This window comes from Mesoplodon densirostris, chromosome 16, assembly GCF_025265405.1.
Source record: "Mesoplodon densirostris isolate mMesDen1 chromosome 16, mMesDen1 primary haplotype, whole genome shotgun sequence".
Taxonomy (NCBI): domain Eukaryota; kingdom Metazoa; phylum Chordata; class Mammalia; order Artiodactyla; family Ziphiidae; genus Mesoplodon; species Mesoplodon densirostris.
The window spans coordinates 21,386,112-21,457,237 of NC_082676.1; the positions used below are offsets into that span (position 1 = coordinate 21,386,112).

The 71,126-nt window shown below is 49.3% G+C and overlaps 2 protein-coding genes across 4 annotated transcripts; both read right to left on the minus strand.

Moving 5' to 3' along the window:
* Positions 1–7,844: 7,844 nt before the first annotated feature.
* Positions 7,845–34,096, minus strand: ACTR5 (actin related protein 5). 3 transcript variants are annotated; one of them, XR_009530123.1, is made up of 10 exons: positions 33,698–34,096; positions 32,272–32,501; positions 30,190–30,359; positions 26,303–26,520; positions 25,461–25,643; positions 19,374–19,490; positions 18,512–18,651; positions 17,284–17,416; positions 12,939–14,646; positions 7,845–8,969 (listed from the first exon to the last, which is right to left on the minus strand). XR_009530123.1 is itself a non-coding variant. In XM_060078102.1 (9 exons), exons 1-9 carry the CDS (start codon positions 34,094–34,096, stop codon positions 14,389–14,391), a joined length of 1,848 nt encoding a protein of 615 aa, XP_059934085.1. In that variant the 3' UTR covers positions 10,989–14,388. The 3 variants fall into 3 exon arrangements, 1 of the variants encoding a protein (XP_059934085.1); XR_009530124.1 differs by lacking the exon at positions 7,845–8,969 and adding an exon at positions 11,009–11,082; XM_060078102.1 differs by lacking the exon at positions 7,845–8,969 and having other exon boundaries at positions 10,989–14,646.
* A 7,478-nt stretch (positions 34,097–41,574) lies between these two features.
* On the minus strand, positions 41,575–45,433 carry SLC32A1 (solute carrier family 32 member 1). The gene is made up of 2 exons (XM_060079060.1): positions 45,041–45,433; positions 41,575–42,762 (listed from the first exon to the last, which is right to left on the minus strand). The coding sequence occupies exons 1-2, from the start codon at positions 45,431–45,433 to the stop codon at positions 41,575–41,577; spliced, it is 1,581 nt and encodes a 526-aa protein (XP_059935043.1).
* Between the last annotated feature and the right edge of the window lie 25,693 nt (positions 45,434–71,126).

Here is a 71,126-nt window from a genome sequence, read left to right on the forward strand (position 1 = left end):
TTTTCACATGTTGCTGCCTTGGACAAGAGAGGAAAGGTCTTTCGGAATTCTCGAAATCTAGGCTTGGAAGATAAAGACGTAAAACCTGAGGAAGAAGGCAAGATGTCTATCCCCAAATGACAGATTGGTTGAAGAGATGCTCAACTTCAGAATGATTAGGGAAATGCAAAGAAAACATCCAGGAGAGAAAAGCTGACAGCTGTCAGAAATGGCCACAAAAAAGATCTTTCCATACTGGGACAGGCTAGGACTATGAAACAGGAACCTCTGGGCTTCCCTGGTGGCGCAGTGGTTGAGAGTCCGCCTGCCGATGCAGGGGACACGGGTTCGTGCCCCGGTCCGGGAGGATCCCACGTGCCGCGGAGCGACTGGGCCCGTGAGCCATGGCCGCTGAGCCTGCGCGTCCGGAGCCTGTGCTCCGCAACAGGAGAGGCCACAACAGTGAGAGGCCCGCGTACCGCAAAAAAGAAAAAAAAAAAAAAAAGGAACCTCTGGGGTTAGGAGACCAAAACACTGGTACCACCGCCTTGGAGAGGAATTTAGCATTATTTAGGAAGGGTGGCCCAGCAACTCCACTTTTAGGGTACTTGGCCTGGAGAAAGCCTCCCACCTGTGTAGGAACAGGTATTTCTTGGCGGCTTTGTCTGAAATCGCAAATGATTGGCAACGTTCTAAATGCCTGCCGATAAGGAAGTGGACACCAGTGAATTAAGGGGTATTTTAATATGATGGAATTCTACACAACAGAGAAAATGAACTGAAATAAAGCTACCTGTATCAATATAGATAAATCTGGAAAACAAAATGTGAGTGGGAAAAAAAAGGCAAGTTGCAAATGGATACTTTCAGTGTGATACTTTTATATTTTCAGAACAAAATAGCATCCAATTATGAAATTACACAGGCGGTAGAATGGCCGCTGCAGATCCATTCTCCATCCTTCACTCCGCTCTGCATCACTGGGGGTTAAGCTGTAGGGATTCCCTTGTATTCTGGCTTCTTTTAGGGTTTGGCCAAAGGGAGGCACCAGCAGCAGATCAGTGGGCAGAAGAAACAAGACCATCTGAGTTGGCTGTTTCCTTCTACTGAAGACCATGGCTCCTGGTGGTGGCCCCCTCCAAGCTTTGGTAATTGCTCACTCCCCTTGCCTCCGCTTTTGCATTCATAAAATGGGCATGACAAAAAAAATACCTACTCCTAAGGTCATTGTGTGGAGCTGGTGAGGGTAGGCTCCTGGCACAGTGCCTGGTACGTTATAAACACTCAGCAAAAGTTAGCTTGGATTATTATTAATCACACCCCTTGTCCATTCCTTCAAAGAACATCTTCCCTCTTTCTTTTTTTTTCCCCCTCTTTTTTAAACATAAAATTCTCATGGCTCCCTTTAATATGACTTGAAATTTCAAAATACAGGTCCACAAGAAATCTCTCATCTGAAACCAAGGGAGCCAAATGTGCTTTGGAATTGGGGTTTTATAAATGTAATGTGTTGCATGTACTTTATATCAATGATTCACATACTTGAACACTAATCAGAATCACCAGGAGGGCTCGGTGAAGCACAGAAGTCCGAGGCCCATCCCAGAAGTTTTGATTCCATAGGTCCAGGGTGGAGCCTGAGAATTCCTATGTTTTTCAAGTTCCCAGGTGATGCTGCTGCTGGCCTGGGGACTACACTTTGAGAACTAATGCGATCTACTATATAACATCCCTAGGTCAGCACCCCATAACCAAACATTAATATTTCTGCTGTGAAATGTTAATGAAAGAATATAAATAGCCTTATGTCAGTTCAGATTAGGTTTAGCTACTCAGTGAGCTTTTGTAAACCGATGAAAAACCTTTCAGTTTTCAGAGAATTTTGGATTTTGGAAGAGAATGTAAGGAATTGTGGAGTTATAAATGAAATCTCATGACCAAAGATGAAAGCATAAAAAAAAACACTAACGTTAGATTACACTACACTTGACCCACCACCAGCAGGAATTGTGAAATGTTTGTAGAATGAATGAAAATGTTTCTCTTTAGAGAAAACAGTGCATGTTTTCTATTGGCCACCAGGGGGCAGCAATAGCTCTCAAGCAAAGTTGGTGGAGGGGCTGGGCGGTGGGTTGGGTTGTACTGGATGGAGAATGGTGCTCTTTGCTTTTATATGAGAAAGCCGGGCTCGTGGTAGCTGCTCTGGAAGAGTGTTTGGGAATTGCTGTTGCTGTGTTACACACTATCCCAAAATTTAGGGGGGTAAACAACCGTTTTCTCATACCCATGAATTCTGTGCCAAATTCCAAATTTGGAAAGGGCATGGCAGGGACAGCCTGTCTCTGTTCCACGTGTCTGGGGCATCAGCTGGAAGGACTCAACAGTTGGGAGCTGGAATCATCTGGAGGCATCTTCACTCACATGTCTCACGATTGGTGCTGGCTGTGAGCTAGGACCTCAGCTAGCTGGTCAGCAGGAGCCCCTACATAGGCTCTCTCGATGCGGTCCCTCTGTGTGGGTTAGCTTGGGCTTCCTCACAGCATGACAGCTGGGTTCAAGCATGCATGTCTCCACCCAGCTTCAAGGGGAGAGGACATAGACCTCCACTGGATGGGAGGAATGTCAAGGTCACTGTATTAGTTTGCTAAGGCTGCCATAACAAAATACCGCTTAAACAATAGAAATTTATTTCTCACAGTTCTGGAGGCTAAAAGTCCAAGAAAAGTTGCCGGCAGGTTTGTTTTCTCCTGAGACCTCTCTCCTTGGCTTGCAGACGACTGCCCTCTTGCTGTGTCCTCACGTAGTCTTTCCCATGTGCTCACACACCCTGTGTCTCTGTCTGTCCAAATTTCCTCCTCTTATAAGCACAACAGTCAGATGGGTTTAGAGCTCTAATCCCTAACGGCCTCATTTTAACTTAGTCACCTCTTTAATTAATTCTTTTTTTTGTTTTGTTTTTAATAAATTTATTTATTTAATTTTTTAGTTTATTTTTGTCTGCGTTGGGTCTTCGTTGCTGCACGCAGGCTTTCTCTAGTTGCTTGGAGCGGGGGCCACTCTTTGTTGCGGTGCGTGGGCTTCTTTTTTTTTTTTTTTTTTTTTTGCGGCACGCAGGCCCCTCACCGCTGCGGCCTCTCCCGCTGCGGAGCACAGGCTCGGGACACGCAGGTTCAGCGGCCGTGGCTCACGGGCCCAGCCGCTCCACGGCATGTGGGATCCTCCCGGACCGGGGCAGGAACCCGTGTCCCCTGCATCGGCAGGCGGACTCCCAACCACTGCGCCACCAGGGAAGCCCAGTCACCTCTTTAAAACCCTATCTTCATTGCAGTCACTGAGGTACTGGGGTTAGGACTTCAACATATGAATTTGGGGAACACAGTTCAGCCCATAACAGTCACACTGTCAGAAGATTATGTGGGGTCGGAGATGTTACTACAGGTATCTTGGGGAAACACAGTGTGCCCTGGCACCCCTTCTTCAGTTGCCCCATGCACTCCAATGGCATCAGAGTTTGTACTCATCCTACCCCTATGCCTTTGAACATGCTGTGTTCTCTGCCTGGGACACCCTCACCTGCCATTCTCTAATGCACACTCTTATCCACCCACCCAGAGCATCCCTGACCCTGTCCCCAGTCGACCACCATTATCTTCACCACCAGCCTTGTCCCACTTGTCACAACCACTGACATTTATGGACTGCTTCTTTGTGCCAGGCTAAGTTCTACTGATCTTATTTAATTCTTAACAACCATCTGTGAGGTTGGTTTTACAGATGAAGAAACCAATGGCTGGAGTGAGGAAGTTATTAGCCCAGTGCCACAGAACTCGTAAGTGGCACAGTCAAGACTCAAACCCAGTTCTGCCTGCTCCAGAGCCTGTGTTTGTCACCTCTTTCCTTATTGGACCTTTGATTACCTCCTCTGTGCCGCTCCCACCCCTGGTTCAACCCTCTCATCAAAGCATCAGTCCCCTGCAATAATTCACATCGCACCAGCTCTGGTCCCATCTGCTGGTCTCACCTGCTGATGCCTGGGCTGCTCCAGGGAAGGTCTGACCTGAGCTTATGAACAGGCTGAGGGCCAAGCATGCCTTGCACGTTTCAGTGTATTTACATTACATGGTTACGCTAATGGTTCCCAAGGAACCACACCTCCCGATATCCACACCTTTGTGTAGCTCCCTCCCACATTGACTTGGGGTTTGTCTGTGTGACTCGCTGTGGTCAGTGGGACATCAGCAAATGTGATGAAAGCAAGAGCCTGAAAAGTGCTCGTGTACTGAGCCTGGCTCTCTTGGAACACTACCACCTTGTGGACAAAACTGGGGTAGATTGAGGATGAGAGACCAAGCCCACCGTGGCCACGCCTCCTGGTCCAGGAATCCCAGCTGAGGCCTAGATGTCCCATGGTCTTAAGCCAGTGTGCATGTTTTGTCTTGTTTTTACAAGCCTGTGTTTTTATCACAGATTTGCCTTCTTCACTGGCCTCGCAATCTCACGGATTGCCTTCCTTTGCCCAAATTCATACAGCTTGTGAGTGGAGGATCCAGAATTTCAATCCAGATCTGTCTAGAAAGCTATAATAATAACAACTACAACAACAATAATATTGTCATTATTAAATAATGTTATTTATTAATTATTATAAAATAACAATAATTTTTATTTCACATTCTTGCTCTAATCCTGTACTGTATATCAAGGACTTTATAGATTTTAACTTTATTTTAATGTATTTTATAATTTTATCACCAAATTCTTTTCTATGTTTTTCATGATCGTAAACTATTCTTTAATTTCCTGGTTTTTCTCTTTAGGTTGGAACGGCCATGATGTTGCCTCTCTGCAGTCCAGTTCTCTGTTCTATTACATCAATACAGTATTTTGCATGTTTTCTTTTTTCTCTTGTTCTTTTGCTCTAGAGCCAGTCTTATGGTTGGTCTGTGCATGTTTGTAGCAGGTATAATCCAGATCCATGAGGTCCAGCCTCAAAACACTGCTGTCATCATGCAAGCACAGTCCAGCCCGCTCCACCCCCAAATGTTACAACTTGACTTTTTTTTCAAACACCATGAAGGGAAATACAAAATTCCCAGAAACTTACTTGAACCCTCTTTTCTGCCCTGTCCACTTACTTCACATGCCCAAAGTCCTTGCCCTCTGCCCACCTCCTGCCTCTCTCTCCTCTGACTCTCTCTCTCTCTCTTTTCCTTCCAACTTCTTCCACTTTCTTCCAGTGTCTGCACTTCTGTCTCCCTCTCCCCATTTCCTGCGTCACAAGACTTGCTTAATTACTTGTTGACCACATGACATTACACATGTCTGTGATTTTACACATGAAAAAATCCAGGGCTTCCCTGGTGGCGCAGTGGTTGGGAATCCTCCTGCCAATGCAGAGGACATGGGTTCGAACCCTGGTCCGGGAAGATCCCACATGCCGCGGAGCAGCTAAGCCCGTGCGCCACAACTACTGAGCCTGTGCTCTAGAGCCAGTGAGCACAACTACTGAGCCCGTGCGCCACAACTACTGAAGCCCGCATGCCTAGAGCCTGTGCTCTGAAACAAGAGAAGCCACTGCAATGAGAAGCCCGCACACAGCAACAAAGACCCAACACAGCCAAAAACAATAAGTAAATTAAAAAAAAAATCCAGTAGTGGGGCTTCTCTGGTGGTCCAGTGTGTAAGACTCTGTGCTCCCAATTCAGGGGGCCTGGGTTCAATCCCTGGTTGGGGAACTAGATCCCACATGCATGTCACAACTAAGAGTCTGCGTGCCGCAACTAAGAAGTCCACATGCTGCAACTGAATCCACATGCCACAACTAAGAAGTCCACATACCACAACTAAAAAGATCCCACAAGCTGCAACTTAACATGCCACAGTGAAGATCCCATGTGCTGCAACTAAGACCTGGCACAGCCAAAATAAATTTGAAAAAAATATTTTAAAAAAATCCAATAGATTCTCCATTCAGGTCATTAGAACTAATAAGAGTTCTTCAAGGTTGTTAGATAAAACATCAATAAACAAACACCAATGATAAAAATCAATTATGTTCTTACATACCAGTAACAAACAATTAGAAAATGTCCTTTTACAAAAGATGCCATTTACAATAACAATAAAAGCTTACAAGGTGTCTAGGAATAAACCTGCATGATATCTTTATGGGGAAAATTAGAAAACTGTAATGTGAGACATTAAAAGAAACTTAAATGTTTCATAATTTAATAAAAGGAAAGTACACAAAATAAAAAACATATACAAAATCCATGTGAAGATGTATATCCCATTATCAAACCAGGCAAAGGATGTGAATGGGGAATGTTCAAAAGAAATATAAATGACCAGAAATCAAAGAAGTATTCACTAAAGCCACAGTGTGATATAATTTACTGATTATTAGAAAGAGCACTTAAAATTGTAAATATGTAGGATTGGTCAAAGTGTGAAAAAATGGGTGGATACCTTTAGGGAGAGTGTAAATTGATATTGTTTTTGTACAGTGATTTGGCAATATTTGTCAACATTCAAAATCTCCTTTGGTCTGGGAGTTTCACTTGTGGTAGTGTATCCTTCCTGAATATGTGTGTATGCAGGGATGTTTGCTGCAGCACTATTTGTAAGAGAATAATCTTGGAAACATTTATTAATAGGCCATTCAAAAGTGGAATCATTAAATAAATTATGGCATGAAACATAATGGAATACCATTCAAATGTTTAAATGAATGGGTTGCTTCACAAAGAATGGAAATATATGAATGCAACTTTCGAAGTCTATTATGTGAATAAAGGAAAAAGGTACATTCCCATTTTTGGTTAGAAGATTCAATAAAGAAAAGATACCATCTTTCAGCTTTCAATCTACAATTTTAATGGGATGCAAATAAGTAGTCTGACAGGATTATTTTGGAACTTAACAAACTGACTCCAAAGATTATGCAGGAAAATCAAGAAAAGTCCTGGAGAGAGAGATATTTGAAAAGATAAACGCTGCCACATCTCAAAGTGTATTATAAAGTGAGAGCAATAGTTCATTATGAATTCAGGAATAGACAGAGAGATGAATGGGACAGATGAGTGAGCCTGAAAGTAGACCGAAAAAATAAGGTCATTTAATAAATAATAAAGATGGCATTTAAATCAGTGGAGAAAAGATGGATTACTCAATAAATACTGTCAGTACAATTGACTAGTCATCCGAAAAGAAATTCCACTGGAGCCCTACCACAAACCCGCACAAAGATGAATTCCAACCAGATAAATAAATCATGGTACAAGCACACAACAAAATACTATAAGCAATGGGAATGAGTGAACCATGGCTATGTGCAACATGGATGCATAGTAAAGACAACGTTTAGAGATGCATAATTGGGTGGTCAAACTATAAAGGGCACGGAAAGGAATACTATAGAAATTGGTATCGTGGTTTCCTACAAGGGGAAAGGAGATTTTGATCGAGAAAGATCATACTGGAGTGTCCTGGTGGGGAAGCCGAGTAGCAATGTTCTGTTTCTTGACCATTGTGACGGCACAACTGTTCATTTTACAACTTGTTAGTTTGCCCATTTATGTTTATGCCATTATGTAGTTTATTTTTGACATAAAAATGTTTACAATAACTAAGTATACAGGAAGAAAAAGTAGGTCTTTGTTTTTGTTTTGTTTTTTGTTTTCTCAGTGTGAGCAAGGCTTTTCTAAGGATAACATGAAACCCAAAAGCAATTTTAAAAGATTGCTTGATTTGAGCCCATAACGAATTCTGCATGGAAAAACACCTCCACAAAGTCAAACAACAAACACCCATTATGGGAAAATGTTTGCAATTATATCATATTTCTTAGTATAGAAGAGCAGAGGATTAGAGGGTGGTTTTCCAGAATCTTGTGAATGCATTATTCATTAAACATAACATAAAAATACGACAGGGAAAAAAGAATGTGGCAGCTGTTTTTGTATTGATGTAGGGTGATCTCCAAGGTATACTGTTATATAGTGTGCTAATATTTGTGTAAAAATTGTATGTGTATGTGGATATCCTGGATGCGTTCTCCTGGTGTTTTTTGTCATGTTTGTGGCAGATATACACACATTTTTTTTGCACATGTTTTTAAAGGATGGAAGAGAAGCAACTCCACATGCAGTGATATTGAGTGATGTCTACAACAAACCGCTACAGACAAACAAAAGAAGCTAGACAAGAGTAGTGTTACTTTTGTTTCTTTTAATGGAAAACTTCAAGCACATACAAAAAGTAGAGAGAGAAGTATAGTGCACCATTATGTACCTATCCCCCCCATTCATGATAAAAACCACATGGCTATTCTTGTTTCATCTATACCTCCCTCCCACTCCCCTCCACCCCACTTGATTATTTTGGAGCAAATCCCAGACATACCATTTCATCTGCAGATACTTCAGTATGTACCTCCATAAGCTCGCTCTCTCTCTCTCTCCATACACTGTCATATCTAAAAATTAAAACCTATCAATAATTCTTTCATACAATCAAATATCCAGACACTGTTCAGCCTTCCCAGATTTTGCCAGGAGTTGATCTTCTTTACCAGGTGATTTATTAGCACTGGGGTCTGCAGGTCTACACTTTGTATCTGTGTTATGGTTCAAATGTCTTTTAATACACAGGTCCCCTTCTTTTTATCCCCTTTGCAATTTATTTGCTAAGGGGAAAAATGTTTAATTTATAGGTTCTCCCACTTTGTCCCTTTCCTCCCTTCTGTGCAAGTAATTTGATGGAAGAAAAAAAGAAGAAGAAGAAGATTGTTTATCCTGGCGAATTCTCTGCATTCTGGATTTTGCTGATGGCAACCCTATGGTGTTATCATTATGTTTGTGACAGATTTTGCTCACTTGCCCCATTCAGGTCCACCTTCCACCCTTCTTCACCTTGCTCTGCCCCAGTAGGCTTCATCATCCAGGCTTTCCTGCCCTCTGGTTTCAGTTGGCTTTGGCCAATAGGGAGCCCTGGTAGGAATGGGAGGGAGGGAGAAGAATTAGGTCAGAGTGTTTATTTCCCCGACTCCCTCTGTGCAAGGCCACCTTGGGTTGGCTGTGCTTCTTGACTGAAGGTAACTGTTCCTCTCAAGACAGCTGTTCCACACAACTGCCTCCCCTTCCAGGTTCTGGTAATTTCTCCCTCCTACTGGCAAAGGCTTCTCTGTCCCTCATGCCAGGATCCTGCGCTATCCTTCACGTTCTGCCTTCACCTTTGTAATAAACCCTCTTCTCATTTTCCTAACCTGAGTGCACCATCTGCATCCTGTTGGGACTCATTTATACAAGGTTTCTCTGTCTCCAGTATTTTCAATAAACTGGCAGGTAAGTCGGAAGCTTGATCAGATTCAGACTAAACATTTTTTTGTAAGAATACTTCATGGATGTTGTTCAATATGCTTCATCGTATCACATCAGAAGGCACACAATATCCATCCACTACAAAGATCCCCGTCAGCTTTCTGCCAAATGGTTTTCAGCTGTCGTTGATCTCTGTCTCTTGCCATTATCAGGAGTTAGAAAATAATGGTATTCTATCATTCTTTCTTCATTCATTAGCTGGAAAAACTCTATAATGAAAAATTCCCTTACCATCTACATGGTTACCATGGGGTCCAGTTTGTACAGGAAAGGCAGGATCCATGCCTGCTTCTTTCCCTTCTTTCTCTTTATCAGTTTTCAAATGATGAGCTGGATCCTCCAAAGATAACCGATGATGAATTCATGGATTTCAATATTTGATGTTTTAACCCTTCATTTTTGTTCTTTCTGATGTTCAAGTTGTCCCATTTTTTGGCCAGTGGGTGGGAGCCACTGAGTTCTTTTGATGTGATCCCAGGAGTCTTCAGGAGTCTTTGATCGTTTCTTTTTTTTTTTTTTTTTTTGCGGTATGCGGGTCTCTCACTGTTGTGGCCTCTCCCGTTGCGGAGCACAGGCTCCGGACGCGCAGGCTCAGTGGCCATGGCTCACGGGCCCAGCCGCTCCGCGGCATGTGGGATCTTCCCGGACCGGGGCTCAAACCCGTGTTCCCTGCATCGGCAGGTGGACTCTCAACCACTGTGCCACCAGGGAAGCCCCGTTTCCTCACTTTCTGATGCAACAAGATATTCCAGGCTCATCTTGTATATTTCCTGCCCCAGAACTGGAATCAGCCATTTCTCCAAGGAGCCCTGGTTCCTTTTAATGAGAAATGGTATTTGAGAAGCCACATGAGGGATACTCCTTGATACTGGGCTGTTCACTATTTCTAGATCATATTTCAGCTAAGAAATTAATACTTTTAGAGAGAAAATACATCATGTGCTCTTACTGATATTCATGATTCAAATTTAGGATTACAGGACTTTAATTTATTGATTTTATATTTTTATGCCTTGTAACTTATGCTGAAAATCTTGGTTCCTAAACACATTAACATAATTATTTACATATATATACATAAATATTTATATCTTCACAGTAACTATACCAATGCTATTACTAACAACATAATTACTGAAAACAGTAAGATTTCTTTGCAGTTCTTTTTTGTTCTTAGAATATATCCTACTAAAGATATATACCCTACTAAAGATGTACATTCAACTACTGGGTTTTTTTCTCTTTTTTCTAAAAGTCACTTAGAGATGCCTGCGCCAACACCAGGCCGCGCAGGGTCTCTGGAGTGCGGCATGGGGGGGTCGGCGTAGCTGGGGCCCGTGGCCCTATGTCTTCTGGCTGCGACGCCGGTCCTGCGCAGGTTGCGGGGCCGCAGCCGCCAGGCGGTGGGCGCCCGAGGGGCCGGGGCCCCCAGGCGGGTGTGGCCATCGTGTCCGCAGCCAGCGTTCCCGAGGCCGTGCTTGGGCCATGATCACTCGGTGAAGCTGTGCCGGGACAGCGCGGCCGACTTCTTTCCGCGCTCTGAGGACCTGTGTGCGCTGCAGGACTTGGTGCCTCTGCCCTCTGTGCGCGCTTCCCTGCGGGATATCCGCTGGACTTAAGGCCGACCGCCTCCGCGGGGTGCACTTGGCGCCGCTCCTGAGCACCCGCTGCCCCTGATTTGTATCCAGAGCTTCTTCCAGCCACGGCTTGTCGAGACAGGATGCTGCTCCCAGAATGCGAGAAGAAGAAACACTCATCAGAGGTCAAGAATATCAACCCCAGGCTGGCTGAAAAAGATCCGCATCCGGCCACATTTTAGGATGCACCCTATAAATGACCCAGCTGAAGAGCCCCCTGAGGACCTGTTGGAGAAACTGCCCCATGTGAGGACAATTAAAGTGGCTCCTGCTACCTCCAGGGTGGATTGGACAGCAAACAAAACCGCTCTCCCTGACGATGTGGCGGATGACCTGCACCGTGATAGGACAGAAGAAAAGCCTCCGTGGATCATCAATGTGGCCTTCCCAGAACGTGAAAACGGTCTCCCTGAGGATGTGGCGGATGACCTGCACCGTGATAGGACAGAAGAAAAGCCTCCATGGAAAATCAAGGTGGCCTTCCCAGAACGTGAAAACGAATGGATCGTGGAGAGCATACATAGCAGCGATTTTGATGACGATTCAGTATCAACTTTGGATAGCATTTGTGGCCGTGATAAGGAAAAGGATACAGCTCTCCCTGAGGTTGTGGCAGATGACCTGCACCGTGATAAGACAGAAGAAAAGCCTCCGTGGAAAATCAAGGTGGCCTTCACAGAACGTGAAAACAAATGCATCGTGGAGAGCATACATAACAGCGATGCTGATGACGATTCACATAGCGAACAACTCTCAGCTCTCCCTGAGGATGTGGCGGACGACCTGCACCGTGATAGGACGGGAGAAAAGCCTCCGTGGATCCCCAAGGTGGCCTTCCCAGAACGTGAAAACGTACACGGGCCTCTCATTGTTGTGGGCTCTCCCGTTGGGGAGCACAGGCTCCAAACGCACAGGCTCAGCGGCCATGGATCATGGGCCCAACCGCTCGGCGGCATGTGGGATCCTCCCAGACCAGTGCACGAACACTTGTCCCCTGCATCGGCAGGCAGACTCTCAGCCACTGTGCCACCAGGGAAGCCCTAATTGTCTTTTTATAATACACATGCTAACAGGTGTGAGTGATATCTCCTTGTGGCTTGATTTCCATTTCCCTGATGCTTAGCGATGTTGAGCAAATTTTCATATGTAGATTGACCACTTGTATGTCTTTATGGAGAAATGTCTAATGAAGATTTTTACCCATTTTTAAAAAATAAATAAATAAAAAATAAAAGTCACTTAAAGTAAAGTCACCTAATTAAAGTCACCTAATTAAAGACTTAAAATAAGACCTCTCTGTGTGAGTAAGCTACCAACTTGATATCTAATAATTAGCTTCATTTGTTTTACTTTGCTTCTGATTTTTAAGGCTTGTGCTTTTATCTCAATTGAAATTGGTTTGTTTCATAATTGTGTATAACATATACATGATTACAGAGCCAAATATAGAAAGCATGCACTGTTAATTTAAAATCATAGTCATAGGAGAAAGAAGGAAATTGCAAAGCTCTTCTAGCCAATACAGACAACTTAAAAACAGCTGTACCTTCATTTTTAAAAACAGAGCTGTCAAATAAAATGTTATTACTAGGGCAACATATAATTAAGCAAGGCTGTCAATCTTTTTTAAGATTAAAAAAATTTTTATAGATATCAATTTTTTTAGGATTTTTAAAAAACAGTACATGGTTACATTTCTCTAAAACCCAAGTGACTTAAAAGAATCCTTTGTTACATTTACCATTTGCAACCAAATTTGGAACAGGATGAGAGCCCATATTTTTTCAGAACAGGCTCTTTGGGCCAGTTTTCTACAGCTCTCAGGAGACTGTTTTTCTAAGCTGGCAGGGGAAAAGGGAACATCTTTCTTATCTGAGATACTCTTCACTAGGAATTGTCAATAACAACACTTGTTGTTGGACTACGCTGTAGCCCAGCTTACCTGGCCACCCATGGTCCTTCCTCACTAAGGCTGGACTTCCAGGGCAATCCTTCCACCTCACCACTGCTGTTCCGGCTGTTTAAAATGTTGGCTGTGGGAGAAAGACCCCTGTCTCCCCAGGCCTACGGCAGTCAGCACAACTCCTCTTCCCAGAAACGTGACATGGAAACCTCTCCCAGGAGGCGGGGCCTGCCTTCTTCATATCTGTCCTTTCTCAGCAGCTCCCGTTTGCTCTCACCATCTCACCCGGCCTCAGGCCCAGCTGTGGACGGCCTGGGGCTCCCCGGCAGGGCCATGGGGGGCCCTGAGTCGGCCTGGATCTTGTGCTTCCTCCTCCACCACCACTGGCCCTTCCCAGTCTTCAGTTTCGAAGCCCCGGAGAGCTGGAGATGCAGGTGACCATCTTTGGTGAACTGCAGCAGCAGACTGGTTCTGAAGTGGCCTCCTCAGAGGGCTGGGCCAGACATCCCCTGGGATTTAAACGTACGGATTCTGTGACAAGGACGCTAGCAGCTCTGGAGCCTTCTGGGCTCAAGCACTGGGTGTGTTTGAGGGTTAAAATTCTCACCAAGCAATCTCCGTATAAGAGAGGGGTTATCTGTCTGTGTACAATGAGGCGGCAAAGGTCCAGGGAATGTGAGGTTGTGGCTGAACTGAAAAGGCTCCACAGCTCACCTTTTCCAGTCTGTTTCTCTCTTCGGAAAGAGCTGAAAAGTTAAGCAGCCAACACAGTCACAGGAAGAGAAGTTTTAAAAACTGTAGGAAGGCCTCACATCGTGGAAAAGCTTCCAGCAAAGAAAGTACGAAGAGTCGGGCCACTAGCCCCACACCTGCCCATTCAGAAGTGGGCACCGGGCAGGCCCTAACGGAGTGACTTCGTACTATCCGGTTCCCCTCTTTGGGCCCCCTTTTCCTTATTTCTAAGCAGAAACAGAAGAAGGAGGGAAGTATTTCTAGCCCCTGAGAGTTCGTGGTTGATTGTTCTTAGGATACAAATGTTACCTTTTTACCTGTATGTGAAAGAACTCCACCTGCTGGGCATTCACACAATTTTGTAATAAATTTAGAAGACTATCTACACTGACAATATAAAATTTAAAGGATTTTTTTTAAAAAACAAGAAAGGCTTTAAAATGTGGTAAGGAAGCCTGTGCAGACTGAACACCTCCGTCCCCCATCCTGTCTTCATTCACTGCTGGGGGAAGTGAAGGCCACGGCTCATCCATGGCTCAGCAAAGACAGCAGGCCACCTAAAGTCCCTTCACCGCCAACGCCCCCAAAAGAACACAGTTGCAGAGGGTAACTCCCAGTGGCGCTAAGCTGTTCTCCCCAGGAGAAATCCATCTTGCAGCCAAATGTTCCCAGCAGACTCGGGCTGGACACAGCTGGCAGAGTCACCGTCCTGTCACACTGGCTGACGTGGCCCAAGGTCCCTGGAGGGGCCCGTCTGCTACGCCTGCTCGCCAGCCCCGCCTCCGCTGGCCCCCGAGCCCTTGCCGGATGCCTGGGCTTCTGTGGAGCGCGAAGCCTGCTTGGGCAGGCGGATGGGGACGTACACGTTGGAAGCACAGTGCTCCTTGAGGTAGCCTCCTCCCTTCTCTTCATAATCCTTCCTGGTGATCCAGACGTCCTCGTTGTCCAGGTGGTCCAAGGCCCAGTCGCGAGCACCATACCAGGCATCCAGCACAGGGTTCGAGGCCAGCTGAACCTGAAACGTGAGCAGAGCAGTCACTGGACAGGCATCTCCCATCAGGGTCCGAGGACTGAATGTTCAGCAAGGCCAGCTACAGCCCCTACATTTTATCCACACGCAGGAGGGCCCCCTTTCATTCCAAGACGGGGCAGGACTACCTCTGCACCCTCCAAGGAGAGCTGAGTGAAATGTTCCAGACTCTTCAAGAAATCACGCAAACACGCAGAGCCCACCGGACACGACCTCACCGGATACGTGGTTATGAGCTACTTTACCAACGTCAGACCTGCCACTCTGGGCGGGAGAGGGACCAGCTGCCCTGCCTCCTGCCCCGTGCTGTAGACCACAAGCCGTCACGTGGAGAGGCCTGGAGGGAAGGCCTTCCTGGACCTGATCCCCTCCCTGCCAGCAGAGGGAAGCAGAGGCTGATGCGAGGTGGTTCTGGCCACGAGGGCAAAGGAGCCTCAGGAGAAATAAGAGCAGAGAGGCTGACCTGGGCTCTCCACGATGCTGCCAGCGCTCGGTTTTCACGGCTTATTAGGGGAGCAAGGCCGGGGTCAGCAGCCCTGTGGGTGTCCCTCAACTAGGCTGAGCTGAGCACTGGGCGGGCCGCTTTCCAACTCAGACCGGGCCTCCTCTTCTCTGGAGTCGCCTGTCTGACCTCCCACCTCCCGCTTCCCTGCCCCACCCACAGAAGTCCCAGGATGGAATGGTGGTTTTGGAACTTTCTGGAGTAAAGGGCAGGTGGAATCAGCACAGATGGAGGAGGATGAGGTGAGACTTGCGAGAAGGGACCATCAACAAAATCAGGGTCACAAAAGCCCCGACCGCTCTGGCTTAGAAAGTGTCGGTGACAGAAGGAGTGTAAGGCGCTCACTCTGCTCCTTGCACCGGGGAAGTGCTCACTGTGATAAATCATGAGGACTACGTGTTGAATCCTGTGGGTCCTTCGAGAGAACTGTGGAACCTGGAGTGTTCTGAGGAACCCTCAGCACACCAGCTGATGTCTGTTTAGCACACGCAGGCTCTGTGCTGAGCACCTGACGGGCAAGGCGCGCTGAATGCTGGTAACAGGCACCAGGACGATGCCCTTCGTACTGCGGAGAAAACTGAGGCCTGGCAGAATTCAGCGACGGCGGGGCCGGAGTCAGGACCGAAGCCCAGAGACCACACCCTGAGCGCACAACACATCGTGCGGCACAGGGGGCCACAGCCAAGCCCCCAGCAGGACACGGAAGCTCTGCACCGCGTGTGCCCTGCACACTCCCCTCCCCCACCCCTCTTCACAGCCATGAGCCCCAGCCACACCCAGCTGCTCACCACTCAACAAGTTCGCGGCCCCCGAGCCCTTGCTCGTGCTAGGCCCTGTCCGGAGTGCTCCCTCCACCCCACAGCCCTCCACACTCTCTACCTGGCAAACACCTCCTCATCCTCAGAAGACTCACCTCCAAGAAGCCTTCCCTAGGCGCCTACGTCTGTATGCCCCTCACGCTGTGGGTTATCCCGGCCTATTCATCTGACTGCTGCTCCCTCGGACAGCAAGCTCCTTGGGGCCAGGGCATCTGGCGTCTAAGACATCTCAGCATCCCAAGGTGCCTGGTCCGCAACAGGAGCTCAGACCATGTTTCTTGGTGATCGGGAATTTGGTAGATAAATTGTGGGGCATCCACACCATACAGTCATTTTTTAAAGTATTTTAGAAGAATAATGACATGGGAGAAAATGTTCACGACAGGTTAAGAAATTCAGGTTACAAAGTAGTATACACTCAAATGTGCAGAAAATATGTGAAAGAAAGAAAAACCTTCCCAGCCAGTCTCCTAAAGAATGCCTTGTTCTCAATGTACACTCTTGTACTCTCTGAATTTTTACTATATGCAGGCCTTCCTTTGTCAATTAAAACAAAGAAATACTTAAAATACGATTTCCATTCTGCTTTAACAATTAAACATAGGGCTTCCCTGCTGGCTCAGTGGTTAAGAATCTGCCTGCCAATGCAGGGGACACGGTTTCGATCCCTGGTCCGGGAAGATCCCACATGTCGCGGAGCAACTAAGCCCATCGCCACAACTACTGAAGCCCGTGCGCCTAGAGCCTGTGCTCCACAACAAGAGAAGCCACCTCAATGAGAAGCCCACTCACCGCAACGAAGAGCAGCCCCCGCTCACCACAACTAGAGAAAGCCCACAAACAGCAATGAAGACCCAACGCAGCCAAAATTAAATAAATAAATACATAAATAAAAGTAAAAAAAAAAAAAAATTAAAACATAGGGCTTCCCTGGTGGCACAGTGGTTGAGAGTCCGCCTGCCGATGCAGGGGATATGGGTTCGTGCCCCAGTCCGGGAAGATCCCACATGCCACGAAGCAGCTGGGCCCGTGAGCCATGGCCACTGAGCCTGCGTGTCCGGAGCCTGTGCTCCGCAACGGGAGAGGCCGCAACAGTGAGAGGCCCGCGTACCACAAAAAAAAAAAAAAAAAAAAAACCACATAGATTGAAGACCAGAAGGAAAGCCACAAACGTGTTAATAGTGGCTATCTCTGGATGATGGAATTATCAAGTAATTTTTCTCATTTACACTTTACTACTTTTGTAACCAGAAAACAAATAAGGCTATTTTCGAAACAGCTGGTTACACGGACAATTGGTACCTGAAAGGAAGACTGAAAGGGTCTCATCTCCAACAGCTCCTTCTCGATTCTGACCTTCATCCCAGGATACATCATGTTCCCGCCAGTGAGGAAAACGTTCTGAACCAGCAACTCCTGAACATCTTTTGGGTACCTGGGGACAAGACGATTCCTCTGCTCTAGTCCCTCCAACTTGAATATTGGAAGAGAATATGGATGTGGAAATGCAAGCTCTCAGTACAAAACAGAAAATGTCTACACAAAAAGTTAAAAAAAAAGCCTTCCATTTTTCATTTGTGTCTTTACAGAATGCCAAATAGCTAGCCAAAACCTTAATCTGAATGGTCAATCCATTTCCTTAGCATGATTAAAATATTATGTCTTTCTAATACATGTTTTTCTAAAAAATTGACTTTATTGAGGATTACTTTAAATACATTTGGATGAAGTCTGACAAATTTATATACCCATCAACAGCAGTAACCATTACACAGTAACCATCACCACAACCAAGATACAGAACATTTCTATCACCCCCAGAAGTTCTGCCTCTCCTTTTGAGGACCCATCCCTCCACTTGTGCTTTTTTTTTTTTTTTTTACTACTAGTTTTATCTTATTTGTGTTTGCTCACTTTCCCACCCACTGCTAGACAAAACTCAAAGCCACTCAAACTAAGTAGCTGCAATGGCTTTTCTTCCTTGCTAGGTTTAAGTTTCCACCCTGTTTTAACCAATAGCAACCAGAGTACCACAAAATCGTGTTCCCTACCTGTCCAACTTGTATTAGGAAAACTCACACTGCAGGAAAATACCTGTATAAATGGGTGTGGGGGAGGCATGTTCTTGTAGAAATGCAAACTCTTAAATAAATAAAATGCAAGGTGGGGAAAAAAACTAAGTTCTGCACGTTTTTAGGGTGATTTAGAATCACTAGTCTGCAATAATGTGAAGATTTATAGGAAAGCCAATGCACATATATCACGTTGCCCAAATTTTTGAAAGAAACTCTTAAAGCTCCTCAAATCAAGCATTTACACGTTGAGCATTTACACGTTGAGCATTTACACGTTCAGAAATGAATTAGAGAGCCCTAACTCGGTGCCACGCTTGGTGAGAGAGAAAGAATACCATCTGAGTGCAGCAAGTCAATGAAAAGGAGATGCCCGGCCAACAAATCCACTGTTCAATTCAAAATTCAAGGAAATGGTTCAGGAAAATAGAAGTAACAGAAAGAAGTGTCAGTCTCACCTGTCCAGAATGTACTGGAGGGTCTCAGCTATGCCGGCCTGCTCCTCTCCGATGAGAGACGGCTGGAAGATAATCTCTGGAGCTCGAATTCTTTCTGTCCCAACAAACAGCTGATGATATGCTGCCAAGTTAAACACGGGCTTTAAAAACCCAAGGTTTAGAAGATATTTTTAGGCCATGAGAACAAACATCCCAGTTGCCAGTTTCTTCTAACTGCATTTCTTAGTCCAACATAGCTTCTGTCCTTTGTGACAGAATAACCTCTCCCCAACTCTCTTGATTTGATCATTCAGTTTTCTACCTTCTTCAACCTCCGGATTATAAACCGCTACACAACTGCTTCATGAAATGGTCCCTGAGATGCAGGGAAAGAGACTTGGTGAAGAGCAGCTGAGAAAGGCTGGTACTGGAAGACCAAGTGCCTGGCTCAGTCCCCGGGGCCCGCAGAGCCGAGACCTTCTCCCGGGTATGTCTCAGCCTCACGCCAGTCTACCTGGCTGCCATCGTAATGACAGAAACACAGACCCAAATGAGGATGAAGCATTGTGACACTGGCTTAAATGTAAATAAAATCATTAAAAGCTGGTCTTCGGGTCTAAAGTCCCCAGTTAGTTGCCCAAATGCTTCCACCGAGGAGACTGTTTCTCACAGATTCACGGAGCTTAGTGCTGGAACCCCAAACAATCACCACGGCGGGGGGGAAAACCCTGACTTTGGAAGTTTTCGGTACTGGGACTCTCCCTTCTAGAAAATACAACTGGTATTTTAGGGAAAAGTATTCCTAAAGAAGCAGACTAAACCTGACTGGTCATTTATGTTAAGCTTCAAAGCTTAAGCAAGGTGGAGGCTACGGGAGGCCAACCTGGACCGTGGTCACCGGCTTCTCCACTTCGGGCGTTTCCTCCGAAAACAAGGGCTCGAAGTCGTTGATGTTTTCCACGTCTTCCAGAGATGGTTCGAGCTGCCCCAGGTCAGGGGTCTGAGAAGAGAAGAAACACAAGTGGACAGAACCTGTAATTCAGCGAGCCTTAGTTCTCTGAGTTCACTGTCACCAAAAAGAACTGGGATCTTGCCTGATGTCCTAAAAGTACATCCACACATAAAAACTATGAAAAAGTTTCTAAACTGTTAAAAAAAAAAGGAACACATGTGAACACAAGACTAAAAGACTAAAAAGCCAGGGATGAGCTTCGCTCTTATCCCCTACCCTTCCCACTGAGACAAGCCTCATCAACTCCCACCTTCTCTGAAGGCTTCCGAGGGGCAGCTCCAGCCTGGCACCCCGGGGAGGACTGGCTGCCTGCACCTGTCACACCACCACACACAGAGCTCTGGGGGAGAGGGTGTGAGAGCTGGTGTCCTATAAAGCAGCTTGGACTACAGGCAAAATCAAGTCAATCTCTCAATAATTAATAAACATATGTGCCAACACTAACAGGCTTAGCAATCAGTCCCCTTGAGGGCAGGTCCACTGGGCTGGGGATGTGACTAAAGGCTCCAAGGCGGCCCAATGCCTCCCATCTGTGGAGGCCTGCAGAACAGGCTTTCCTCTTCCATGACAATGACCCTGGGCGGGGCCTAGACATACCAGCACGGTTCCCAATTGAGAGTTTAGGACACCTTTAATTTTGACCTGAACAAATGAAAAATGAAGTTGGGAGGGTTGGGGGGATAGTTCTGGATGATGTCCTCGGGCATCTGTCATCTTCCCACATGAAAGGCAGATGAGTTGTACCTTCCGGACTCAAAGGGGAGAAGTTTCAGGAAGGAACTCTGTTGCATTCCCTGGAAGGAGGCTCTAACAGTGATAGCTACTGTAGACAGGACTATCTGATGAGACGGCGTCCTGGGAGGGTTCGAGCAGATTCAACACCAACCGCCAAGGTTGCCTGAGAGGAGAGCCCTCCTCACTCTCAGAATATATGACGAACGTAAATTACCGACACAATTCAGAGTACTTAACTACACTTCCCTAGAACCTACTCATATCAGCTGCAAAGGTAAAATGCAAAATCACTCTTTTTTTTTTTTTTGCGGTATGTCGGCCTCTCACTGTTGTGGCCTCTCCTGCTGTGGAGCACAGGCTCCGGACGCGCAGGCTCAGCGGCCATGGCTCACAGGCCCAGCCGCTCCGTGGCATGTGGAATCTTCCCGGACCGGGGCACGAACCCGTGTCCCCTGAATTGGCAGGCAGACTCTCAACCACTGCGCCACCAGGGAAGCCCAAACACAAAGTCACTCTTAAATAAGGCAAAGCCCCTTGACATATGCTCTCCGGCTCCTCCCTCCCGGGAGCTCCCTCCTGGAAGTCAGTGGCCGCGCTGAGAAGCCCCAAGCGCGCGGGGAGGCCGCATGTGGGTGCTCAGGTCTGTGGAGTCCAGCCTCTGAGTCATCCCAGCCCAGATGCCAGGGAAGTGAAAAAACCCTCCAGAGAGTTCAGTTCCCAATTGTCCAAGTCCTCCCAGCTGAGGTCCCAGAGTCCCCTGCTCCACTCTGTCTGAACTCCTGATGCATCACATTCATGAGCACAATAACACAGTTGTTGCCTCACACTGCTAAGTGTGGAGTGTTTTCTATGTAGCAGCAGATACGTGAAACAGGCTTCTGGTGAGGCAGGAACAGAAAGAGCCCCAGACTACCAGGCCAGCCCTCTGTCACAGGACAGCAGGTGTCTTAAACCTCTCATACACTCTTCCCTTCGGCTCCACCCACCCCCTCAGCAGTGGCCTTCCCCAGGCATTCTTCTCTTCCCACTCGCTGTGTGAGTCTAGGTCCTTCCACAGCTGGGTCCTGGACAGTCCTGCCTGGTGTCCCAAAGAGACTCCAGAGATGGGGGGCTCAGAACCCAGCTCGTCGTCACCCTAAGCTCGGTCCCCAGCGCCACCTCCCCCTGCTGCCTTTCAACCCAGCCTCAGTGACCGGAGACAATCTAGACCCGGACTGCTCGGGTCTCTCAGCTGCGCCGCTCCTAGCTGTGCAACCTTGGGCACGTTTCTTTCCTCGCCTCAATGTCAGTTTCCTTATTCATAAAATGGGAATGAAGACGGTACTTACAGAATTGTGAAAATTAATCAAGATGATACTTGCACAAGTGCCCAGCACAGGGTCTGGCACATGTTCTGTTATCATCAGCAACTGCCACTCCTGACACCAGGATCTTTGGCTCCGACCTTCGAAGTGTGTCCTCCTCCACCTTCCACCCCAACAGCCACTGACAAACTTCAGGCCACTGACAAAAATCAGCTCTCTTCTGGATGACTACACACATTTTAATCCTGTCTTCCCACCTCCAGCCTTGCCTCTCCCTAAAGCCATCATCCTAACTGCGCCAGTTATTTTCCTAAAATAAAATCTCATCAGATTATTGTCTTGCTCAGCACACTTTGAAGGCTCTGTCTGAAGGATAATATCCGGGCCGATGGATAAAGACCTTAATAGGCGGCCATGGCCTCCCTTCCAGCTTCATCCCCCCCCACCCCGCTCTCTGTGCCCGATGTGCCCTGCTCCCCGCACGTGTGCTTCTTCCCGTCTAAAATGTCCTTCCTTCCTCATTTGCTATCTGCTGAAATCAAATAATCTTCCAGGGCCCAGCTCAAACACCCCAATCCTTTCTCAAAACTGCTTCTGTATTCCCACACACATCTACCACCACACTTGATAAGTTTTATTACAGCCTGAGTACGGTTCTGTAGCCCTATTTTTTGAGGTACCAAGGAGGACAGGGATTGCATCTTAGTCACCTCTGTACCCCTAGTCCCTGGCAACCCTCTCAAATTTCTCTAGAATAAAGAGGATTGCAGAATGTCTGGGCTTCAAAAGGCTTCTTCAGCTGTGACAAAACTATCATTATCCACCTTCATATCTAGCTATATTCAAAAGCATCTCACCTTAAAAATAAGATAACTTCTAGCTTCACTAAAAATGATAAAAAGATATTTTCCTTATCCCAATTCATATGATTCACAGAGAGGAACAAAGCTGGTAATTTCAATGCCGACAATACGTATCTAAGACAGAACATATTTCTCTACCATGGCTGGTTTCTCTCCCCCTAGGGTTTGCCAGGGTCTCCACGTGTACTGGGTGGCACACGGGAACGTAAATATGACTGTTCTCTTGGAACTGAACAGAGCAACAGTTTGCCAAAGTCCCTCAGAGAAGATGCAGCATGGTTCCCTGGAACAGCCTGAAGCAGCATAAAAACAAGCAAAGGGCAGCTCTGATCTTGGCTTGTCAGGCCAGAGCACTTTCTGTATTTGGCCCATTGTCTTTTCCAACAAAGGAGGGTGCTCGCAAGCTGTGCTCCCGCCTCCCGTCCCCTTACGCTGCGCTCGTAGTGATGCAAAATCAGCATCTTTTAGTTTAAATACTTCATTAGGAGGTATTTTAAAGTATATTAAAAGTATTTAAAATTTTAAAAGTGTTTAAAATATTTTAAAAGTATATTAAAAGTATTCAACTGATTCACTTTGTTATAAAGCAGAAACTAACACACCATTGTAAAGCAATTATACTCCAATAAAGATGTAAAAAAAAGAAAAAAAAAGTATTCAAAAGGAAGCCTACTCCTTTACAACATCCTTGTCGAATACCTGCAGAATACCAAGGGCTGGCATGGATTGGTCTGTAGGAAAAGATGGATTTTATTTATGTTTTTGGCCACGCCACGCATCATGTGGGATCTTAGCTCCCCGACCAGAGATTGAACCAATGCCCCTTGCATTGGAAGCATGGTGTCTTAACCACTGGACCGCCAGCAAAATCCCGAAAAAATGGATTTTAGAAAACAATGGAAGTTAAAAAATGTAGCTGTATTAATCCAGTGCACCCATTACTGCTTAGATTGCATTTCAATATGAACTGTGGTCCACATAAATCTGTTCTCTCCATTCTAAAAGAATTATATTGTTGGAAAATATAACAAATACTTTTTGAAAGGTAGAACTGGCTGGCCAGTGTCGAGGCCAAATTTATTCCATGAATGTTACTGTAATCGATCTAATCTCTAACAATCACCCTGACCATTAAAGCTTTGGGGACAGATCGATTCATCAAATTTGTTGTACGTAGGGAAACCTTTTAAAGTACAACATGTCAAAATCACCCCAAGCCCAGAGAAATTTGAATATGCACCCTTAGAGCACAGAACAAAGTAGGGACTTAATAAGTATCTGCTGAATGAATAAACAGTGATTGAATCAGGGCATGTAACAAATGCAGAAAAATGAAAAAAGAAAAGGAAAAACTGGTTCCCCGACTGTTTGGGAATCACATCTTCACAGCTGCTTGTTTTTTTCTTTTTAAATCTGAACTCCCCCATGTGCATGTCGCTCAGTGGTCCATCTCTGATATAAAGATGCTGACATCCTGTGGACATGTTGATAAGCATGATAAAACTGAGTACAGATGAAGAAACAATAAAGGCAATGTGGATCTGGATCCTAGGAAACAACAGCTCAAATCTGAAACACAGACCTGAAAAGGAGCAAACTAGAAAAGGCACATTAGTTCTCTAAAAGCTGATCTGGGATGCTGTGCGAGAATAAGATGGTGGTCAAGGCACTTCTACCCTGGATCTCAGTGACCCGGTACGCTGTGCCGAGGAAGCCTGACTCAGGATCTGCTTCGTCATTCGCATGCTCATGGCCAGTCACTATCCTCACGTGGCCTACAGCCTGTCGGAGAGGTGGGGAAGGTGAGCCTGAGAGCAGAAACCGAGAGTCAGCCTCCAGCTGAGACACAGTCACTGCAAAGCAGGCTGCCTGCCGAGCCAAGGACGGGCCTGAGGTCCCTGGTAAGCACCACACTACACCCAGCAGCAAACTGGAGCTTTTCATGAGACTGTTTCTTTCTAAAAGCATAGGTAAAGTTGATTTAAAAACAAAAATCAACAGTTGGACTGGCTAATCTTGCCCCACAAGTGTCATAAGGCAATGAACAAGTTCCTTTGTTTTAGCACTCTAGAGATGACAGATTCAGCAACCATGTGTCCACTTATTAATACTTTCGTCCAGTTCTAGAGACAGGAGAGCCAACCAGTGACTTGGGGCCGAAGTGTGGCCTGCAGGCAGCCCCTTCACCATGCGGGGCCCAGTGCTACGGTATGAATTACCCAGAATCCTATCTCAGCCCCGCCACCTGCCCTTTTGGCCACATCAACACTAACAGCCCACTGGCAGGGAAACAAAAAGGAGAGAGAAGATCAAAGAGTTAGTGTTTAGTAACTAACAAAAGGCTGATCTTAAATCAACCCACAAATATCTTATTGAGGATGTCTATTAGCGGCTGTAAAAAATTCCTAAACTATACATGAAGCACGATCCCTGTCCTTAGGGAGCATGGAGATGGAAAGGAGGTGAATGAAAGAGCAACCATGATATATTTAATAGAAGATGAGAAGACAGTTAAGGGGGCATATGACTAACTGCCCAGGAACCATCAGAGGGGCAGGTTCAGGTTCAAGATGGGCCACACGATAGGCGTGTGTATGTTCTTCCTACTCTACTCACACACATCCCCTTCCCGGGGGCCAGAGCTCTACCGGCTGAAACCCCTTGGGTCAGAACTTCAGTTGGTACAAGGTCAGTGCCATCCCTGCCCCCACCCGTGTCCCCGTAGATATCACACACCACTCTGCTCTCTTTCCCCCGAGTCTGGTCACAACCCCTTTGATGTCAGCCTTCTCCGGACACTCCTCCCGCCCTCAGAAAGGGCTGTTCTCTCTACACAAGCAGTCCCCAACCTTTCTGGCACCAGGGACTGGTTTCATGGAAGACAATTTTTCCATGGACAGTGGGGGAATGGTTCCAGTGGTAACGCGAGCTACGGGGAGCGGCAGATGAAGCTTCACCCTCTCGCCCACTGCTCACCTCCTGCTCTGCGGCCCGGGGGTTGGGGACCCCTGCTCTACAACCACCCCGCGGGACCTCCCTCCCGAGGCCCGCAGTACCTCTGGCTTGCTGTCCACCACGTCCACCTCAAGGCTGACTTCGGCTTGAAGGATCTTCTGCTTCGCCTGCTCCACTGCGGCACTGAGCTTCTGTATGTAGGACTGCAGCTCTTCCGGCGAGTCCATGTTCAGCTCTATCAGGGCCTTGTGAAACTGATCCATCTGACCATCCTCTAGGAGCTCCTGCAAGCCGAGCAGTCACAATCCATCCTCAAAGATGTGCATCGGGGCAATCACGCACGGGAAGGAGACGTGGAACTTAGAAACTGGACAGAGAACGATGGTGGGAGAGGGCTCCCCAAGCCTCCTGGGCCTGCCCCCCCCATGGAACCCCCAACCCCGCCACCAAAGCTTTGCAACGAAGCCACCTCTGGGCTCCCACGCATCACCAGCTCAGCACCACCGGAGCAGGCAAAACTCATCTATGGGGACAGACGTCAGAAATGTTAGCTTCCGGGTGAGAAGAGATGCAAAAGTTACTAAGAGGAGGCTGAGGGAGGCTTCTGGGCTGCTGGTAATGCTCGATTTCTTGACCTGGATACATCACGTGTTTCAGTGGTGAAAATTCATTGAGCTGGACACTTAAGATTTGTGCGCTTTGCATCATGTGTGCTACACTTAAACCAAAAGTTAAAAATCAAACAAAGGGGACCGCAAGGATAAAATAAATCGACGAGGCCAGGCCCACAGCTCTCAGGTCCTGCTGCTACACCGTCCTCTACACGCACGATCTCTACATGGATGACCCCCCCTCAGACCCCTTCTTGACCCCAGGTCAAAAAGATGCATGATGCATTTTATGGAGCAAGGCTGAAGTCCCGCCCTGGGGGGTACGCTGTCACCTGCACGTAGAGCAGCCGGTCCAGCCGCTCCTGATCCAGCTGCAGCTTCTCCTCCCGCCGCCGCGCGTTGAGCTCCTGCAGCCGCCGCAGTTGCTGCTGCCGCCTCTCCTGTTTCTCCTCGGAGGTCAGGGTGCTGCCCAGGAGCTTGGTGGAAAACGGGAGCTGCATCTTGTGGACATGGTTCTCATAGTAATCGGGGCACCGCCATTTCTGCAATTCTTCAACAGAATGATTTTGGAAGTTAGGAAACGGAAACACTATTAGCACTGAGATTAGAAAGTCGGCACCTGGGTTCCAGGTGTGGGTAAGATGGAGGAAGCACACTCCATCCCATCTCTGAAGCCACCCAATCGGCGAAATGCAGCTATAAGACCTGGACACGATGCCAACACACCTGCTCTGAGCGAATTGCTAAATAAAGTTCTTCAGACAGAAAGGATACCATCTAGAGCACCAGAAATGAAGGGAAAGCAACAGAAATGATGAAAATCTGATTAAACATAGTAGATTAACCTCCTCTTGAGCTCCTTAAAATACACTGACAATTGGAAGTAAAAACCATGACGACGTCTGATGGGTTTCCAATGTATGTAGATGCGACACAGAAGACAAGTCCGACATAAAGGAGGAAGGATAAAGGGGCCTCTGGGGACTTCCCTGGTGGCGCAGTGGTTAAGAATCCGCCTGCCAATGCAGGGGACATGGGTTTGAGCCCTGGTCCGGGAAGATCCCACATGCCGCAGAGCAACTGAGCCCATGCGCCACAACAACTGAGCCTGTGCTCTGGAGCCCGCGAGCCACAACTACTGAGCCTGCGCACCACAACTACTGAAGCCCGCGCACCTAGAGCCCATGCTCCGCAACAAGAGAAGCCATCGCAATGAGAAGCCCGTGCACCGCAATGAAGATTAGCCCCCGCTCGCCACAACTAGAGAAAGCCTGCAAGCAGCAACGAAGACCCAACACAGCCAAAAATAAATAAAATAAATAAATTTAAAAAAAGGGGGGGGGGCCTCTGGAGTGCTGACACCTCCACGTTCCACTTGAACTGGTAAAACAGAGATTCTAAGAAGACTGTGAAAAGCGTGTATACTGTCATCTCTAGAGCTACAGTTAAAAAAAACCTACACGACAAATATACAGTGAAAAACACAGTAGACAAATTAAAATGGAATACCAAAAAAAATTTTCAAACGTTCAAGTAACCCAAAGAAGGCAAGAGAGAGCAATAAGAACAACAAAGAGAAGGAATAACAGAAAACAAAAAAATCAAATGGTAGGGGCTTCCCTGGTGGCGCAGTGGTTGAGAGTCCGCCTGCCGATGCAGGGGACACGGGTTCATGTCCCGGTCCGGGAAGATCCCACATGCCATGGAGCGGCTGGGCCCGTGAGCCATGGCCGCTGAGCCCACGCATCCGGAGCCTGTGCTCCGCAATGGGAGAGGCCACAACAGTGAGAGGCCCGCGTACCACAAAAAAAAAAAAAAAATCAAACAGTGGACCTAAACCCAAACGTAAGAAGAATTAAATTAATTGGAAATGGTCTTAACATATCGATTAAAAGATAGAGACTGACAGAAGGGATCTTTTTTTTTTTAAAAAAAGGACCCAACTATTAAGAAACTTACTTTGAATATAATGATACAGGTAGATTAAAAGGCCAGAAAGACACACTAATCAAAAGAAAGTTGGAGTGGCTATGTTAATGTCCAAGCAGACTTCAAAGCAAAGAAAATTTGCTTTGATAAAGGGATAAAAAGGGACACTATGTAATGGTCAAAGATCAACTGCCAAGAAGACGTAAGAATCCTAAATGTTTACCTAACAAAAGAGCTTCAGACACTTGAAAGCAAAAACTGACAGAACTGAGAGGAGAAATGGGAAAATTCACAATTATCCCTGGAGATTTCAACACCCTTAATAATCAATATGGTTTGATGGAAAATGAAGAGGGGTATAGAACTGAACAACACCATCAACCAATAGAACCTAAATGGCATCACAGAATACTCCACCCAACAGCAGCAGGATACACATTCTTTGCAAGTGTATATGGAATATTCGCCAAAACAGATCGTGCCTGGCTCCTAAAACAAATCTTCACAAGTTTAACTGATACCAGACAACATAAGTTCTTTGACCATAATGAAATTAAACTAGAAATCAACCACAGAAAGATAACAAGGAAGTCTCCAAACACTTGGATATAAAATAATTTATTTCTAAATAATCAATGGTTCCAAATAAAAAAGGCTTAGCGAAATTGGAAAATATGTGAACTTAGTAAAAAAGAAAACATACCAAAATCTGTGAAATGTAGATAAAGCCCTGCTGAGAGGGAAATTCAAGCTTTAAATGCCTATATTAAAAAGAAGTTATCATAATAATCTAAGCTTCTACCTTAAGAAACTAGAAAAAAAGAGCAAAAGAAACCTGAAGCAAAAAAGAAGACACCAATGCAATCACCTAAATAGTCCTACTTCTATTAAAGAAACTGAATTCATTCAGAAAAAGAAATCCCCAGGCTCAAATGGTTCTACTGGAGAATTCTATCAAACATTTAAAGAAAAAAATAATATCAATTATTTACACAGTCTTCCAGAAAGTAGACGAGAACACTTTCTAGCTCATTTAATAAGACCATTATTGCCATGATACCAAAACAAGACAAAGACAGTACAAGAAAAGTATAGATTAATATTCCTCATGAATATACACAAAAACCTCATAAAATTTACCAAATTGAATCCAGCAATATATTAAAAAATAATATACATGAGTAAGTGGGGTTTATCCCCCCAAATCAAGGCTAGTTCAATATTTGAAAAGCAATCATGATACTCTCCTATATGAACAGTCCAAAGCACCAACACCATAGGATCATATCAGATGCAGAAAAAGCATTTCACAAAATTCAAAATCCATTCATGATAAAAATGATCAGCAAAACTAGGCACAGAAAGGAATTTCCTCAATTTGATAAAGGATATCTGTAAAAAAAACCTAGAGGTTAAAAAAAAAAAAAAAACTAGAGGTAACATCATATAATTAATAGGGGAAGACTAAAGGCTTTCCCCACCACAAGATCAGCGATTAGGAACAAGGCAAAAATGTCCACTCTTACCACTCCTAAAGAAACAAAGGCAAACAGATTGGAAAGGAAGAAATAAAAATGTCCCTATTCCCAGATGACATGTCTACCTAGAAATTCCCAAGGAATCTACAAAAAACTAGAACTAGTAAATTTCACAAGGTCACAGGATACAAGGTAAACATGTAAAAATTAACTGCATTTCTATACAATAGCAATGAGCAACTGAAAACTGAAATGAAAAAAACAAGGAAAGAAATAATTAGGCATAAATCTAATAAAACACGTACAGGTCTATACACTGAAAATTATAAAATGCTGATGAAAGAAATAAATAAAGACCTAGAGAAATGGAAAGACATACTATGTTCATGGATTAGAAGCCTCAACATAGTAAAAAAAAAAAGTCAATTCTCCCCAATCTGGATTTAACATTATATCTGAATCTACATTTAGAATGTTGTTGTTTTATATACAAACTGATCTACAGATTGAATGTTCTTTCAATCACAATCTCAACAGAACTTTTTTGTAGATATGGACAAACTGATCCTAATATTTATATGGAAAGGCAAAGGAACCAGAGTAGCCAAAACGATGTTGAAAAAGAACCTACATATGCAAGTTATCGATTAATTGAAAAAGTCTGTTAGGAAAACAAATACCAAAAAGGAAAGGGAATGCTAAAAAGTACCAAGAGTAAAAAAGTGAGCGAAAGAGTCACCCTGGGAACAATTTAAGGAACACCCCAAAGGTAGACAACATTCGAAAGCTGCAAGCAAACATCCTCTTTGTACCTTCCACATAATCCTCAGCGATGTAGCTGTGCTCGTGCAGGATCTCCTCCATGCGGCTGAGAGTGATGGCTGCCAGGTGCCCAGGATACTTCAGCTGCAGGAGACGCTGGAGGTAGCCAGCTGCTTGGCTTCCTCCCAGGTTGATGCGTTTGCAGTTTTTAGCATCCAACCTACAACCAAGGGATGGAAACAGCACTGAAATTTTGGGCAATGTGGAGGAGAGAATATAGGGCACATGCACTAGGGCGGAGGATAGTTTGATGTAGACTAATAAGGAAGCAACAGACCAGCTGGGGGAAATAAAACCTAACAGTTGGAAGGAACTTTAAAGTTGCCTTAGTGCAACCTCTTACCCAATGCAGGCATTCCTAGAGCACATCCAAACAGACACATGAACATCTAACTTCTGGCAAGCATCTCGGAAGGTAACTTCCTGGCAAGCATCTCGGAAGGACTCATCTGCTCTGGGAAGGGCCTAGAAATATGCATTTTTCCCCAGGAATATGCATTTTGACAAGCTTCCCAAGTCCCTCTAGTGTAGGCCAGAGTTTGAGTACCCCTCCCCTAGACAAACACATTAAGTAATCACGTACACATTGGCTTACTGTAATCTCCTAAGAGAACCAGGTCCCTCTGACATGAAGTGAAGGGGAGGAGAACCAGAGTACCTTTATTTTCTCAATGTGAGTAAGTTAGAGGAGCCGAGCACTAGGAGCTTGCTGTGTACTAAAATGTCACTGCTATACCACACCTCACCAGCAGATGCCAGCATAGAACATGAAATGCCCCAATCTGATCATTTCTTAGCCTTTGGGTAAAATCACTTTCTCTCAATATAACATAACATAAAAGAACAGTATTATTTTTAAGTTCTGAATATTCTGGTTACATAAGATAGAAAACTCTATAGCAAGAGTGTTTGGTAATGTCTAAGAATTACTTTTTTCTTCATAAATTTTTGTAAGAACGTCAAGAGAAATTCCCACTATAGGGCTCAATAAATTCAACAGCATTTATTTTCACTTAAATATTCAGACTGTTTTACAAAGTGCCATCACCTACATTATCTCGTTTCATTCTCAAGGTAACCCTGAGAAATCGGTTTTTCCCAAGTTTATATGTTAGGAAACTAAGTGAAGAAGTTAAGTACCTCATCCTCAGCAGAGCTGCAAACCCAGGCTTTCAATTCCAAAGCCAGGCCTTCTCTCACTACTTACACACCCTCTCTATCTCTATGCAAAGAGAAACCTTCTCAGGAGAGCATGATGCTGGCCTAGTCTCTCTCTCTCTCTTTTTTTAATTTTTAATTTTTTATTGAAGTATAGTTAATTTACAGTGTTTCAGGTGTACAGCAAAGTGATTCAGTTATATACACATTCTTTTTCAGTTTCTTTTCCATTATAGATTATTACAAGATATTGAATTCTGTGTGTATATAGTAAATCCTTGTTGTTTATCTGTTTTATATATAGTAGTGTGCATCTGTTAATCCCAAATTCTCAATTTATCCCTCCCTCCCCGGCCTAGTCTCTTTAACAGACAACGAAAACCCAGCTATAAAACGAGAAGATTTTAAACATGACAGAAACTACCCTCACCTTTTATAGAACTTGAAAACATCTACTATACCTATTATGTACCAGGTACAGTAGTTAAAAAGAAAGGTCTAAATAATTGTCATAAAATAGCTTTAAGTAAAAAAATTAAAAAACCTCTTATTAAAAAGTGACTCCAGAACACGACAGTCTAAATTCAATCTATTTAAATAATTTACTCAGAACATTTTTATTGAGCACCTACTACCTACAGGTACGGTGTTAGCCATCTCACCATTAAGTCAGAACCATAAAGTTCTAGAATTATGGATTTGGACCATCTACCCCAACTCGATCCAGGAGGTCACAAAGGATGGATGATGAAGTGACATCTATACTCACACAGTGAGGAAGGTCAGAACTAAGCCCAGAGGCCAGTTCATGGTCCTGTCCTTGCTCTTTCCACTCCACCTTTAAATCAGGCGCCCAATAAACGTTTCCTGAATGCTTCTCAAAACAGCGCCCAAATGCCATAAGTGCAACTCACCTCCCTTCTAAGATGGGTAAAATATGTGTACACTGGTATCCAGATGAAATGATGAGCCCACTGGAAATCAAGTTCTTTGGCTTATTGTGGTAGAAGCTGAAGAGGCTGTCTATTCCATAGGCAACCGTAGGAATCCCATAGCACTCAAAGAGAAGCTCGGACATCATCTGTCGTGAATACAGTGGGTTGCACACGGCTTCTGTCAAAACTATGGGATGATCGACACAGCCCTACTTGGAAAGAAAAGAGTAAATTGGTAGGTGCTAAGAGAATACTCCTTTTAAAGCCTAAAAAGAAACAGAAATCCTTATTGCAAGGGCTCAGCTGGCTTTTGGTCTCCAATCATAAAACTATATCAGAAGCAACTGTAAAACACCCATCTCTCCTGGAAGTTGCTTTGGAAAATATGAAAGTAGGGTCAACTTAAGTCAAGCCCCATCCAAACTGTCAGCCAATCATCTGGCTCTATCTTCAAAATATCTCCAGAATCCAACTGCTTCTTACCACATCCTCAACTCCTCCCTCATCTAAGTCACCATCATCCCTCACCTCCTAACTGCAACAGCCTTCTAACTGGTCTCCCTGCTTCTAACCTATGACCCCGGCCAGTCCATTCTCCATACAGCAGCTATGGTGATCCTTTTGGAACATAAGTCACGTCCCTCTTTTGTTCAACACCCTGCAACGGCTCCCTATTTCACTCAGTGTAAAAGCCTATAAGGTGTGTGACTTGTCCCCTCATTACCTCTCCGACTTCCTCTTCCACTGACTACCCTCCCCCTCACTCTGGCTGCCCTCAGTTAGGATTAGGGCACACTCCTGCCTCAGGGCCTTTTTACTGGCTGTGCCCTCTCTCCAGAATACTATTCCCTCTAATATTCACAAGGATCGTTCCCTCAATCATCTCCTTTAGTCCTTGCTCAAACAACACCTTCTTCCTGAGTCCTCCCCCTAACCATCTTATTGAAAACATGCAACCCTCTCCTGTCCTTCTATCATGCCACAAAATATACTACTTAATTCTATCGTTTATTGTTTGTTTTTTCATACTAGAGCGACTTTCCACACCCGCTCCATAAGCACAGGAGATTTCGTGTCACGTTCACGGACGTATTTCAAACACCTAGAAAAGTGCCTGACACAGAGTAGATGCTCAATACATATCTGATAATAAATTAATGTATTAACAAACGAGCCCGAATATGTGCTCCAAGAGAAAAGGGCGTTGTTTTTGCTCACTGCCATACCCCAAGCGCCTAGCACAAGACTTAACACACGTTAGGCGCCTAATATTTGATCAACTGACTAAATCAATGACTAAATGACAATCAGAACTACTGGAGTGACTATTATCCCTCGGAGAGCGGAGTGAGCGGGGACACGACCTCACCCCTCCCCTCAAGCCTAACCCCACCCCGCCCTTCACCTGTGAGGAGACACCCAGATGCTGGAAGCTGTAGTCAAGCAGCAGCTCCTGCAGCTCCAGGTTCACTGGCACGTTGCGGTCGAAGGGCGATCGCAGCATCCAGCGCAGCGGCTCCAGGCTGCCCAGCGCGTTGCCTACCTGCGGGCCCGCCCCGCCCCGAGCCCCGCCCCGCCCGCGGGCGCACACGGCGCGGAACTGCAGCCGGGGCTCGGGGCCCGGGTCCGGCCCGGGGCACGCCCAGCCTGCGCGGGCCTGGAACGACCCGTTGTCCAGCACCAGAGGCACCGGCAATGGCCCGTGCGCCACCGGACCGGCCTCCAGCACCTGATCCGGCGCGGCGCGGGCATCACGGAATGGGAATACATTCGTAGGCTGCCCTGCTGCACTGGCCGCCGCCATCTTGGAGCGCGCGCACTGGCCCCGCCCCTCGCCGCAGCGTCCGCCCAAATGGCGCGAAGCCCCGCCCCCGACGCAGCGCCCGCCCAGATCGCGCGAGACTCCGCCCCCGCGCATCACAGCGGGTTCGCCAAGCCTCCTCTCCTCTCTAAGCCCCGCCGGCCTTTTCACCTAACTCGCCCTTGGTGGCCCATGCCGCCTTCGGGATCGCTAGGCCCCGCCCTCCCTGGCTGTGGCTTAACCTCGCCCCCAACATCCGACCTGGCCACGCCCCTTCGCTGTAGCCGGGACTCTGGGCCAGCAAGCCCCGCCCCGAGTGCGTAACGCCAAGGGCGCAGCCCCTTCCTGGCCTCCAGAACTGAGCTCCGCGGGGCTCCCTTTTCCGCTTAGCCACGCCCTATTTGCCGGGGATCATCTTCAACCGCCCTTGGCTCTGCCCCCACATGATTACGTCGCCTTTAGCCTTGCTGTCAAGGAAACAAACTCGGGGGTACCGACCGCTCAATTTCTTGACCGAGGAGCTTGCTACTCAGGCGTGTTCACTTTGTGAAAGTTCATCAAACCGTCCTCTTTACGATTTGTGCACTTTTCTGCACGTGTGTTATATTTTATAATACAATATAAAGTTTTAAAATAGATTTATTTATTAAGACCTACAGACTGTACCCTCTCACAGACCTCAAACGCTGAGAAAAGGACTGCTAATTGTTACCTACTATGTGCATATTCTCTTTCTTCTTTTTTGTGGTATAATTCCCCTGCGTGGTCATCTAGCTTGTTGTGATCATGTGACTCAGTTCTGGCCAATGAGGGTGGGAGTGGAGGTAATGTGACCGGGACCCCCCACCCCCTTAGTTTTAGCTCTAAAAGGACTGGGCACGCTCTCCCCTGCCCTGTTTCCCCCTTTCCACCAGCCAAGGGGATTGCAAGAATTAGAGCAGCTGCCTTGACTCTACCCTCCCAGCTCTGGAACACTTTGTGAGGTAAAAGCAAGTTAATTATAAAAGGTGGTTATAAATAAACATCCTTAGCAAGAGATGAGACCCCCAAACGTTCTCAAGAACCTCTAGGAGCACTTCTAGGCCAAATAGGGAGCCAGTTAGTGGCAAAATCAGATTAAAGGTGTTGCCTTTCAACACAAGCCATTTTCTCAGACATCTGAAGGAATCCATCATTAAACTGAGAAAGTGAGGAGGAGCAGAACAGAGTAAAAATAAGTGAATGTAAGTTTAAGAACTACATCTAAGTATACTAATACGGAAAAATCTCCAAGATATATATTTAAGAGAAATAAGGCAGTGCAGTTTATAGGAACTCCCTTTTAGAAAGGGGGTGGGGAGAAAATATTTATGGGTTTTTTTGTATTTTCATGCAGATGGACAAGAAACTAAGAAAAGTGTTTGCCTGTAAAGGAAAGGGACAACGTGAGTGTGTCAGGTGTGGGAGACTTTTTCACTGCATACTTTTTCATATACTTTTTATTTTTTAACCGTGTGAAAGTATTACCTTTTAGGGGGGTGGGAAGCACTATGTATAGGCAATGTAGATTGGATTATTGTTCCCAGTTCTTCACTCCTCTATAATAGGATTATAGAGGAGTGAACATCCATACCATCTGCCATGTAACTTTGTTGGGCCTCTCTCACCATAGACATTGATATTGGGCTTGGCCATGGGACTCACTTTTAGCCAGTGGACTGTTAGCCAGATATGATCTGAGCAGAGGCTTCAAATGTGCCTGTGTGGCTTAGACTGCACTTTTACTCTCCTGCTGTTAGTCATGAGAAGAACATGCCCTGAGTCTAAAGAGGATGAGAGACACATGGAGAAAACCCAACACAAAGTGAAATGGCTGAAAACAACAGAAATTTATTCTCTCACGGTCCTGGATGCTAGAAGTCCAAAATGAAGGTATCAGCAAGCCCGTGCTCTTTCTGAAAGCTCCAGGGGAGAATCTGTTCCTTGCCTTGCTCTCAGCTTCTGGTATTGCTGGCAGTCTTTGGCTTGTAGACCCAACCCTGCACTCTCTGCCTGCATTGTCATGTGGTGTTCTCCTTGTGTGTCTCTGTCTCTGTGTATCTCTTTTCCTCTTCTGATAAAGATACCAGTCATAGGGGGCTTCCCTGGTGGCGCAGTGGTTGAGAGTCTGCCTGCCGATGCAGGGGACACGGGTTCGTGCCCCGGTCTGGGAAAATCCCACATGCCATGGAGCGGCTAGGCCCGTGAGCCATGGCCACTGAGCCTGCGCGTCCGGAGCCTGTGCTCCGCAGCGGAGAGGCCACAGCAGTGAGAGGCCCGCATACAGCCAAAAAAAAAAAAAGATACCAGTCATATTGGATTAAGGACCCACCCTACTTCAGTATGACCTCATCCTAACTAATTACATCTGTACCTCTGCAACAATCTTATTTCCAGATAAGATCACATTCACAGGTACAAGACATTAGGACTTCAACATATCTTTTTGAGGGGCACGACTGAACTTACAGGGTCAACACTAAGTTTTGACGTAATTGTATTGTCAAGAAACCACAAGCCTGGACTCCAAAATTCTATATATATATGACTTGTAAGGTAACCCTAGGATCCCAAACCTGCACCAGGAGGAAGCCGAGTGTGAAAGCTGTGCCACCCCAAGGAGGGGATACTCTCTGAGATCCCCAGGAGGTTCATGGATATAAAAGAACTTCTCAGAGGGCAAGGCCAAGAGCACTGAGAACAGTGGACCATGGAGTTCCCCCAGGAAAGGAGAGGCAGAGAGAGCTCTAACCCAGAAGTTACTCCACTGCCAGGGAAGGAAATCCATAAATTCCTGACCAGCACATTTTGATCATTGCTATCAACCTATGACTGCTGTGTGGGGGGCTTTCAAAAGTGCTAATGCCTGGGTCCCACCCCTAGAGATTCTGCTTTCATCCTATGTGGTGAGACCTGGGCATGGGGAGCTTTCTAATCTCCCCAGATGATGGTAGAAGGAAGTAAAATTTGAGAATCGGTGCTCCAGGGCCTTGCACCTCCAAGTGTGGATTGCAGCCCAGCGGCCTCACCATCACCTGGGAGCTTGTTAGAAATGCAAAACCTCCAGCTCCACCTGAGATCCAGTGAATCAGGAACCTGAATTTTAAGAAGATCCCCAAATGATTCACGTGCATATTAAAATTTGAGAAGCGTGGGTCTGGACCTCTTACCAGCTCTGATTTTTATGTGAGAAGGAAATACAACTTCTGTTTTGCTTAAGGCACTCTCATGTTGGTCTCTGAACTCACACACACACACACACACACACACACACACACACACACACACACACACATACCCCACTACATATACACACTGCACATTTAGGTGATCAGACAATGCATATGCTCTTATTCCTGAGGGAGTCTGCACAGCAGGACTCAGATGATAGAGCCATTAGAAAACTGTTCCAAGGAAATATTTGCTTCCCAGTCTGCCTGATGCTTGGCCAGGAGGGTGTGATGGGAACGGGCCTCAAATTTGGCTGTTGAAGCTCAATATCAAAAAAACAAACAACCCAATCAAAAAATGGGCAGAAGGTCTAAAAAGACATTTCTCCAAAGAAGACAGATGGCCAAGAGGCACATGAAAAGATGCTCAACACCGCTAATTATTAGAGAAATGCAAATCAAAATTACAATGAGGTATCACCTCACACCAGTCAGAATGACCATCATCAGAAAGTCTACAAACAGTAAATGCTGGAGAGGGTGTGGAGAAAAAGGAATCCTCCTAGAGTGTTGGTGGGAATGTAAATTGGTGCAGCCACGATGGAGAACGGTATGGAGGTTCCTTAAAAATAGAGCTACCATATGATCCTGCCATCCCACTTTTGGACATATTTCTGGAGAAAAACATAATTTGAAAAGATACACGCACCCCAATGTTCACTGAAGCACTATTTACAATAGTCAAGACATGGAAGCTACCTAAGTGTCCATTGACAGATGAATGGATAAAGATGTGTTTTGTATATATATATATATATATATATATATATATATTGTCCCCCACTCCCTTAACCCCTGGATGTCCAGTGCAGACGTAGCAGTCCAGCCAGCCTGCCCCTCCTTGACCGAAGCCTGTCTCTGGCCCTGCGTTTGAGATCCCTGCTCCCCACTAATAGAAATGCCTGGATCCTCTCCACTACCTGACTGGTGCCCAGTGGAGTCTGGTTGACTCCCTCCTTCCCTCCAAGGCCCCTAGGTGGGGAACATATTAGTCCCTGGGGTAGGGTTTGTCATTTAACAAAACATGTCCTATGATATAGCATCCTTCTATGTTGCGGGGGGGAACCCCATCGAAATGTCACTTGAAATATGGAGGGCCTGAAAGTACAGCACTAGAGATAAGCCATCATTATCAACTGGGCGGGGAGGTGAGAGTGCAGGGTGGCAGGGAGGGAAGAAGCATTTAGAAATCTACAGGTGGAGAACCTTCTCTCACCGCTGGGGAGCGAGGCACGGCTGGCTCGGGACAGGGTGGCGGCTTCCTCCGGGATCTTGGTGGTTCCCAAAGCACAGAAGTGGGTAAGGGTCCGAAGGGCGTGGAGCCAGGATTCGTCGTAAGAACCGAGGGAACTGAGGGAAACCTGGTTGGGGGGGGAGGGGAAGGGGCGGGTCCTGAGGTGGATTCCCTCCCTCCTCAATTCCTTCGCTGAATGAACCTTGCCGGCCCTATCTGCCTCCCTCGAATTCAGATCGCGAACTCACAGCGGACCCGAGGAGAGCTCAGGAGTTTCTTTTCATCTTCTAGCCATGCACTTTGATGTTGGGGGGTAGAGGTGGGAGATGCAGAGATGGGTCGCATCTTCTCCTGCTGTCTATTTCTCCCGTCGGCCTGAATGCAAGTCTGGGGATGGGTGTATTGCCCACGAGGGGGCAGGGTTTCCCTTGGGGCGCCTAGGAGCTTGGCTCTCCCGCCTCTGCCTTTCTGGGCCCGCGCAGGGTGACGGGTGGGGGACCCGGGGTGCAGGGAGCTGAGCACAAAGCCGGGAGCTAGGACGCAGTGCAGCGGCTCCAGGCGAGTCCGCGGAGATGGCAGCCGCTGTCCGGGGCCTGCCTGGTGTCTCATTTGTCCTTTTAGAGACGGGAAGGACGGAGCTGGTGCAGTGTGACGCTCCCTCCTTCCCTTCCACTGCAGAAGTCAGGGCTTTTTCTGAAGGCTACAGACCGAGCTCCGACTCAGATCGTACCCGAGGGTGGGTGGACCTGCGGAGGAGCAGCGAAGGCGGGGCAAGGGCGGTGAACGGTCAGTTTTCCCGGCCCGGGAGGCATCAGAGAGCGTAGAGGGACGGGAAGCTGAGAATCCTCTAGTCAGATCTGGATCCTGACTCGCGACAATAGTGACAAAGGGGCATCAGGTGGATGACAGCGGACATCTCAAATGGCCCGTTCAAATCGTCAGAGCCGCAGGCGGCCGAGGGGACCGAACTTTATCCCCCTTGCGCTTCCACACTTGTTGGATGGCTGCAGAAGCAGGCGGTGCGAGGTCACCTCTGTTGCAGGCACGCGCTCAGGGATGCTCTGCACACACAGGCAAGCACAGGCATTCATCAAAGCTCTCACAAGACACAGATACAGCCTCCCACCCCCAACCCCGCACATCTTCGTGTAGGCGCTCTCTCTCACACAAGCACTCACTGACCCATGCCATGGCAGCGGGCAGGGAGAAATGGCCACTGTGCATAGGCATTCTCCTCTTTCTTTCCTGCGCGCCCATTGCACCTGGAGAAATCGTTCCAAACGAGGGCTCTGCCTTGGTGGGAGAGATCAAGAACCTCCCACCGTGGCTTCTCTCCCAGTGAGAATGGCCTAGCATTCCTGAGCTCCCAGATTCCATCTGGAGAGTCTGACCTTGATCCATTTCAATGTACCCCGGACTGGCACCCCTGGAAGCAACAGGAGGGCTGCCCTTGCAGTAGGATCTGCATAAAAAAGGACAGGGTCCTCTGGGTAATTTAAGCAAACACATTCTCAAACGGGCTGCTCAAGAAAAGGGGAGACTGGGACATAAACGGCTCTGCCTGGTGAATCTAAACAGCCAGATCTCTTCACTGTGGCTGTGTAAACCCCACCTTGGACTTGAGAGGGTTTCTCCAGGGTGAGAGATGCCTGGGATGCTAGGTTGGCAAACCCTGGGAAATACACAATGGCCCTGCTGACTTCCTTTGTAGCTCTCTTCACAGCCAGCAGTCATACTGTGGATTTCAGAGTCCCAATCTATTGCCTGTCTCTCTGCTAGACTGTAAGCTCCAGGAGGGCAGGGCTGAGTTTCCTGGCAGCCAGCACGGTCCCAGCCCTGGTGGGCTGTCTATAAATATTTGTTGAACAACTCTGTAGGGCTTTTGTACATAAGCAAAACTTTTTCTTCCTTCTTTATTTTAGGATTGGAGTTCGAGTGTCCACCAAATTCTCAGGTGGATCCAACCCCCGGGGAAAGATTTGGTGGGGGGGAAGCCTAGTCCTGGTGGTTGGGGAGCCAAGGTCACACCGAAACCGTGGGCGCACCACCACGTGCTCCTTTGCCTGAGTCCCCCAAGTACTCAGAAAGCTTCCCCTTGGTGCTGAGCACCCCTCACGCTCCCCAGAGCTCTCCAGGGACTCTTTAAACTACAGCTGCTTCTCCATCCCCACTTGCTTTATGCGGCGGGCCAGAGCCGGTTCCCTCGCCACCCAGCGCCAGGATTCCCGCGGGTACGAAAATGCAGAACTGAGACAGGGCCACGAGCGCCTTTGTTTCTTCTTTATTTGCGGATATAATTATGCACCGCACTCTAAATTAGAGATAGATTTTTTTTCTGATATACATTTCATCTTATTCACCACGAGCACACCACACGCACAGCAGAACAGTTCCACAACCTGATAAATTGCACAAGATGAGTTTGGATTCCTGAAAACCAACCGGCAGGCAAGCCGGCCCTGCCGGGGCTTCTCGCTTCCCCGCTTCGGCAAAGGAAATCTCCCACCCGAAACAGATTTCCCGGCCAGCCTTTCCCGCTGAAGGGTTGAAATGTCTCCGGAATGGGTATCGTTCTTGCTGGAAATGGCTAGACTCTGCAGATTCCAAGCACTGATGGCTGTGAAATGTGCCCGCAAGGTCAAGTTTCTGCGCCTGCGAGTTGGGCCCCCTCTCCCTCCCTTCCCACCCCCCCTCGGTGACAGGGACCAAAGTGTCGGGGCCCCTCCTGGAAGGACAGAAAACCCTGCCCACAGATGCGCCACTGCCTCCCCCGAAACCAGGGTGTTGTGGAAAAGAAAGGACAACAGAAATGCAGACGCAATGGATTGTGGATCCCTATCCCCTCCCGCCCCCAACCCCCAAAATCAGAAACGGGGAGCCAGAGATGTTTAAAGCTTGGCTTCCCAAGCGCGGCAGCAGGGCGCACGGGTTTGTTGGGGGAAGGGTGGGTGGGGAGGCCGGGAGAGCGCGGGAGGGTGGCCGGGGCTGGCCCTAGCGCCCTAGTCCTCCGCGTTGGTTCGGTAGGCCTCAATGAGGCCCTCCAGCGAGTGCACGAAGCCGGACACGCTGCAGATGCCGCCGATGACGAAGATGGCGACGTCGAAGAAGACCTGGTGCCACAGCAGCTTGCGCCAGAGCAGGCGCAGGTGGAAGAGGCTGGGCAGCAGGAAGCAGAGGCCGGCGCCCGTGAGGCTGCCGGTGAGGCCCATAAGCAGCGCGAAGTGCGGCACGTAGATGGCCATGAGCAGCGTGAAGACGACCAGCGCGCAGCGCAGCGTCAGGCCCCACGACTTGAGGCGCCCGTCGCCGCCGTAGCAGGCGGGAAAGAAGGCGCGGCTGCCTTCCTGGAAGAGCGACTTCTCCAGCACCTCGACAGCAGCGAAGAAGGGCAACGGGTAGGACAGCAGGGCCTTGGCCACCAGGAAGACGTTGACCACGGCGCGGATGGAACCGGGCAGGTTATCCGTGATGACCTCCTTGGTCTCATCGGCCCAGGTGAGGTAGGCGACGAGCGCGAAGAGGCCTTTGAGCACGCAGGCGGCGATGTGCGTCCAGTTCATCATGCAGTGGAACTCGCTGGGCTGCTGCATGTTGCCCTCCAGCGAAGGCAGGAAGATCTGCGACGTGTAGCTGAACACGATGATGCCAATGGAGATGGGAAACTTCTTGACGTCGATATAGAACTTGACCTTCTCCCAGGCCCAATCGCGCGCCCTCGATAAGCAGTAGGCAATGACCAGAATGTTGATGACGAAGTGGGCCAAAGTGCACAGCAGGCTGAACTTGGACACGGCCTTGAGGTTCTTAAGGAAGGCGCAGGGCAGCAGCGCCGCCGTGGCGATGATGGACCAGGACTTCTGCGACACGGGCAGCCCTGGGAAGCTGTTGTACATGAGGTTGCCGCTCACCACCACGTACAGGATGCAAGTCATCACCAGCTCGATGATCTGCGCCACGTTCACTACGCGGCCGCCCAGCGTGGGGAAGCGCGGAGCGCAGCAAGCGTTGGCGATGGCCACATACGAGTCCCGCACGCGTACCACCTCGCCGTCCTCGTTCTCCTCGTACAGGCATGCGATGAGGATCTTGCCAGTGTAGCAGCACACCACGGCGGCGAAGATGATGAGGAACAATCCCAGGTAGCCGCCGTGCAGGATGGCGTAGGGCAGGCCCAGCACGAACATGCCCTGCGGAACGAAAAGGCAACCAGACCCGGGAGCTCAGTGTTTGCTGTATCGGAATACGGGGTCTGGGAGAGTGACTTAAGGGTGTAGCCGGAAGGGGGCGCTAAGTGGGAACTGGGCCTAAGCCCTGGGAGGAGAGGGTAAGGATAGGCTGGAGTGGAGGTGTAGAGTAAGCTGGGAGGTAGGGAGGGGGCTGAGTAAGGGGTCAAGCCGCAAAGAGGGAAGGGGTACGAGGAGATACCTGGGGGTGGTTCGGAAAAAGATGAGAAGGGGCTGGAGGGAGTTGACCGGAAAAGGACGAGGAGAAAGGTAGAGAGCTGGGCCTGAGCCACTAGGAAAAGGGGATGCAGAGTCTAAGGTGGGGCTGGAATGGGGTGCAAGGAAGCCAATGAGGGGAACGCAGATGCCTAAGGGCCGAACTGGAGAGGGAAACCGTTGAAAGCGGCAGCGGGAGAGAAAGGAGACGGGGTGGGGAGGAAGGGGGCTGAGCGTGGGGCAAGCGGCAGGGAGGCAAGACCAGTGAGAACGTGGGGTTTGCTGGCGAAGGGCTTTGGGTGGGGTGAGGCCAGAGGCGTGGGGACGGGGAGACAGGGTTGGGCAGTCTTAGGGCCAGGCCGAAACTGGGGCGGAGAGACCGATCCCTAAGGAAGGGGACTAAGTGGTAGAGGCGAGCAGGATTAGGGGCCTACGGGGAAAGCGCAAGCGCTTTGTGAACGGCAAACCCAAGCGGGAGTCAATAACCAGAACCTGGGGAACGGGCGGGCAGAGCTGTGGAAGAAGGGTTTAGAATCCACACAGGGAAGCAAAGCTAACGAAATCCAGGGTTCCCGAGGCTTGCAGGCCTCCAGCCTTCCACCCTGGCCTCCATCAAGGCCTACGGAACGGGGTCTTTGAAGATGCCCCAGGTGAAGGCGGGGGCGGCAACCGAACCTGGTGCGTGCCCCCGGTCCCTGGTTGCGCTTGGCCGTCCGGCCCGGCCCTGGAGCGGAAGGCGCCTCGGGTCGGGTCACTTACTGAGCAGGGCCCCGAGGAGCCCCGCGGAGCCCGGGTCCCAAGACAACCCCATCTCGGCCTCCAGCTCCCGGGAAACCCACGTTCTGCGCCCCAACGACCTGTGCGCTCCGGGGACTCCAAGGGTGGGAGATGGGAGGCAAGCCGCAGGACCCGGGGACGCGTGGGGCGGAGGCCCTCTCTGTCCCTCGGGCTGCGGGCTGCTCGCCTTCTCCAGCTCCCGGGGTCGTTGTGCAGGTTCCAAACCCGCTCCCGGTGGAGTCCGGCGCCGCCTGGTGGGGACTGAGGGTTGAGAGCAGGGGTGACGGGATGGTGGGCCTGGAGACCAGAGGCGGTTCAGAGCATCTGGAGGCGGCTTCGCCAGGGTCACACGCGGAGAAGCTTTTTGCGGTGTAGCCGGGATTTCGAGAGAGAGGGGTGTCTGTGCGCAGGTAGCGCTGAGGTACCAGGGACCATATTGTGCTTTTGTGGTCATACGTATGTGTGTGTGTGTGCATGTTTGTGTATACCTGTTTGTCCCCGACAGGGCTGCACCTGAGAGAGCGGGTGGATGCTGTATGCATGAGTTTGTGCATGTGTGCGTGTGTTATGTTCAGACGGGTTTATGTGTGTGCCCTTGGTATGTACAGGTATGTGTTTCTGTGTGGGGGAGGTGTAGGGGTGTATGAAGGTGCATTTGAGGATAATTCTGTGGTCTATATATAGATGAATGTCGTGTGCACCTGTGACCGGCGTTTCTTCGGGGGAGGGGGGCTGTGGGCATGTGTGCCTGCTTATGTGCATGCGCGCTGTCTATGCGTGTGTGTCTTGTGTGTCGGGGGGTGGGGAGACTCCCAGCTCAGCTCTTTCCCCCTCTCCTTTTCTGCCGAAAATGCAGCTGTGAATCCATTCCGGAGTCCCAGGCCATACTGTTCCCTCCAATCCTGATTTTCTTTCTCCCTCACCCCTCCCCACTTCCCCTCCTCCTGTTTCCCTCGCTTCAGGCAGGGTCTCCGGGAAAGCGTCTCTAACCGAACCTCAGCCTAGCGGTCCGGCGGCCGGAGATGAGGGAGGGGGCCGGATGGGGGGTGGGGAGACACCTCCTGGGGTCGTAGATCCCCGCGCAGGGCTGGAAGGGATGGGGGAAGGCGAGATTCCTGGTACAGGAAGGGGTCTTGAGGCTGAGATCTCCAGGCGACTCTACTGCGAGTAGAGCCTGGTGCGCAGATCTGGGGGGGGGGGGGGGGGGGCGGGGCGGGGAGAGAGGTAAAGCTTGGAATCCCGCGCTCACCTGGATAGCGTTGGTCACGTTCCAGCCCGCCTCCCACGCCGTGATCTTGGGCTTGTCGTGGCCCCCGAACTCGCCACCAGCTCCCAGGGCCTGGTCCTTGGAGCCCGAGGGCGGCAGGGGCGCGCCACCGCCTCGCTGGTAATGGATGTCTCCCTCGACGGGCGGTTCAGCGCCCTCGTCCCCGCAGGGCTCGCCCTCAGTTTTCAGGATGTCCATCTGCAGGCCCTGACGGTGCTCAAAGTCGAGGTCGTCGCAGTGCGCGAAGCCCACCGCCTCCTCGTCGGTGGCCGCCTGAAAACCCATCCTGGCGAACATGCCGCTCACCTTGGCCTGGGACTTGTTGGACACGGACGTGGCCACGTTGGACAGCTTGCTGCGGAGCAGGGTGGCCATGGTGGCAGCGGGGCCCAAGAAAAGGACAGAAGGGGCTGGGGACGCGGGGGACGCACGGCAAGGCGGTGAGGGCCACGGGGGCGAGAGACCGCTATCTTCGCTCGCTTTCCCCGCGGCGCCCCGAGGCGCTCTGGCTCATGACCCCCTCGGCTGACGTCTGAGGCTCGCTCAAGGCCGACCCGGCAGGCGGGCAGCGGGGCTGGCGGAGCGGCGGTGGCGATTGCACTGCGGAGCTGCCGCGGGGCGCGGGCTGGGCTGCGGAGGGCGGCGGTGGCGGCGGCGGCGTCAGAGCATCTACGCGAAGCTGGCGCGGCGCCCCCAACCGCGCGCAGCCCAAAGCGCTCCCGCCCCTCGCAATCAGGCGGGGGCGGAGGGGCTGGGGAGGGAGAAACTCCGGGAGGTAGGAGGAGTGAGGAGAGGGCAAGGAGAAGAGAAAGGGGGCACCAAGGGACTCCGGAGAACCGAGATGGGGACAGGAGAAGGGCGCCCACGGAAGGGAGCAGGAGGGAGCGCGCGAAGGAGGGGTGTGGAGGGCGGGGTGGGGGCCGGAGTGCTGCATTTCTGGAGGAGGTGCTAAACTCCGATCCTGGCCCTTCCCACCTCGCCGCCGCAGGGAGGGAGGGGGCCCGAGCGGGCAGATCCTCTTGGTCCCCTGTCCCTGGCTACCCCCTCCAGAGTTCGCGAGCCTTTCAGCCCCAGATCCTCTGGCCAAGGACTGGTCTAGACTCCCAGAAAGGCAGCAGGACAGTTACCTGTCTCCGGCGGCCCAGGCTGTCTGGGCATCGCTCTGTCTCCCTGGCACCCATCACCAGCGCTTCAACCTGGTCGCGAGCCCCCCTTGAAGGCAGAAGTGTCCGGCAGAAGTGGAGGAACGCTCTCAAGAAGGCTCAGCCCCGGCCTCGGTCACTGGGGCTGTCTCCTCCCGTCCAGGGACGCCGAGATGGAAGTGATTCTGCGGGTTGTCCGCCACCAACCGTTCTCCAAACGTGTGCATAATGAGGGCGAGAGGTTGGCTGTTCGCTTTCTTTTCGTTTGGGGGTCTGGAAGGAGGAAGGACTGAAGGCACCTGTCAACAGCCTCGAGGCGGGTCTGCGAGTGCCCGCGCCGCGGAAGGGCGCAGCTGGTGCCTGGCACAGAGGAAGGAAAGGCTCGCGGCGGGCCCAGGGTGGGGAGGCGCGCTGTGCGCTCCGGCCCTGCTAGCCCGGAGGCTGCCGGGGGCTGTGCAAACCTAGACTGTTTCTGTTGAGTGGGTTGCGTGTAGCTCGAGAGCAGGAGAAAGACCCAGAGACAAAGACCGACACTGTACCAGGTATTGCTACGGGCTGGAGCTGAGCGGACTCCGAGGCTGAGATTTGGTAACCATGTTTATTCTGTAGGTGCGTAGTTTTGCGCGCATTTGAGCCTGTGTGTGCGCAGAGCTTGTGTGCTGGATTGCATGTGTATATGTATTCCTGAATGGGTTGCTTGTGGTTTTGCCTGTAGGAGTCCTTTTGTAGTTGTGTCTCTGTGCGGGTCCCGGCTCAGTGTGTTCCCAGCTGGGCTCCTGCCCCGGGCTCTTAGGCACTAAACAGCAACGTCAGCGACCTGGCCGTCCCAGCCTAGGTGCAGGAGGACTAGTGGCTGTGACTGGGGACGGGATGGGGAGAATCTGAAGGAAACGAAAAGAAAGGGGCTCCCAGTGACCCCCTTCCCAAGACCCAGTCTCTCTGAGAGCCCCAGTCTCCTCCTCCCCTGCTGTATTTCTAGATTAGCTCAGGTCAGCGCACAAGTAGGACGGCCTGAGGGCTTTGACCATCGCGTTGGAGCTGCCACGAGAAGACAGGCTTCCCCTCTACCTCCTACCCCTCCCTGCCCACATCCCCAGCGCCTCACGGTCTCTGAGAATCTCCTCTCTGGATACGGAGCCTCCATCACATTGGGCAGAGATGCTAGTAATCGCTCCCAGGTACCCCCTTAAATTCCCCCAAGAGCCTGCCTGGCAGAAAACAGAAACCCTCTACCCTAGCGTGAAGCATTTCCCACCACCACTATGACAAGAAAACCTCTCCAGAGAACCTTCTCCCAGACACGGACCCTCCAAATCATGATAGGACTCAGAACAAAGACAGGACAGAGGTCCTTCCCCCAAACACAGAGATCCACTCCTCCAAAGAGGCTTTGAAAAAAACAAAACAAAACAAAATAACTGATCTCCCATCCCAGAGATTTGCCCTAGAGACAGACCCTCCCCACCACAAACCCCAGATGCTATGGAGAGAGAGCCTTTTCCCTACAGATTTCTATAGACCAAGATCTCTATCTCCTAATCCTCATCCCTCCCCTTATATTCTTGGTGAAATTCCTTAGTTGCATAGGAGATAATCTGGGCAGAGACAAGAGTTCCCTATGGCTCCCTTCTACCCCGTACATACCCAGACCTGAATATGGTCATTGATGCCTTCTTTGACAAGTGAATCAATAACACATATGTATCAGTTGGTCATTGCCAATTCGTGTGTGGATTTTATGAGGGTCTGGGGTGCTTATCCTGTCTTTCCTTTTCCCTACTGCTGTTCACTGTTGTAGGACCCAAGGTGGGCTGTGAAGTTCTTGTAGTATTGAGAAATGAGGTCATTCATTCACTCATTTATTCATTCATTCAGCAAAATTTCTCAAAGCTTATTCTGTGTGTGACTCTCTTTTGGCTGAAGATGACACAAGCACGGTCCCTGTTTCTGTTTCTCACCCCAATTCTTGGGACCGCGAGTGGGGACCCCAGAGAACACTCAGGCCAATCACCCTCTCTGCAATACTTAAACCTCCCTAAAACATCCCAACAGAGCCTCACTTTCATTCTCATTGTACAGAGAAGCAAACCCAGGCCCAGCGGGAAGGTGTCCTACGCAAGGTCATGCAGAGTCCAGGGTAGAGCTGGGCTAGGATGAAGGAACCCTGATGCTCTTCCAGTGTACCTTCCCCTCCATGACCTCATCTTGGAAAATCCTGCACTGTCATGTACTAGCTGTGTGACATTGGGTGACTCACTTAACATGTCCCAGCTTCCATTTCCCTCATCACTAAAATGTGAAAATAACAACAGACTCCCGGAGTTCTTGAGGGGATTCAACAAGATTGTGTATATAAAATTCTTAGCATGTGCTAAGGGTCCCAATACATGGTAGCAATTATTTTATTATTATTGTTGTTATCGCTAGAACCCAATGGCCATTTTTCATTGTTTGGGGGAAAGTGAGTGTACGAGAAAAAGCCTGTGACTGGGCCTGAGAGTCGAAGTGAGTTGAATGCACACCCTCTGGCTTTGCCACACCTCCCTGTCCTCACCCCTTCCAGTCCTGGACTGACCTGAAGGGAAAAGAATGAAGGGTAGGAGGAGTGCAGAGGGCAGGGGGCCTGGCAGGCAGCCCCAGGAGACGACCAGGACAACCTATCTGTCTGGTATGAAGCTGGGCTGTGCTCTAGTGAAGCCATCAACTTCTGAATTCTCATACTTGCTCCTCTAGGGGCACCCTCAGGAGAGGAATTTGCAGCTGCTTGGCCCCCTGAGTTGAAACACAACATGCGCATACACACATCCACTCACACACAGATAATGACAAGCCAGTTGACAGATGCACAAAGAAATGAGGACCAACACACAGATTCAAGTACATCAGCAGATTCACACAGCTTAACAGAGCAACACACATAGGTCAGAGACAGGCCAGCACATACACACGCTGACAGACACCCAGACACAGAAACACACACACACACAGATTCACAATGAGACCAATCATCAGACACCCACAAAAGCAATACCCCTACGTGATCACGAAAGGGAAAAGAGGAGAGAACAAAGAGAGGAAAGGGGCAGAGGAGACATAAAAAGGAACATGCTAGAAGAGGCAGCAGGGAGACGGAGCAGGATGTGCTACAGACAGCAGCCGGGGTGGGGGGGGGCACAAAACAGACAGAGTTGCCACAGCCTTCCACTTGGCCGATGCCAGAACCCAGATCTGTGACTAAGATAACGTGGATGGCGGGTGAGGCAACAGGAGCTGCCCCTGCTGCCTGTCCTGGGTGTGGGGTCGGGGGTTCTCCTCCCAGGGCCACACAAAGTCCCACCCTCTTGGGGGACCTGGGCTGCTTGAGCGGGAGGAGTGAAGGACTCCCAGGACTCCTGCCAAGTCCCATGAAGCTAAACCTGTATTCTGGATTGGTCCTGCCACCCGGACCAGGGTTGGGGGGCGGTGGGTGTCCCTCTTCCAAATGAGATTATTCTATTTTTGATGCCTTCAGTAGCCAAAGGGTTAAACACCCGGCTAGCAGAGATGGAGGACACTTTGGGGGAATAAATAGGGTTAAATAGAACTGGGCTTATCTCCCAGAGCAGGCAGCACCATGGGGGTGGGGCATGGAGCCCTTGAATTAATGGCCTGGAAAGCCAACATCATGAGCATCGTTTCGGGGCTGAATGATCACAGACAGACCCCCCTCCTCTTCCTTTTCCAGAGCATATTCTGCCCCTGAGCCTTTTCCTGCTATGGGGACAGGCGCTGGCTCTATAAATCACCCCCTTCCCCCATCAAGCTAGTGCATTGGCTTGAGAAAGTCATGCCCATCTTGCCTCAAACCAGAACCCAATTTCCTGATGCTGAGTCCATGGGCACAAGGGGGGAGAGGGGGCAGCAATCCATGCCCGGAACAAAGACCCTGATTCTTCTCCCTTTGGTGAGACAAATCAGGGGGCACCATGGGCTGCCTCTGCTAGTTCAGGGTGAAACATATTAAAATATATTAATGACCTTGTAAATATTAGCAGTTTTCCTTGCTGAAATAGAGAGCATGCCATCTCTGGAGGCATGCAGGCAAAGGCTGGATGTCCTCTCAGAGATCATGTGGAGTCCGGCCTCAGGGCAAGGGAGGCTGGATTTCATGAGTTCTGGGCTTCTGGGTTCATGCCTTTGTGTGCATGGCTCTGAGAAGAGACCAGGGAGCGGGGGACAATGGGGACCCAGGCCTGGCCCTTGGCAGCCTGTGAAACCGGAGGAAGCTGCCTGGAACTGAAGCAAGAGCCCTGGACTGAACCCTTAGACCAAGGGTTCCTGCCTTTATGAGAACACAGCCTCCTATTACACTGGGAAGCAGGGAGAATGACTACCTCATTCCCCACTGGGTCCCTAGCACACAGTAGACACTGAATAAACATGTGTGGGTTGGATTAAATCCATATCACAAAACCATTTCCCCCCATGAACTTTTAGTATAATTGGTTGAGGAAATACACAGAGGCAATGGCCAAAATTTAGCTCTGAATTCTGAGTTCTGTAGCTCTTCTAAACTGATTCATCTTTAATGCTCACATTACCTTCGACATAGTAGGAAGCCAGTCATACATACATGCGTGAGATGTGATTTTTATTCATAGAGGGCTTGGGGTACACACCCAGATTCAAAGACTCCTTGCAAGACCTCTCAGCAACCCTTAGGAATCTGTGGGTCACCAGTTATAACTGGGAGAGATAGCTGTGGTGAAGGCTCTGACTCCAGTGAGCCCTGCTGCAAGGCCCCTGAACTCCAGGAGTGCAAAGGTGCTGTGGGTCTGACCTCCTGGACCTTCAAACCTGTCGGGGCAGAGCTAACCTTTATGGAGTGCTCTTCGTGTGCCAGGCATTGGTGAAAGCACTCTGGGGATTGCCTCCTTAAATTCCCACAATCCTTAGGTTAGGCTACTGTCACCTTCAGAGGCTGCAGGCAGGGACTGGGGAGATGGTGCTGGATGGGCACAAGCAGGGAAAAGGGGAAGGTTGGAAGGATTATGCAAGGTGAGAGATGTTAGATTTGGAGGGCCAGGGGAACTGGAGGTGATCCTTGCTTAGAAGGGTTAAGGGCTAGCTTCTGCTGGTCAAAAGAGCCTCACCCAGATAGCCTACCTCCCTGAGTGATATGGATCAAATTGTGTCCACTCAAAATTCACTATGTTGAAGCCCTAACCCCCAATGTGACTATTTGGAGATAGACCCTCTATGGAAGTAACTAAGGTTAAATGAGGTCGTAAGGGAGGGGCCCTGATCCAATAGGATTAGTGTCCTTATAAGAGGCACCAGATCTTGCTTGCTGTCTCCGCCACATGAGTACACAGTGAGAAGGTGGCCATCTATAGACCAGGAAGAGAGTCCTCACCAGAAATCAACCGTGCCACATCTTAATCTGGGACTTCTAGCATCCAGTACTGTGAGAAAATAAATGCCTGCTGTGTAAGCCACCCAGTCTGTTGTATTTTGTTATGTTGCTCAAGCTAAGACACTGAGTGATTTGCCAGCCCCGGACCAGCACCACCTCAGTGGCCTAAGATTTTTCTAGGTCACAACCTCTTTGAACATCTAATGAGGCTGAAGATCCTCCTTCCACAAACACACACAAAATGTCACACAGAGTTTCAAATCCTCTATTGTCCACTCATGATAACTCTATGGCTTCCAGTCCAAGGGCTAACTCTAGAAGTTTCTTTCTCTTCCAATTCTGCTGAGAGCTGGAGTCAGGTGAGATATCAGTCAGGTGAGATATCAGTCAGGTGAGATATCAACATTAATATTTAACAAATGCTTATTCTATGCCAGGTTCTAGGGTAAGTGCTTTGTCTGTGTTCTCTCACTATTGCCTTAGAGCATCTCTCTGAGCTTGCGTTGGTTTCATGTCCATTACAGATGAGGACACTGGCATACAGAGAAGTTAAGTAACTTGTCCAAGATCTCACAGCTAGGAAGTGGAGGGTCCAGCATTCAAACCCAGGATCAGAGCTGACCTTATAACCTCCACACTCTAGGTGAGTCTGCCAGGAAGAGCTTAGGCCTTGGACTCCAGGGAGGGGCTGAAGTCCAGATCTGGCTCCCACTGGCGAGACAGATCTCTATGTCTGCTCTTGGGCATTCTTCCTGCACTGAGAGGTATATATGTCTACTCTGGTCACCCTCACCTTCCTCCCGACCACACAGGCAACTCCTCTGGGACAGGAGGTGGGAAGGCACAGGGGCAGGCATACAGTAGGTGCTCAGAAGAGCTTGTGGATTTCACTGAAGTCTGAGTGGCCTTTGAGGGTCAGGCCCTGTATCCTGGGCTTTCCAGCCTCAAGAGCACATGGCTCCTCCCCATGGGATGGCTTAGCCTAGCACAGCTGATAAAGGCTCCTGGGACATTGACTGTTTCTTAACGTGGGGTGTATTAACTCTCGCCCAGAACTGGTTAATTTTATGTTGTATCATTTTATATCTAAAGTATCTACCAGCAAATTCTAGATCCCCTGGATGACCAAATACTGCTTTAATTGTTGTGGGCCTTATGACAAAAGAACAGAGGGGGGCTAAATGCTAAAGCATACAACACAATACTCAATGTGCAAGTGGCGATTTAATTTCAGCGACACATCATCCATCACATTAAATTAATCGTGTCATTTTGAAATTTCTGATTTTGTAGCTTTGTTTGTATCATGTGGGTACATTGTGTTTGCTTTTCCAGTTGTATAAAGCTAAAAGGATATGGATTTATACTTAGCTTTATGTTTGTACATATTTCAGTAAAATCATAATAAAGATAATTTGTCAGTTGTAGGGAGGGGGCTGTGATTTTTTCCCGTTTGAAAAGGGGCTCGTGTATTAGTCAAGTGTGAGAAGCACACGTTTAATTCATTCTGACCAAGTAGAAAATAAGCTTCACACATTGGTGCCCCACACACACAGCCCCTGCCACCTGCATGGGTCCCCATCCTCCGTCCAGCTCCCCCACTGCTGCCTTGGAGGGGAAATATGACAGCGTAATGAACAGTTGTACGACGTGCTATAAAAAGGCAATTAAGGGAACTATTGGACTGGGACAAGCCAGTGTGACCTGGTTAATAGCTCTGAGCAGAGCTGGGCCGTGGGGAGGGGGAGGGGAAAGGGGGAAGGGGGCTTGCAGCTTTACAGTGAGGGGCTGAGCTGATCCGCCACCCACTGCCTGCTAGGTACTGAGGGCACCCGGGCTGGCCTCACGACTAATGGGTCCAGGGACAGCCTGAGGGGGATGTTCGTTCAGAGCTCGGCTCCAGAATCTACTCTGCCACTCCTGGTTGAGTGACCCGGGCCGGTGACTCAGGGTCTCTTAGTTTTAGTTTACTCATCTGTTAAATGGGAATTAAAATGATTGTCCTAGACTGATGTCCCGGCAGTGGGAGGAAGGAGTGGGTCATTCATTATTTAACTGGTCAGTGCTCGGAGCTGCCTAGGGAGTCCAAAGGAAGATGTGGAAGAGGCTTTTACTTTGTGTTTAAGTAGGATCTTCGATACAACAGAGTCCGTGTGTGTGTGTACGTGTGTGTGTGTGTGTGTGTGTGTGTGTTGTGAACAGCTCACCCAGGCTCTCCACCCTACACAGGATGTGAGTTCTTTGACTGGATCTCCTGGAGTCACCCATGTGGTCATGCATCATGCGGTCACCCCTCCCCTTTGGACCCTCTCTCATCTCCTCAGTCCCTCAATCTCTGTACTCCCCACATGCCCCTATTTGTAACCATCTTTGGCATATACCAACCTTTAGGATGGAGGCAGAAACACTTCCTGCCCCATCCAAGCACATGCTTGACCCTACTTCACTGTGTTGGTGGAAGGATTAATGAGACAGCACGTGAAAAGTAGGTAGCGAAGCACCTGGCACATAGTACGCGCTCAATAAAAGCAAGCTATTCTCATAAATCAACTATATTTCAATAAGAATTAAAAAGAAAAGCTTATCTAAAAAAAGCGAGCTATTCTTGTGGTCACAATAAGAAAAGCTCTGGGTTTATATTTAACACCTAGTGCAGTGCCTGACACGTAGTAGGTGCTGAATAAATGTTTGTCGACTGAATTAATGAATGAAACCCCACTTGGTCCCATTATCTACTATCTATGATTGTACACTAACCCCTCTCTGAGCCTCAGTTACTCATTAGTCAAATAGGGATGTGATGCTTCCCCCTGGTCAGAGAGACGCCTTGCAAACTGTAAAGTCCTGCCCACTGTTGGAAGTGGTTCTATTCACCTCCACCCCCACCCCCACTCATCTGTGCCTGGCACCTGGATTTCTGAGAGCCCGGGGGCTCAGCCCCCCAGCACGCGCATTTATCCTAAAATAGGAAACAAGCACACACATTGGCTGCATGGCCCCCTCCCCCTGCCCACAGCCTCAGATGGAAGTGAAGCTGACAGCCAGCCAGCGACAAAGGAGCAATCAGGAATCATTATGGCTTATTTAGGGTGGGCTTGGTGATTGGCTGAGAAGCCCCGGCTCGCTCCTCACTCAAGAGGAAGAGGGTCTGAGCAAGGCAGCTGGAAACCAGTCCCTCGGCTACTTCTCTCCAGCGCCCAGCCCCAAGGGGGGCTGTGAGAGGCGGGTGGGTCTCAGAGAGAGACCCTGTCCTCCAGGGAGGTCGTGGCACTCCAGGCCTATGCACCGATGTCCCCAGCCACTGAAGGCTAATCTGTGGGCCTGATGCTGACTGGGTAGAGTTCTGAAGCCAAGTCTGGCCATCTCTATCATCCAACTGCACTCACAATGAAGTGCAAACTCCCTCCCCTGCCCTCGCAGCTTATAAGACCCCGTGTGTGTCCTGACCCCCGCCTGCCTCAACAGCTTCCTGTCCAGCAGTAAAACTGGATCTTTGTTTTCAGAGAGTGACCTTCTTCCTACCCCCACTCCCACTTACTCTCATTTCTGTGGCTGAGAACCCACACTGAGAGGCAGGCAGGGCCACCTTCAAATAGAATTTCCACCACTTTGTAACTGTGTGGTCAGGAGACCCACTCCACCTAACAGAACCTCAGTATCCTCATCTGTCAACGAGGATAATCAGACCTCCCTCCCAGGGTGGCAGAGAGGATTACATTAAAGGAGATAAAGCAGCTAAAATATCTCACATGGGGACTTCCCCGGTGGTCCAGTGGTAAAGAACCCACCTTACCATGCAGGGGACGCTGGTTTGATCCCTGGTCTGGGAACTACGATCCCACATGCTGCAGGGAAACTAAGCCTGTGCGTGCCACACCTACTGAGCTCGTGCGCCTCAAGTAGAGAGCCCGCGTGCAGCAACTACAGAGCCCACGTGCTCTGGAACCTGCACGCCACAACTAGAGAGAAACGCGCGCACCGCAACTAAGACCCAACACAGCCAAAAATAAAAATAACTAACTAAATAAAAATAAAATACCTCACATGTAATACACCCTTCATGAATATTAGCTTGTATTATTATGCATTCTTAGGTCACTGCTTAGATGTCACCTCCTCCAGGAAGCCATCTTCGATTCCCCAAGTCTGGGGTTTGCCCCTCTTAAGTATTCCGACCACCCTCTGTACTTTGCCCTGCCCTGTGGCAGGTACAGACAGGTGTGGCCTGTGTCTTACTCGTCCTTGTATTCTGGGGCTCAGCACAGAGCCTGCCACGGAGGAGGCTCTCCATGGGCCTCTGGACAAACCACTGTCCTGACAGCCAGGACCAGGTGGGGATGCCAAGAACCCCTGACCCCCAAGCCCTGAGCCAGGGGGAGGTGGGGCTGAGTCTGCAAGCCGCCAGTCTATGCTTCAGTGGGACCTGTCTCCTCATCCCAGCCCCTGGACCATTATCCAGACTGTACTCCCTGCTGGGATGCCTTTCACCCTCCTCTTGGCCTCCAAAGCCTGTCTTGCCCAAGGGACTTTCCAGGACCACTGACCACAAAGTACTGCATAGAAAATAGAATTTGCCTGTCTGCCCCACACAGATGGATTCCCTCTCAGGGTGTGTATTTGAGCTAGGTCTGTGCTCTTTTATATACAGTAATAGCAGCTACCACTTACTGAAGCCTTACTTTTTCCATCTAATGTGCTAAATGTATTATCTCATTAAATGTAGCATCTCATTAAATGTAGTATCTCATTTATCCTCAACCTCAGCCACTAGCTTAGTCTAAAGGGGCAGTACTGGAAGGATGCTGGGGTCTCAGATAATTATGGGAGGACAGAAAGCAGCATGGCCTCAAGGGATCTGGGACCAGGGACCCCCCCACACACACCCCCGTTCCTTACTTCTGTTTCCTTTTTTTTCCTCTGCCGCAAACTGACTGTTTCCATGTCGAGGGAACATGACTGCCAATAGCTCCCAAGCCCCCCATGTCACAGCTATCATCACCAGAGGGACACTAGCTGTCTGCCAGCTCAAGTCGAGTGTCTGCCCTGCTGGTAGGGTCGTTGTAAGGATTAAATGAGATCATGTGCATTAACGTCTCGTGCCTTGTAGTAAATGGTGGCTGTGATTAATATTGTTGCTGTTGTTATTATTATTACCACCTTTGATCATATTCAGCTTAGGAGGATGTGACACTCATAGGCGGGGATGTGAGGTTGGGACCCATGAGATTTGGGTCTGTTCATCCTTGGAACAGACCCTGTTCTGAAAAGGGCATTTGCTCACACCAGAGACCATGCCCCAGACGCAGCCTGTCGCCTCCCCAGGGGGATGACCAGGCCCTAGGGCAGGGCTCAAAGGCCGGGGCTCTCTCCAAGCCTGCTGGAGGTCTCCCTCTGACCCTGATCCTGGCAGCTGCAGACCAAAACTGGGGCTGTCCTCTTAGGGACTCACAGCCTGGGCTACTTTGTCTGTTAAATGGAGGTCACCGAAAGGCACGGAGGCCTCCTCCATGCAAAGATGTAAAAGCCAAATGAATGCGCTCACCAAAGGGCCTCCTCTAGAGGGTGCCCCTCAATGTCAGAAATTCACAGGCCATAGGCCTGCTTGAGGCAGGAGGTCCCCTCTGTGGGGTCTCTGGGTCTAGATCCCATAGACAGGGAGAAATCCTTGTACCTGAACAGCACCCAAGGCCCTCAGAGTGGGGCCAGTCAGATCCAGCCCTGGCCTCCTCTCTCTGACTCCAGAATCAACTCTGCCCTCAGATGCAGGTGCTGCAGGCTATCCCCCATCCCACCCTCCCACCCTCCCTTCCCCCCACCAACATCCCACCACCACTCTGTTCTCCCAGCTGGGCATTCAATGTTCAATGCTGAGTAAAAGCATTGGTGTAGCCTCCATACTGGGCTATTATAAATGTAACCCTGATTTCAGGGGATGATCCCTGACCCTGGAGATCGGAGGGGGTGCCCACCTGATTCCATGGCTGGCAGAAGTCTCTCTCCAAGATATTGGATCTTTCGATGTTTCTCAGCAGGGGGGTCTGCGGGGAGGGGCAATGAGGCAAGGGCGACGAGGTTTCCTTTTTGCTCCTTGGCCCCTTGTATTTAGGCTCTTCTCCTCTTCCCCTCTCTCCCCCTCCTCCAGGATGGCCTCTGATTCCCCCCAAGGGTTCTTTCCTGCCATCCGTAGCTACTACCATCATGTTGGGTGCAGAGGCTACAACAAGAGAGATGTGGAATTTAGGGAAACAATTCTGGAAAGCTCAGGGCTCCTGGGAATTCACCTAATGCTTTCTGGTCCAAGATCAATAGGTGAGGAGATCTCCAAGCCCTTAATTAAGCTAAGTCCCTGAGAAGATGAGCTGTAACTAGATATTAACTAAGCATTCTTTTCTCTCCAAACAAGGGGGTGACTTATCCAGCGTTTTCTTGGAGCAGATATTTCCTCTTTCTGTTGTTTTTCTCTCCTTTCTTGATTTACTTTTTGTTTTACATGGTTGCAAATATATATATATATATATAATGTATATAATGAAAAGTCTCCCTCTGACTTCTATTTCCCATCCACCTACCTTCTGATTCTCCCCAGCCGCTGTTACTGGCTTCTTTCCATTTGCCTATACAACAAATATAAATATACAAGCAAGTACAAATATATATTCTTATTGTCCTTTTCCTTTTTTAGTCACACAAAAGGTGGCACGTTCTACACCCTGTTATGCTTTTTGGGTTAATTTTTTGCCTAATTTATCTTTGGAGGTCTTTCACATCAGAGTATAGAAATCACTCAGCATTCTAAAGGAGCTGAGAATAGCATTCTCTAATTATTTTTCCTTCCTTCTTTTCTTTATATTCTACCGCTTTCCCCAAATAGATATGCCATTCATTCATTCATCCGTTTATTCAGTGTTCACCAATCGCCTGCTCTGTGCAGGGTGCTGGGGCAGCAGAAATGAATTAGCCCAGGCCCCCTTCCTCAGGGCTCAGAAGCTAGTGGGAGCCAAGTCACCCCCAGCAAGCTGTGAGTGGGGAGGGGGCAGTCCCGGTTTTACTCTAGTCGTGAGTGACTTGTCTTTTGCAGGCCTCTGGTCTGGACTGGGTTTTTCTCTTTCTTACCTTTACTAAATCTCTAGCAGGGGTGTGAGTGTCTGAGTTTTAAATTTATTTATTTATTTATTTTTGGCTGCGTTGGGTCTTCACTGCTGCACGTGGGCTTTCTCTAGTTGCAGTGAGTGGGGGCTACTCTTTGTTGTGGTGCTTGGGCTTCTCATTGCGGTGGCTTCTCTTGTTGCGGAGCACGGGATCTAGGCGTGCAGGCTTCAGTAGTTGTGGCGTGCAGGCTTCGCAGCGCAGGCTCAGTAGTTGTGGTGCACGGGCTTAGCTGCTCCGCGGCATGTGGGATCTTCCCAGACTAGGGATCGAACCCGTGTCCCCTGCATTGGCAGGCAGATTCTTAACCACTGCACCACCAGGGAAGTCCCTGCCTGAGTGTTAGAAAAGCAAATTCATCATCAGCATTTACATGGCTCCTCTGGAAACAAACAAAAATTCCCATAATGTTCTTAACACAAAGCACAGAAAATAATACCCGACAGCGGTGTTGGCAGGTGAGGGATACAGAAGGCAGAGTGGTGAAGATTCAGAATGTGCCTGAAATTTTGTGAATGAACAGTTCCTTAGCTCCTTGTGGTGTTTGTCATGTGCCTGGGGTGCAAATAGTATATATTATGATCCACTTTATGCCTCTGGTGCATTTACTATTTTAAAGTTATTATAGAACAAGGATATAATAGCAGCTACCTTCTAAAGTCACATGGCTGCCATTTATTAAATGCTTCAACATGGCACACTGTCCTAGCAACACTGTGAGGTGAATATAACCATCATCGCCGCATCATAGATGAGGAAACTGAGGAACAGAGAAGTTAAGTAATTTCCCTGGACCGAATGAGTAGTAAGGGACATAAGTGGGTCTGTACTCCAACCACTACATTATCCCATTCCCTGAGAGCCCATTTCACTTCTCTGGGCCTCACCTTTTCTCATCTGTAAAATGGGGAAAAAATTACATCAAAGGACTGACCTGAGGATTTTAAGGGATCATGTCTGTAAAGTATGTAGGACACTCCCCAACACACTGCCGTGAATATCACCTAAGATGAATGCCTACGGTACTCCTATACTCAGGCTGCCAGGAAGGGCTTACTTCTGAGCAGGGCCCTGAGAAGATGGTATTGCAGCCAAGAGTCAGGGAAAGGTGAGGGATGAGGTGCCCAATGAAGCTCATTGATTTAATAAACTCACCTCTGCATCTCAGCCCCCTTCCCAGGGTCCCCTGGAGCTCATCCTCTGCTGAGAGGGCCAGGGTCCCTCTGGGCAGGGAAGTCTGTTTTGGTCCCATTTCCATTACACACTTGGCTGAGCAGAGGGGGAGGGGAGCCAGCGGCTGCCAGGCAGTAATTAATTGCCTATTTGGACTCCTGCTGTCACCTAGATGGAGGATACAGGACAGCTCCTGCCTGGGCCTGGGCCTGGGCTGGCTGATGGCTGGGAGGGGAGTGTCCCTCCATATCTTGCCTCCACTGTCCCCTCTGAATCCATGCCCAGGCCATTTGGGGAGGGACCATGGCAGAATAAAGGCACCTTCTGTCCACTTTGACAAAAAGACCTTGTGGTTCTGGCCAGCGATACTTGAGACCACTGCAGGGTGCCCTGTCTTGGGTACTTTCTTGAAGGCATTAAGGGTCACTTTGCTTTAGCTTCTGAGAAGCGGCTCTTGTGAAGGGAAGAGCATCCAAGACCCAGAGTTTTAGGACCCTGTGTTCTCATCCTGGCTTTTCCATCCACTGGCTGTGTGACTTTGGACAAGGCACTTGCCATCTCTGAGCAACCACTTTCCTCCTCTGGAAAAAGGAGTGGGGGAGGAGACAATCATACTCCTGTGGACTTGTGCTTTTTTCTGCCTCCAGCATCTATTCTCTTGGAGAATCACCTGCCCTGCCCCCATTTCATAATAATCCTCCTTGGTGCCTATGGTATGGGTGGGGTCAACGCTGCAGGTCCCAGGGACAGAGATGTGACCCAGGGGATTTACTTCCAGCACGTTTGAGAAAAAAATCCTCTTCCTTACAACCTAAAGAAGGCTGAATAATACAATTACCTATCCTTGAGGGTTATAGGGGTAAACTGTGGAAGTAATGTAGTCGATAGTACTTTGCAAGCCTCAAGGCACAAGGTGCATCTGCGAATAAAATCATTATCATCACCATTGTCAACATCATCACCATCATTGTCATCAACATCATCATTATCATTGCTATCACTTAGGCCCGAAGACCTTTGCTAGAATGAAGTGGGTTTCCTAATCATTTGGCAGTGGCTGGCAGGAGGCTCACTGGATCTCAGTGGGAAGGATTATCTGATCAATTAGTGTTGTCTTCCCTGAGTGTAGCAGGGGATAGTGCTAGGTGTTGGTCATTCTTTATTCACCTCTCCTGGGTTGGAGATGAACACTCAAGGTTAAGTGACATTTCTGGTATTATAAGCAAAAGCAGGTCCTCAAGCTAGAGACCAGACAGGGGCCCATAGGATACAGGGGTGAGTTCACCCAGTCAAAGCCAGAGCTTATTTATGGGAGGCCTTCCTGCACCAAAAGTTTGGAGATTGGTTTGCACATTAGAAGAGAATTAAAGGAGTGGTCCTAGGCAGAAGAAGTGGCCAGAAGCTCAAAGCGGACAAGGGGAGGTATGTAGGCTGGGGGTGTGCAGTTGAGCCCCCTCTGGCCTGGGTGCTACTCTGCCTACCAGACCACTGCTGGTTGGTGGATGTCTCATCCTCCATCCTCATATTGGAGTTTGTGTTTGGGTCAAGACTTATGGACTAAACATTCTGCCTCTAAGAAGAGCTCTGGTGAGAACACCCAAGGGAAAGGCTACAGCTGGAGGCTTCCCCTCTGCAACCCTGCAGCTAAGACTCCCATCACCCCTCAGCCTCATCACCTCCAGGGTTTTCATGACCCAGGTCCTCAACACAAATTCCTGAACTGGCTTGTCCTGAGCCCCCCATGGCTGGGTCTTGGAGGATCCTGAGTCTTTACAAATCAAGCACCGTCAGGTCTGAGCAAAAAGTCCACTCCTGGCCACTGCTCTGGCGGGAAAAGTGGCAGAGGTTTTCTAACTGATTTGTCTCATGGTAATTATCTTTTTTTTTTTTTTTTTTTTTTTTTTTTGCTGTACATGGGCCTCTCACCATCATGGCCTCTCCCGTTGCGGAGCACAGGCTCCAGACGCGCAGGCTCAGCGGCCATGGCTCACGGGCCCAGCCGCTCCGCGGCATGTGGAATCCTCCCGGACCAGGGCACGAACCCGTGTCCCCTGCATCAGCAGGCGGACTCTCAACCACTGCGCCACCAGGGAAGCCCTCATGGTAATTATCTTTACAATGCTCTGACTGTATATCAGGCATAAGCAAAGCACTTCCTGCTCATTACTTCAATGGACTCTCCCAGCAGCCCTGCAAAGCAGGTATTAATACTTCCATTTTACAAGGGAGAAAGCCAACACTTAGAGAGTTGAAGTGCTTTGCCCAAGGTCACAGAGCTAATATGTGGCAAATCTGAGTTTCCACCCCAGGGCTGTGAAACCCCACTTTTCTAAGGAGCACAGGGGCAGTGCCAGCCTCACCTCGCTCCCATGCATGTGCCTCAGTTCTCATCCCCCAGTGTCTGAACGTCCAGCCACCCATCTCTGTACCGGGCACATGCTGAGGTGGCAATTGGGGGCATGCTGGGCCACTTCTTGTCCACTGACCTGGGAAAGCTCCAGGCAAGGTCTAGGAACAGGGAATGTCAAGTGTGGAGGGAGTTAGGGAGCAGAGAAAACAAATTGGAAAGATAGAGCTGCAAGGCGGGATGTGATCACATTGTGTTCTAAATATCAGGAATCGGGAAGCCATTGACCATGACCTGCAACAAGCTCATAGAGCGGGGCTCACCTTAGGTAGCTTAGCTGTAGAGTAATGTGAGGGAGAGGTCCCCCGAAGAAACAGTCTCGTGACCAGAAGAACAAGGTGGGAAAAGGGATGTCCTAGCTTAAGGGTGCTCTCAGAAGCGTTCTGGAAAGAGGTGACACCCGGGTTGAGCCCTGCGGGCCTAGAAGGAGTTGTCCAGGTGAAGAGGGCGTGGGGAGGGCAATATAACAAGACTCAGAGGTGGCAACAGATGCATTTGGGAAATTGCAAGTATTTCATTGGCTGGAGCAGGGGACAAACAAGGAAAGGACACAGGGCCTTCAATACATAAGGGCGGGTCAAGCAGCTTAAGCTGGTGAAGAAGAGGAGGGATTGGGGAGCTGACCTGGTACAGAGCCAGACACCTCCAGTCAGAGGGGACTGATGGGCTGGGGCTCAGGGCCCCACGAGTCCACCCCGGGGTGAGGATGACAGGAGGGAGGGGCAATATTTTGACCCCACCACATGGGGTGGGCCAGAGCTGGGGGCCAAAGGAAGCAGCCCCTAGGGAAAGAGGGGACCTGGAGAGGGCTGGGATGATGGGCTCGTGGGCAAGGATCCAGACCCAGTAACGTCCTGGAGGGCAGATGCCGGAGGGAAGCACGGGGGATTGAGGGCATACCTAACACGGCCCAAGGGGAGAGGGCTGCGGAAGACTTCCTGGAGAAGAAGAGATCCGAGAGTTTTGCAAGATGAAAAGTTGAGGGCTGGGCTTCCCTGGTGGCGCAGTGGTTGGGAGTCCGCCTGCCGAAGCAGGGGACATGGGTTCGTGCCCCGGTCCGGGAAGATCCCACATGCCGCGGAGCGGCTGGGCCCGTGAGCCATGGCCACTGAGCCTGCGCGTCCAGAGCCTGTGCTCCGCAACGGGAGAGGCCACAACAGTGAGAGGCCCGCGTACCGCAAAAAAAAAAAGTTGAGGGTTCTCTGGTACAAGTTTACCAACTTGTAAACTGGAGCACTCTCGGGGCAAGACTGTGGCTCAGTGGGTAGGTGTGAACAATTCAGGCAGTAGATGTAATGCCTTTCCATCGTGGTCAGAATTAGCCCCTTGCCCGGGGGAGGGGGACTGACTACAGCCGCTGGGACCTGGGGTTGACACCAGCGCTTGGGCAGGGTGGCTTTGAGGAGGAAAGGAGACCGGGGAAGCAGGTGCCCTCCATGCTGGAGACTGTCCCGTCCCCAAAACGAGTCTGCTTTCATGGAACTTGTGATCTAATGGGGGAGCCAGACGTTTGGTCGGAAAATCAAACAAATAGCCCTGGGCTGTGGTGTGCGATGAAAGAGAGATTCTGAAGCTGTAACAGCCGTTGTGAAGGGGATGTAAGTCATTCTAGGAAGTAGGAGGTGAAGACAGGGCTCCCCGGAAGAAGAGCTGACACTACCTCGTGGAAGTGGAGTACAAGGAATCATGCTCATCCTTAGAGCTCAGCCCATGATGTTAGCTTTTCCAGAAAGCCTTCGCTGGCCTCCTCGCGCAGAGACCCATGCTTCCCTCCCCACGCTCCCCCTGTCCTGTATTACTTAGGACATCACTGACGCTTAGGAGTCCACCAGCCCCAACAGACTGGGCCCTTCCAAGGCTGTGATTCTGACCCATTTGCCTCTGTCTGCCTCTCCATCCCCAGCTCCTGGCACTGGCAGAGAGTTGATGCCACTAAGTGTAGGTTACAGCCCCATTAGAGGTTGGGGCGGGGGATGCATTTGCCATCACTATTGTCTTAGTTCGGGTTCCCCCCAAAGCGAGAACTTGGGTGCAAGTGGTTTAGCTGTGAGGTGATCCTAGGAAATGCGTGAGGGAATGGGAAGGGAGAAAGCCGAGGAAGGAAAGGTGTACTGACTAGTGGGCTGCCGCTGTGGACCACTGGGGTGCCATCCCATTGGAGACCCTCACAGGAAGCATGTGGAACGTGTCTCAGAATTTTCCCACCAAGAGACAAAGTGGAGTATTCGTCCATTGACACCCAGCACCCCGCTCCCAACCCCCAGTACTTCCAAGGTGCCCTGCGAGTGGGCTGGACCAACCCTCATGGCACTAGAGAAAGCCTTTAGGCTGAGGACAAAAGTGAACCAGGCACTTGGGATGGGAAGCTGCCAGGGAGCCCTGGAACTGTCCACCAAGGCTGGAAATGAGCTTGGAGGTGGCCAAGGGAAGGTAGGGTGGGGGACATCAACAGTCTGCTACCATTGTCCACTCCAGGCTCCAAGCCATCACCAAGCCACTCCGCAATCGTCCTCTGAGTTCAGACACATCTTCGGAATCCTCACCATGGTGCCCTGGGCAGCCATCCATTCATCAGGGTAGCATTCGAAATGAAACATATTTGCTGTTCTAGTGAAGACGCATGGACCCATGGATCAGACCCAGAGCCCCCAGTTTCCAGCACTGGGGGAAAGGCTGGAACAGTGCTGTGTAGACTGAGAAGTGCTGGGAGTTTGTCAGCTAGTGTCATTGAAATGACCTCAGAACAAAGTCCAAAGTCTCTGCTCACTGGGGCTGACCTTTGGGCAGATGGGTCTCATCCTAGAGTGGTCTTTCTTTTCATGCAGTACATTCCTGCAGGAAATTTCCAAAGCAGATGGTGGGGCTACCCAAGGGAGACAGGCTGGGTCGACCAGAGAGCCGCAGCATCTGACAGTACAGGCGGCGCTTCTGAACAGTCTGAGCAGAGGAATTCCATCCAGATGGAGCAGGAAGGAGGCCTCCAGAACTGGAGCTGCTGGAGGTCTCAGCAGATCCTGCCCGGGTCTCCTGCTGCCTCCCCAGACCAGGAGCTAAGAGGGTGGCCCTGGAAGATGTCTTTGAGTGGAACTGCCAGGCCTGGGGATCTTACTCTGTGGCCTCAAGAACAACGTTTTGGAGGTGGAGACTTCCAAGGATCCATCAAATTGATCAGAAACCGCAAAGACCAGATCGGACACAGGCACAATGACATAACCTTCTCTACTCAGTCCTCGGGATTGTGAGCAGGTCACTGTCGCCCCTCCCTCCAAAGCAGGGGAGGGTCTAAAACAGCCAGTGGGAGGGGAAGCCCGGGACTCCCCTCCCCACTTGTATTTCCAGTGGGTCAGCTCCACCCAGCACCCCTTGACCCTTCACACTGAGGAGATTTGGGGTTCCTTTCCCTTACCTGTCTTTGGTTGGGCCCCCGAGAGGCCAACCCTGAGACAAGGATGTGGGTGCTGGTAGTTTAGATGGCAGGTGATTCCAGGAGCTTCAGTAGGAGGGCAAGCAAGAGAGGGAAGGGAAGGGAGCTAAGAAACACGTGGGAGGGCATCACTGAGCAGGTTTTGCTGAGGGCAGCCGGGGACCCAGCCGGGGACCCCTGGGAGACGGTACAGAACACACCTGTGCTGCCCGAGGAATGAGGGATCAGGACCTGTATTCCCCGCTCCCAGGCATCATCCACTGAGGGCAACTCGGTGCAGGGGATGGATTTCCAGGCATTCGGGCTGCCCCAGGCACCAGCTCAGGGGAAGAGCCCATAGGACACAGCGCAGGCTGGGATGGGGATTTCTCATGAGATGTGGGCAGGTACCGGTGACACTGCTATATCACCCTTCTCCATATTTCCTCCCCTTTCTCCTCTTTCCCCTCTCTTCTTTCCTCCTTTTACCTTGAGATCCTTACTGTGTCTCATGTTCTCAGCATCTTTTCCAAGAGTTCCTGGAATCTAATGTTTCTTAAAGTGTGGTCCCCTCAATACCTGGGATTTTTGTTAAAAATGCAGATAGCAGGGCCTCAGCCCTACTAAACCAGTACCTTTGATTATGTGCCTAGGAACCTGCATTTAAACAAATATCCCAAGTGAATCTGATACATGTGGACGTTGCTAGCCTAACCCCATTACAGCAAGCTGACAGCAGGGAATTTTTGGTCAGTTATGGAATCTCCAGGCCCTGCCTTTGCCCCCACCTGACCACCTGACTTCTTGGGCTTGGTTTCCACTGTCTGACTCCCTCCCTCCTCTCCAGCCTCCTTCTCTCGACCAGCTATTGGCATGGCTGCATCTTGGGTGTTGCCTCTGCCCTTGATGGGTCCTTTGTGGGATTTAGGGCTTGGACCTTCATTCAGCAGTCGAGAGGTGGTGCCCCACCCCATCTACCATCCAGTCACATCTGCCACATCTGGCCAGATGCTCCTGAGGATGGCCCTGGTCCACGGGGAGAGAAATCAGACTTAGGTCCTTCTGTTCACACCAGCAGTCACAACAAGGCGTCCTACTAAAACACACTGTGCCCCAGAGTGGCACATGACTTCAATGTATGTAGCACAATCCCCAATTCCAGGAGTGTCACACAGGCTGACCGCTCTTCATGTACCTTTGTACACAACCAGATGGCATAGTATAGCCATGTACAAACTCAGGGACAATTTTACACTGTGTGTGCACACAACACACACACAGGAGAAATCTCACAGCAAACCACCAAATCACCCATAGTAGCACACCATCTCACAATAACATGTGGCACACAAATTGTCACAGCATGAAAAAAACACTTTAGAGTCTGTGGTGACATAGTCACACACCACATAATATAGTTGCACAGCAAGATGGTGTCACAAAGACACATACACACAAACACACACACACAGAGTAACTCAGGCACAGCAGCAAACACAGACACTTACATACAGGCAAAAAGAAACCCACACAGAGCACAGCCTCAGAGAAGCACATGGTCACGGTCATGGTCTGAATGTAACATCACACCCTGTTGAAATGATAGACCATCTTACAGCCTGGGGCACAGAGAAGCATCAACACACAACCCGACTCGACTGACTCAGCCCCAGTCAGACGGAGCAGGGCAGACACGGGGTGCAGTGGAGACTGATGGTGTGGGGAAAGGTTGCCTTTATTTGAACAGATGTCTACTAAAGGAGCAGGGGTGTTATTTAGCTGCTTTGATGAGCTAATAGATTCCAGTAACTGTGAGCCTGGGGGATTCATTACTGGCCCCAGGAGCAATTGCTGAGCCCACACACGCTTCCACCCTCACTGATTTCTCACTTCCTTGCTAGCTGTAACCAGCCTCAATCCCCAAAGCCAAAGCCCTATTTGAACAAGAAAGGCAGAAGCCGAGCAAATATTTGTGTCTTCAGGCCTCGCTTGGCACTCACTGGGATGAGGTTTCCTTCTGGGATCAAGAACAAATTTTGCCCAGCAGATTCTGCTCGACTTGGCCTGGCTGGGAGGCAGGGGCTCAGGCTGACCTCTGTCCAGGACCCCTCAGGTCATGCTGGGATGGCTCTTTTCCCTCTCTCCCTGCACTCACCTAGCTGCCTCTCTCTTCATTCACAGCCAGCCTCCCTCTCCTAGAGGGGTCTACATCCACTGCTTTACCTCCCATCCACTTCCAGCCCACTATAATCTGGGACCCGCTCACCATTCTTCCAAACTGCTGCATCTGGAGCCTCTAACGTCATCCTCATTCTCCTCGACAACTCGGTGGCCTGTGTAGCTTTTGGCCAAATTCTATCCCCTCACATCTGATTCCCAAAGAACACCCATCTCCTGCTTCTTTCTTACCTCTTACTTTGCCCCTTCCCATCTCCTTCCCAAGCTCTTCCTTGGCTGCTGCCCTTATGTGTTGGTGCTTTCAAGCTCCCAGTCACTGACCCCCTCTGAATGCTCCCAGGGGAACTTGGAAACCGCCCACGTCTCATTCAATCTATTACCCCTTCTGCTAGCTGTCAAGTGTGCAATGGTTAAGAGCACTACCCCATAGATTTCCTTGGTTCAAATCCTTGCTTTGACACTTGCTGGCTATGTGGCCTTGGGGAAGTTACTTTGCTTTTCTGTGCCTCAGTTTTCTCATCTCTAAAATGGGGACAATGATAACTTCTGCCTCATAGAGTTTTTTGATGGTCAAACGAGTTAATACATGTAAATTCCTTAGGATGCGCCCAGCACATAGTAACTGCTACATCAGGGTTGGCTGTTATCATTACCTGCAACATGGTGATAATTTACACACCTGCATTTGTAACGAAAGAGAAATGTGTTTTGTTGGTTGGCCTCAGGGAGCTTGAATGCAAAGGGAGATAAACAATGAACGACTAACCGATATCCCCCTAAGCACAGGCAGACATGACTGACAGTCTCTGAACTTATGAACAAGCAGGTGGTTTCACCCTTGGGAACCTCTCTCACTGTGGAAGCCAGCTTCCAGGATGGCCCCTAGTGATTCTCACCTCCTAGAATTCATGCCCTGGTGCAGTTCCCTTACATAGTGGGTAGGGCAGATAAACCATCTGGAGGAAGCTCTGTCCCTCTGCTACCCCAGACACATTCCACTCCCTCAGCAGCCTCTGTGGGGCAGGGAGGGAGGAAGGAAACCTCTATCCTGTTATCATCCTTTAATACTTGTGCTCTAGAAATAGCATGATTAAGTCCAGAGAACAAGGGTTGGAAAAGTGGGTACAAAATGGGGGCCAAGGATCCCTGGGTGACAGGAGGGAACTCTGGGTGCCTGCTGGGAGGAGTGAGCTGTGGCGAGGCGTAGGGGTCAGAGACAAGCTTCAGTTGATGCTACTTTGCCCTGTAGGCTCTCTGAGGGCCCCTCCCTAGGTGCAGGGGTTGCTCATATTTCCCTTATCTCTGTGAGCCAGTGACAGCCTGTCCTCCAGGGTCACTGATCACATGGCATTGTTATCATCCTGTGCCTGTCACCAGCCAGGGCTGTGGGGCTGTCGATTTCTGATGAACAGCACCTGAGCGCCAAAGGGAATCTGTTCTTGGCCTTATCTCCGGCCTGTGTATCCTGCTTGGGCTCCACGTTCACGGTCCCAGTGGAGCCATCACTGTACCAGTAGCAGCCCCTGGGGTACCCAGATAAGGCACTACCTGTCTGTATCCTGAGCTCTGAAGTCAATGGCTGTGGGGAGGGGGTAACACCCAGACTGGCATCTCCAGGCCAGGTCAGTATCTCCGGGCATCTTTCTGGGGGCACTGTGGCAGTTCTGGCCATGCCAAAGGCACAGAACTAAGCTTGGGGAATGTCCCCACCTTCAGCATTCACTGGCTGTGTGGAATTACACATCTTTTCACTTATGTACAGTTTCCTTCCCCAGCTGAACAAGGGAGAAAAAGAGTCAGCACCAAGGACAGCGCATCGCAAGGCTTTCCAGGGAAAAGTTGGAAGGAAGAAAAGGAGGGAGGGAGGGAGGGAAGGAGGAAAGGAAGGAGGGAGGGGGGAGGGAGGAGGCAGAGAATGATGAGGGAAAGGGAAGGAGAATTCTTCTGCAGGCCAAATAATGGTGTGTTATTTTGAGGTCTGTACTTCTCAGCTTGCTCAGTGGTTGAAGAAAAGGTTGACTGTTTGGCCAAGGCAGAATGAATGAGGCTAAGTCCTTCTGATGTTAGACAGGAAGAACTTGGGGCAGTTAGAGATTCCACATCAATATCGGCCGAAGAAGGAACTTGAGGGAAATGACAACAATAATCAGTTAGTTTACTGTGTCACGCTCTCTGCTAAGTTCTTTATGTGCTGCCACTCATGTAATCCACCCACCAACCTTGTGATACAGGTGCTATCACATCCCTCAAGTTACAAATGAGGAAACAGAATATGAGTGAGGCTTAATAACTAGACTGAAGTCACACAATAGAAGATGGCAATGCCTGGGACTAGGGGAGAACGAAATCCCTGCTTATCTTCCCCTCCATTCCACCCCTTCCTGATCACCCCCATCCTCTTTGAGTGTCTTGGATCTCTTTGAACTTTCAATACAAAACTGGTCTCTCCTTAACTTATTGGCTCATGTATCCTCACGTTTGCAGAAGGGGAGTTCTGGGTTCCATCTTGTAACTTAAAAAGCTCTTTTAGATTTTCCTGGGCTGGAATCAGCCAGTGCATCGTTTGGTTATGTCCCTATGTTCTGCAGCAGGGAGGTTGCTGATCAGGGAAGGCCCCAAGGTCTGACTTGCAGTCACTCTGTGGCTGATTCCCAAGGAGGGGTGATGTAAGTGGACCTTTGATAGCATCAAATATAAGGTTATCTCAGGAAAGCTCCATGTGCCCTTGGCTGATCCAATGTGAAAGGAATAGCTGAAAAGTAGTATATACCCAAGGTCCAACTTTAGCTTTGCTGTCAACCTTCAGTGATCTTGAGCAAAACACCTCTTCTCTCCATAAATCATGGAGGCCCCACAATTTCAAACAGGACAGATACTTGGCACATGCTACTGAATAGGTGTGAGCTTTCTCCATCTAATTTTCTTTGGAAAGTCAAGAAGGGCTTCCCTGCCTTGTAGCGTAGCCCCATCTCTGTGTCTGAGGCTGTGTTCTACACTGAGGATGACACTGGAGGTGGAGATGTGAGGGGGAGAACCTGCTGGTGGGAGCTTAACCGTGGGCAAGTTGGGGGTAGGTGGACAGCAGATGGGAAGAGGTTTGGGTAGCCTGGATAAATGAGAGTTGTCACACACTCTAACTCTTTGGGGAAGCTCAGAAATCCTCCCTCATGCACATAGGAATCTTCAGGGACATAATTCCTGGTGATCTGGTAGATCTGACTTAT

Coding starts and splice junctions, on each gene's coding strand:
- ACTR5 (XM_060078102.1), bottom strand. CDS start 34,096: ATGGCGGCGGCCAGTGCAGCAGGGCAGCCTACGAATGTATTCCCATTC. Junction 26,521..30,189: donor CGCTGAGGATTATGTGGAAG/GTACAAAGAGGA, acceptor ATTCTGTTGAAG/AATTGCAGAAATGGCGGTGC. Junction 18,652..19,373: donor AGCCGGTGACCACGGTCCAG/GTTGGCCTCCCG, acceptor GGGTTTTTAAAG/CCCGTGTTTAACTTGGCAGC.
- SLC32A1 (XM_060079060.1), bottom strand. CDS start 45,433: ATGGCCACCCTGCTCCGCAGCAAGCTGTCCAACGTGGCCACGTCCGTG. Junction 42,763..45,040: donor ACGTGACCAACGCTATCCAG/GTGAGCGCGGGA, acceptor TTCGTTCCGCAG/GGCATGTTCGTGCTGGGCCT.